Source organism: Durio zibethinus, chromosome 14 (assembly GCF_047325235.1).
Source record: "Durio zibethinus cultivar Kanyao isolate XHJ-2024 chromosome 14, ASM4732523v1, whole genome shotgun sequence".
In the NCBI taxonomy this organism is placed as follows: domain Eukaryota; kingdom Viridiplantae; phylum Streptophyta; class Magnoliopsida; order Malvales; family Malvaceae; genus Durio; species Durio zibethinus.
The window spans coordinates 10,285,615-10,357,703 of NC_143175.1; the positions used below are offsets into that span (position 1 = coordinate 10,285,615).

A 72,089-nucleotide genomic window follows, 5' to 3' on the forward strand; every position below is an offset into this window, starting at 1 on the left:
ACTTTAAGGTATGCTTTTTATCACCTGAACCATTTAATATTAAATAAATATCAAAGGTAGCTGAAAAAATCATCATAATGACACAATCGAATTATATTATGAATTAATGTTTGGAAGTAAAATTGCAATGAAACTGTACCTTTTAATTCCTTTGTCCTTCCCAATCAATACAATCATCTATAATCTATCCTCAAATAGTCAGCAACATTTAAAATATAATCAAATACAGTAACTTTAATGAGCTAGAATTCAGCCAAACATATTGAAAAATGGCGATCCTTATAATTTGCAAGTCATTACTTTTTACTATTTGTTTGCTATCCAAATTTTCTTTTGGAGCTTACATTCAATAAGAAGTACCCACCCATTGTTCATGAGAATTACATTTTACTTAGATTATCTATATAATACGTGAGAATCCACAAGCAACTAGCATATATTTGTATTGGGATGGTTCCTTGTTTAGTCAAATTTTGCAGTAGCCATTTTTAGGTGGAACCAAAATGGTAGGAAATTTACATTACCAAGTAACCATGTATTAAACATGAAAATTTTTGAATTCCCACCTAAATGAATTTGTATTGGATCAATTTTATAACTAACCAAACATGTGTCAGCAAAGAAGCAATGTGAAAAATAAATTGATACATATTTTTTAAAAATAAAAATGAAGTGCAGGATCATAAATTTCATATTACCATTCTTTTAGCTCACTCGTTTTTTTGAATATCAAGATCAACATAAAATTTGATCACTAAATTTAACAGTAAATAGATTTCTCCTATATAAGCAAAATGAAAATAGGAATCAAAAGTGTCCAAAAAAGTAAACCCTTCTTATAAAGTTGCCAAAAACAAAAAAAGAAAAGATAAAAAAGCTATGCCAAAAAAAAACCATGTATTTTTTACGATTATTCCAATTGAGATGAGCAGACAATTTTTTATTTTTTTTCACAAAGATTTTTTCTTTGATGGCAAATGCACTATAAAGAATTATTTTCAAATGATATCCTCTGTTTCCATAAATTCATTATATGATCTATCATCTTTTGTTGACATCCCCTAAAACATCACTGGTAAACCCTATTAAACTATCATCCTAAGCTAAAATTGTTCTTCTACTAACCTTTACATTATTCGATCTTATAACACTCTTACCTTTGGCTTGACCAAAAAGCCTATCAATCCCATGTTGGTTAATAACAGACTGAGGAAATGCATCTAAAGTAATCTTATCCTAGCTTGTCAACGTATTACACCGTAGCCTTTTTAATCTCCTAATCATATTTTCTTTCGCTTGAACAACACAATCCATGGCCAAAAGCTTATACCCAATAGATGAAACAACCATTAAATATATACAAAGAGCCAAAATGAAAAAAAATAATATAACAACTTGAAAACAAAAAATAATAGATCAACAATCTAAAAAAGTAAAAAAAAAAAAAAAAAGTGACACAATACAACAACAACAACTAATTTAAGATAATTAATAATAGATTGAAAGTAACACAACAATTACTCTTATAACATTTAAGTTCTTTAACAATGTCCCCTTCATGTAATGACTTAAAAACATAGCATAGACCAAAAAAAAAAAATCAATAATACTAAAAGAACACTCACCTCAAGTTTAACCAACCAAGAACCTTCAATAAAACCTGAAAAATATATATATAATAAAAAACCCCTTTTCGAACAACATGCAAAACAAAAAAAAAATTTTATACAAACCATTTTCCATTATTAGTAAAAAAAAATATAAATCAATCAACCTAGCACAAAAAATATACAAAATGATAACGATATTAAAATGTTGACAATTAATCTGACACAAAATGGCTGAAAACAAACAATCCGAAAGTTACTAACCGATAAAAAGTAGAACATAAGATAATTGAGGTTTTACCTTGATAGTGAGATCAGGTGAGAAGACCTAGGCAATGCAGTCATCATATAAAGCATGTTTTTGAGCAAAGCAATTGATGGCATGAAAAAAGAGGGAATCGAGTTCATAAGCGCGATCGATGATAAGAGATTGATTGGCATTGGAAAAGGAAGAGTCGAAGAGGTGATTGAAAGAAAGATCAAGGGAAATAGAGGGAAAGTAATCGACGAGGGAAAGAAAAGAATCAAGGAGACGGTACATTTGAAAGAAGTAAAAAGGAAGCTGAAAGAAAAAAGTCAAGATGGTCAACACGTTTTAAGTTTAGTTATCTAGGTTAAGCAAAGTAAACAGTGAGTGAAAAAGAAAAAAGACAAGTGTCAAGGTCAAATCCTTTAAGGGATCCTTTTTATATAGGTAGTATTGATTACCAACTTGATCCATTTGCTATTTTATGTTTTATTTTATAGAAGGTGGATTAGGGTTTAGACTAAATCAAAAGAAAAAGTGATAATATTATCAAACAAATAAATAAAATGTCAAATATAAAAAATGGAATGATGGGGTTCAAGTTAATTATATACATATATATATATATATTAGTAAACTAAATATATAAGTTAATTTTATAATAAATTTGAAGTTTAATTTAATTAGTTCATATAATTACTTTTAAGACATAACATCTATTAGATCTACGATTTAAATCTTAACACTTACAATATTTTCATTCATTTTTAGATTGCAACATATTTTATAAAATAATAAATATGTAAACAGATAAAATTGAAAAACTTGTCAAACTTTTGGACCATCTATAATTTTTAAGCCAAAATTATGAATCAGCAAAGTTGACTGAGACCCAAGGTTTCAAATATGTTTGTTGGCAAATATATATATATTGATCATCCTATTCAAACATATAAATATACAAAATTCGGATGATTGAATAAACATATTATTATACATGCTTTAATTAAGTTTATTAAAAATAGATAGATTCTATTAATTATGTCAAATTCAATTTGAGGTTATCTCAAATACATAAATTTTAAGTGAAGATGTTGACCTACCAACCACTTCTTTTACATCACTTTTCATCTTCTGAAATTTTGATTACTTGTACTTTTTTTTTCATATATATAACTTAAATTTATATAATGGGAGATACAAGATGAAGTATTCTAGGAAAAGAATGTTCATAAAAATAAAATTAAATATTCAAATTCTATCCATTAGATATCCTAAGAAAAATTAGTGGATTATATAAAATAATTAAAGGAAAGAAGAGAATGAATATATATATATATATATATACATGAATTCGTAATGGATTTTTTTAGTATAAACTAATACATGGATTAAATTAAAAGAATAACTCAATATTGATAATTAATGAAATCATCTCGAGAAATATTGAACCTCCCATGAGAAAAACATTCCAATAGCTGTGTTGGAGTTAAGAATTTTATTAAGTGGAGATAATAAATTATTAATATAATTCAAAATTTTAGTACGAAATCTAGGATCATGAGTAGATTTTTTAAATTAATTTTAATATGATTTTACTTCCAATATTGTTGAGTATTGTAAAGATGACTAGGTTTTTTTTAAGTAAATTTAGTTGCTTCAATACTTTTTAAGTATCTTTCCATTTGTTAAAATTACAAAAAATAATTTTTTTAAAAGTTAAAACCATTGTAATCATATATATATATATATATATATATATATATATTAAAACATATAATATTACCTAATAAAACTTACATATAATTTTATATGTATAATTTATTTTAATGAAGTAGAATAATTTTAAATATGCAACCAAGTAAGCATCTTTTTCAATTATTTACCAGATGATTTAATCGATGTTCAAAATTTTTAAAATTAATTTTATTTAAGTCTTTCAAATTTCAATTTGTATATAAACTTTATCCTAATTTAAACCATGCAAAAAAACCAACTCATTCTTATCATCAATATATTAAATTCAAAATTCAAATACTATCTTTTAAAAGACATTTATTTTTAAGTCAAATCAATGTGGTTTTACTAACTTTTAAACTTTTTCTCTATATAGTACTTTAACTATTTAGATTAATTATTTGTTTTAATTTATTTTAAGTACCATTACATATCATAAAATTGACAACTCTATGATAACAGTGAAGATATGTTCAAAGAGGTGTTATAAGTTAAAGGCTTTAAAAAAACTATAAATATTAAAATATTGACAAAAAATATAATTTATGTATATCTCTTTTAAATGAATTTTTTTAATAATATACATATATATATCTTCTTTAAATTTGAAAATCATATATATTTTTACTATTTATAAATTTCCTATTAATACTGTTATATTTGTTTGTTTTTTTAAGTCAAACATATTATATCATCTAATATATTATTTATTTATTTATTTAAAATATACTTAACGATTCAGGATTTCATATATTTAGGTTAGTCAATCATTGTTGTCTATTGTTCTTAATCTGTGACTGAACTTGCATTAAAGTGCAAAGTTAGATATGAAATATATTTTCACTTCTAATAATCACACAACAACTATATTATTTTCATTTAAATTCTTCCTTTTTTTAACATAAATTCTTAATTATTTTCAACTTTTTTAATGTTCTGATCAAGATTGTAATTTACTTAAAGTATGTAAATTTTTTTTTGAGTTAGTTTTATCTTCAAATATTATTGTTTACTTCCAATACTTCTTTTATTTGCTTCACATTTCTTAATTATTTTTGACTTTTTTTTTGTGTGCGTTTTGATCAATATCACAATGTTCGAACACTAGAATAGCATCTCGAGGTTTTTTTTTTTTTTTTTTGTTATGCCCAGATTTTATAGAATAAAAAATTGGTTTAACGTACTTGATCATTTGCAAAATTTTTTGTGTTATATGTCCAACTTTGTAAAAATCCTAGTTAAATGTCAAATAATCGGTAAGTCATTGATCCTTCTATTTCTTATTTTTTAGGCATATGAAACTTTAAGATAATAATTTTTTTATCATGTAAGTACTATTTTTTATTATAATCATTATACTAAATGAAAAATGGAAAAACTAGAGTAAAAAGCATAGTTATTATTACTATACTATATTTTTATTTTAAAATATCAATATTTTTATTTTTATATTAACACATTTTTCTCAAGCCCAAAAATAATAAATGAATAGTACACAAGAATATTAAGCCCCAAAATATTATATAACGTGGAGGTAATAATGGCAATTTTTGCTTAATCAATAAATATTTTTCAAGTAAAAAATTTTTAGATTAATTTTTTACTGGTTTGTAACTTGAATATGTGTATTTAAATTATTAATCTTGGAACTGCATTAGATACGAGAGAAGGATATGTTGTAAAGGAATTTTCTTCGCATCCAAGGTAATTTCTTATTTATAAGCAACATAAAATTTTTCATTACATATTGATATTTAGGTACTGACAGGTATTTAAATATAATATTTTCAATTTATTTGTAATAATAAATTTTAATTAATAATTTTACAAAATTAAAGTATCTTGATTAATAAATAAAATTAATTCTTGAATTGTACGAGTCACATATTAGTACATTATCTTATGTACCATATGGATACTTACATGGATAACATATATTTTTGACACATAAAATAATAATTTAATTTTAATTCTATATCAAATAATCCTATTCAATTAATTACTTAATTTTAAAATAGTTGAATTTTTAAAAAATTAGACTAATTCAAAAATTTTAACTCTTTTATCTTATTAAATCAGATAAAATTTATCTCAAAATACACTCTTTCCAAACATATATTTATCTCTATTTAATATCACATATGAAAAAGCCTAAACTTATACTATATATTATTATCTTTTTCAAATGTCAAAATTTTAAAAATTAAATTTTGCTCAAATTATTTATTACAGATTAAATTATAATACATATTTAAAATTAAAATTTCATATTTTTTTATTCAAAATTTACTAACGATGTAAATATATCCTTTTGAATTTTAAAAACCTCAAAAAAGATATGTTTACCTTCATGAAATTTCTCAAAGCAAACTTACATATAGTAAATTAATTATGCCATTCATGTCAAACCATCACTCCCCTTTGTTCCCTCTTAAATGAAATTCATTTATTGTTAATGGTGTCATTATAATGGTTCATAATAATTTATTGGTCAATAATATTGGTCATTATATATTTAAGATTTTTTGACAAACTTTTTTTTAAAATGTTTAATTTTGCTATGAAATGAAAGTTAGATATATGTATCACTTTTATATGGATCATAATTTTTTTGAAGCCTATATAATCATATGACAAATGCTAACTATATGTATATAAAATTTAATTTAATAAAATTGCTCCATGCATTGCACATGCCGTAAAGTAATTTTAATTAAATTACAAAATCACAATACTAGTTTATTATTTTATTTTTATTTTAGTTTTAAAATAAATATTAGATTTTTTTTAAAATTCACCATCATTCTAATAGAATTTAAAAGATTTTTATTTATCAGTCACACATTCATAACTATTTGAGAATTTATTATTTGAAATATATTTTTATCATATCACTTTATTTATTTATTTTATCATTTTTACTTTTTCTTAAAATTTGTTAAATTTTATGATAAAATTATTATTATGTAAATAGATTTTAATTAACACTTTATTTAATAATTCTATTATTATTTTTAATGAATACCCTATCCTCTAACAAATTTAAATTTTAAGCATGCATATATTCAATAAATATATAAAACATAAATATAAATATAAATAAAAAATAATTAAAAATACCAAAATAGGTTGGTCAAATACCAATCAACGGTTCAGGCATGGTTCAGGTCAGTTCAAGTGGTTTTGGAATGGCTCAAGCATGATTTAGGTGGTTTAAGGATGTTTCAGTTAAATAGATCCAGGATAGTCAGATGAGCAAATCGTGGGTCAGGCACGCAAACCTCAAGGTCAGGTCAAATTGGTGCATGAATCCTCTCATTTCTGAAATGACGTCATTTTTGTTTTTTTTTTTAAATATTATAAAGCAAAACCTTTTTTTTTTCATTCATTTCAACACTTTACAAAAAAAATTTCAAAATCTTTTAAAACCCAAAGGCCAACTTCAAAACCAAATATTAATGGCCAACTATCATTGCTATGACCACCAATTGCCATCTTCCTTTATTGGCTAGTCACTTTTTAACCATAAAATTTCATCGTTTGCTCTTCTTGACCTATTCGTCTCAAATCTATGCTAGGTTTTGACCAAAAGGCCTTAAACAACCTAGATTTGAACCAAAATGTTGCTACTATTTTCCTTTTAAAACTCCCATTTCGTCACTTAAAACATCGGCGCTTTAAACTATATCATTCCCCTAGGCTTAACCATTCCCCTCACCAAAAACTAAGCCTTAAAACCACTTAGAGCATGCTTAAAATGAGACGTTCTTTTTTTTCTCTTGTTTTTGTGATTTTAGTTTCTTTTATGTTTATTTGTTGTGGTTCCCTTGCTGGGGATATGGCTGGTAGGCTAGGTTGTTTTTTTTAGATGTTGTATTTTGGGGTTGCTGGTTTCTTGACCATTGGGTGGAGTTGATGGTGGTGGCAACAAATGATAGGTCTAGTTATGATGGTATAAAATTCACAACTACTGGCTATTGTACTATTCAATAGGGAGTGGTATGACTTGTGGTGATAGGCGATGGTTTAGGTAGTGGGTGTTGGAATTCCTTTTTTTGGCTTGATGGTTAATAGATTAAGGGTGGTTGCTAAAATTGGCCTTTAAATTTTTTTCAGAGATTGAGCTTTTGTTCAGGTCTTTTAGCACCAATTTATCAAATTCAAACTAAGACCAAATCCCTTAATTTTAGGGATTTCAATCTCTATTTTCAATTGATTAGGTGGTTGGCCATGAAAAATAAGGGTGATAGATGATTAGAGCTTAGACTTTAGCTCTTGTTGATTTTCACCTCTATAGCAATTTCTTCCCCCTTTTTTTACTTTTTTTTCTTAATTAATTAATAAAATAATATATATAATAATTGAACCCAACATGATCAAAATGCCTTAAATTGGACACATCAAAATCTCAAAAGTAATTCGAGAACAATATTGATTAATTCGGACAAAATTAAGTATCTATAACTGTCCCTCTTTGCACATTTTTTAGAATAAATATTAGAGCAAAGATAAAAAGATAATAAATTTATCTAGATAGACCAATTTACCACAAGTCACAAAACCACCATCAAATACAAACAAATCACATGAAAAACTCATAAATATACTAAACCTACATTAGAATGAATCAACTTAGACACACTTGAAAAGTTTTTTTAAAAGAAAATCACATGAACAAATATCAACAACACATTATCTTAACCATATTTGAATTTCATTTTTTTATTTTGTTTTAATTTAAAAAGGCTCAATGACTTTTGAAAATAGATTGAAACGAAAACTCATTTCATCAGAGGCTTCAAACTTTTAAAATAAATTACGATAACTCAGAGATTATGCATAGAGGACTTAGACTATATTCCCAGAGGTCTTATAAATCTTGACACCAAAACAAATTTAACTCAAAAGACTTACGAATCTTACTCGGATTTAGTACTAAGCTTAAAGGTTTTACAAATTTTGACACTTATGAATACACCTCTAAACAAAGGTTCCACAACTTTAAAATTCTTATCTCAAAAATTTTCTTTAAACAAAGGCTCCACAACTTTAAAAATGTCATCTAAAAAAAGTTTTTTTAATCCAAAGTATTGAAACTTTAAAAAAAATTTCATCTGAAAAAAAGCTTACAAGGCATTGAAACTTTAAAATTTTCATTTTATGCCAACTTAACTGGGTTTAAAACTTATTTGTGCCAACTAAATTATACTTAAAACTCTTATTTCTTGCGAACTTAACTGAGTTTAAAACTTTATGCCAGCTAAATTAAGCTTAAAAACTCATCTCGTGTCAACTTGATTGGGCTTAAAATTTTGTGTTAGCTAGATTGGACTTAAAAACTCTTATCTCATGTCAATTTAATTGAGTTTAAAGCTTAGTGCCAGCTAGGTTAGGCTTAAAACTCTCATCTCTTGCCAACTTAACTAGCTTTAAAATTTAGTGCAAAAATCTCATATTAAATCTTATATTAAAAAATCTCATTTTTTCAAAAAAAAATCTTGAACTTTTCTTTTTTCAGAAAAACTCTTTTCATTCTTCTTATTTCCTGGATATCATGTATCTTTTTTTATTTTAGGGCAACTTTTCCTTTTTTTGGACAAACTCTTCTCTTTTTCTTTTATTGATACTTTTTCCTTTCTTTTCTTTTTCACTTTTTTTTCTTGACAAACTCTTTTTTTTCTTTTGTTTTTTCTTTAACAAACTTTTTCCTTGATAATTTTTTATCTTTTTTTTTTCAAAACTCAAATGAATGTCCATATTTCTTATTTTTCCTCAATGTTTACAAAGTTGACAAATGTAATTATGATGCAAATGTCTCATCTCAAGGTAAATGGTGAAAATGTGAATATCTCTACATCAATGCAAATGATCACAGATGCAAAATTATTTCTAGTAATTAAAATGCAAATGTCTTTTCCATAATGCAAATGTACCTAAAAAAATGTAATTACAAAATTTTTACTAGTAAATTTATTTTCATGATACAAATGTTTCTTACAAATACAAATACTAATGTTCATATAAGAAACAGATGCCCCATAAGTATATACACAAATTTAAAAATTATTTTTTGAATGCCCCAATATAGATGCAAACATCAATATTTAAAATGGTGACGTAGATGCACGTCGAAAGATGTAAATGCTAAAAATACCCCTTTGTGAAATTTTTTTCTCAATTTTGCTTCTTCCTGGTTACCCATCAAATAAGTCTTCAACTTCGTTTTAAAAGGATCTCAACTTACCATTCTCTTTTTTTTTTTCACCTATTTTCATCTTATTTCTTTACCAATTTCTTTTTTTTTTGTCTTTTCAAACAAGCTCACTTGATTTTCCTTTCATTTTTCAACACACATTTAATTTTATTTCATTTTTCACATGCAATAAACAACACGAACTTCGAACTCAATTGCAAAATTAAAAAGACAAACCATTATGTTCTTTTTATAAAAAAATTCTTTTTTTTACAATATTAATTTTTCAATGAAAAATATTTTTTCCTATTGAATCTAAACAGATCGAGAGGTTCTCAGAATTTGATAATTTTTTTACACCAAACATGATTTTCTTATTCTTCACAAAAATATGTGACTGGCCACTCAAAATTTTTTAAAATGACTAACAAAATTGCCCTCACATAATTAAATTTTACAATAAAAGATAATAAAATGTCCAAACAAATGTAACTTTTGAATTTCTTGAAAATTGACATCTCTTATTAGAAATGAAAGAGGTGACAAATTTCTTTCTAAATGGATTGGATGGTTTAGCACATCAAGGTTTCAATTTATTCAAAAAGGTTTCACAACTTGAAAGGAACAAAAAATATATATACTCTTTCATCTAAGCTTACAAATAAAACATGAATTTTTTCTTAAAAAAATTTGAATCCCTTGAAAAATCATGACACTCTCTTTAATCTCCAAATATGACAATTTAAAAAATGTCAAGACTAGCAGTGATAGGTTCAAGATTTTGAAATGTCATTTAGGACTGGAAGAAGAAAGTTCAAATTTTCAAAATCAATCCCTTTAACGGATTTCAAACTTCCAAAGCATTAACATTCTTGAATCTTTCAAAAGTATGAATTGCTTCATAATGGCTTTTTTTACTTGTTTAAGCATAAAGATTGGCTTCAAAGTTTTCAATTATGCTCTAGATTGCCCCATTTTGGGGTTTTCAGCCTAGAACCACATTTTTCTTATATTTTTATGCTTTTTTCTTGATCGTTTAACCACATACTTAATAATCCAAATTCATCCAAACTATGTTAATGGTTTAAACCTGTAGTTATAAAGTGAAAAAAAGATAAAAAGGTCATAGGTTTTATTGTGATTCCACGAGAGAAAGCTCTTCAACTCAAGTATTCATGTTTAATTGGAATGAATTTTTCAAAGCATATGATGTAGGCTAGGACTTTGGTTTATGAAAAAATAGATAAATGGGCCTAAAATAGACCATAGTGTAGGCACTTCATAATATTTCTTTGTACTTTTCCCATGCATCATATAGTGCCTCACCATCATATTGTTGAAAAGTTGTTATCTCATTCTTCATCTTTATCGTCTTGGCTGGTGGGAAGAACTTATCAAGGAACTTATAAACTAAGTCATCCCATGTTGTAATTGAATAAAAAAGGAGTGAACACAATCAACTCTTCGTTTTGTTCTTGAGAGAAAATGAAAACAACCTTAGTCTTATTGTATTGCCAGAAACTCTATTATATTGAAAAGTGTCACATAATTCATGAAAGTTAGAGAGATGAAGATTGGGGTTGTCATGTGGTAGTTCGTTAAATTACACAAAAGTTTAGACCATTTATATGATTAAAGGCTAAAGGTTTTAGCTTGGATTATCGATTTTCAAATGGATGGTTGGAAACTTTCAAGGTTGGGGATAACATAGTCCCTAAGTGTTCTATGACCTTCAGCTACTGCATTCACTATTGGGTTGGTTGTTTGCTCACGTTTAAGTTACCTAAATGTTCTTGCAATCTCTTTATCAAATAGGGCTAAATTAACACTTCTCAATCTGCTCATGCAAATAAAGAAAAGATTAAAACAAAATAAAGCAAATAAAAGTAAAAAAAAAAATCTAAATTATAAAGTAAAAAGAAGTGTTATTGATATTGGTCTTCTAGCACTAATATAATACCGACAAAGGTACCAAAATCTTTATTGTTGCTTTTTAGACTGTATGTGCACATGTCGCATCCAAGTAATAAGAGTGATGAAGTAGAGTATTGTTCCTTCGAAAATTATGTTTTTAGTATGAAACCAACTACCAAAAATATTTTTTTCTAGCTTTATATTTAGTAAATCAAAATAATGAAAGATTGATGAAAAAATAAAAATAAAGGTGCTAAAAACGTAAGACCCGAATGTCAAGCTAGCTAATTAGTTACTTGGCAGCAATGAGGCCTGGGGGAATATACAAAAGAAGAAAAAAAAGCAAGATCGAAATGTAAATGAGATTTGAAAGAGAATAAATTGTTTTGTAAAAGAAATGAGTGTTGGCTGAATGTAAAAGATAATATAATCAACAATGGAAATGAAAACGTAAAGCTTTTAAAGTAAATAAAAATGCTTGTGAAAGAAATAGTGTATGTGAAAAATAAAAGTAAAAAAAGCTTTGAAATGAAAATAGAAACTTGGATCTATATTGAAAATAAAAGAAAACAAGAATTTAGGTCAGTCTATCATTCTAGTCAAAAAAAAATAAATATAAAAGAACTTCTTAGAAATTACAACTAGAGAGAAACTAAGAGAAATAAAGTAAAAATTAGAGCAAAGGACGATTGGATGATTTACAAGTGAAATGGCATATTCTATTTATAATACAAAAGGCGACCTAGGGGGGATGAATCTAGACAATCCTACTTTAACTTAAACTTATTTAAGATTGAGATGTGATCTTGAATTTTGAAAGAAGTTTGGTCAAATGTGAGAAGCTTTTAAAGGTTATGAATCTTGTGTTGGTTGAATGAGACTCCTTCATTAGTCTATTTGTGTTTCCTTGCTTAGGTGTCCTACCAAGTCAACATCTTTTTGAAATTTAGATGAGATATTCGGCTAAGTTGAATTCAAAAACCATATTTTCTTGATTTGTTTCACTTGAATAGAAACTCTTCTGAATTTAAAGAGTCTTTTGTGCATAATAACTTTTGCCTTGGCCAAATAAAAATTAATTATCGATTGGGCTTTTGGTTTGTTACATGTTAGGTTGCATGATGCCAACTTTGCATAGGTTTAGCTTTTTTTAGGTGCATGGCTGAATTGAGCTTGTGAATGAGCTTCTTATGCCATGGCCGAATATTATTTTTCAATTTTGCATGAAGTGCATGGTTTATGCATGGCCACCTTCTTGCCACCTTTGTATGGTTTACATGGTTTATATTGTTTACTTCCAAGTTGACCAAATTTTTCATACAAATCTAACAATAAAGATTTTAACACATTAAAGCACCAAATTCATTAAAATTTTTATAATTTTAAAACTAAATGGACTTATAAAAAATTATATTTTCTATAGTTATCATTAAGATTGAGACAAGAAACTTTTGTTTAACCTATTATTTTTTTATTTTGCTAATTTCCACTAAACTATTTTTTGAAACATTTCACTAGATTTTTTTTTCAACATTTTTACTAAACCAGTTAAAGTTTTTTTTTTTTTTTTACTATTCAACACATCAAACTACTTTTTCTTTTTTTCAAAATTTACACCAAATTATTTGAACCAATCTAAAATATATTTTTTAATTTACCTCTTTTTTCAGTAAAACACAAAAAATAATATGATTTTTTTTGTTTTATTTTTTCTTTGATTCTTTCATTCACACACCTCAAAAGCACCTTTTTTTTTCTTTTTTTGCTTTATTTTTCTTTATAACAATAACAAAGAATTAAAGAATACTCTTTTTCTAAATGAAAATATTTCCCATTTTTAAGGAAAGTTAAAAAGAATGAAAAAAAAACTTTTTGAAAATAATATTTTTTTAAAAATCTTATTTATCTCAATTTAAGAAAATTTCTTTTAGAAAAAAAATTGATAAAGAAAAAAACTTTTCATTTTTTAGAACAAGAAATAAAGAACAATAAAAGTTTTCTTTTTTTTTTTGAAAGAAAATATTTCATTTTTTCTTTTTTAAAAGGAAATTGTTTATGAATAGAATAAAAAATGAAAGAGAATTTTTTGTTTAGTTTTCAATTTTAGGGAGAGACATGAATAAAAAAACTTTTTTACAAAATTTAAAGGCACTCTTGATAGAAAATATTTATTAATTTTTTGTTTTATTGATCTTTTAACAAATAAATTATTATGACAAAGATAGGGTTTCTTCGTGTATCCTAATTTTTGATGTCCTTTATAGAAAGGACTAGATTGGCTTTACTCAAGGTTGGTTCCGTACAATTTGTTATATGTTGGGTTTGGACTTATATTTATCTAAAAGTTCCCAAATTGCTTCTCCTAGCATTCACACTAAATTAATAAGGCACATTGATCCTCACCTATCGTAAGTTATAAACAAAAAATGGATCAACTTAAGTGCAAGTATTTTACTTGCCATTACAAAAGTTAATATCTCACAACAACATAAATACTTTAATTCTTTCTAGAAGATAGAGCTTATGAATGATATGAATATGTCATTTTGTGTTTGGGAGAATATAACATTACAACCCATGCCCCAAGCATTATTAATAACAATATATATAAAGCATAATAATAAAAGTAACATGGAATAAATAACATAATTAAAATGCAAATGCAAGCAAAAGAATTTTTTTAAGAAAAGTACAAAATCAAAATTGAAGAAATTAAAGTGAAATATTAATTAACACTATTAAATTACTACTAAAGATAATACATGATTAATTTTTGGCTTAATTTTAAAAAAAATCTCTAGTAGAGTCACTAAGTTGTTATAATGATTTTGTCTGAAGATTCGACCGCTAGACAATTTTTAAAAAATAAAAAATCACTAACAATCTTTTTGATTAGATACAATTGATGATTTAATAAAATTTATCCTTTTTAATAAAACTTTAAAATTAATTAAGATTTATCTAAAAGATAATTTTTTTTGTTTACAAAAATAGTTTGGGTTTGAGAATACAATTACAAGTGAAATAATATTAGCATCCTTAAATCACCTATTTTCAAAATGCTACTAAATAATCATGTGTTATCATTTTATTTTTATAAAAATGGTTTTACTTTTGATATTAAAAAATAATTTCCTTAAATCTTTTATCAAAGCTGTGCCTTATGTATAAAATGTACATTTTTCTGAATGAAATCTAGTATGAAATGGATGCAAATGATTGTGTTAAAACATGGTCATAAAAATAATGCAGATGCATACAATCAGACAAACAACATAGTTAGTTCCATGGATGAAATGAAAGTGATGTTGATGCATAATGTTACATATGATAAAAATAATACACAAAGTTAAGCAAACAAAATGATTAGATAAACACCCTTTTTGTGTCCTAATTTCAGGGTATATCTATCATTGGGTAGAAAGAGCTCTATCCTAGGTGTAGGCACTCTTAAGGTTCACTACATGTGGTTTTAAGATCAAAGTCTAAAGGTCCTCAAATTGTTCCTTACATCCTTGTCCATCACAGACTAGTAAGGCACCATAATCCTCACCCATTACAGGCTACAAGCGGAAAATGTTCAATTTGAGTGGGAGTATTTCGCTAGCCACTGCGGAGGCATTAGACCTCACGAAAGCAATAGGTACTTTACTCCTTCCTAGAGGGACGGAGCTCGGGTGTAGAGCTCATGTTATGCACATGCACATGAATGACATAATTAATAAAGTAAATAAACAAGAATGAGTAATAATACATATATACAAAAGGGTTCAATTTTATTAGGCTTTTGGATAACACAAATTATTTGCTGGCCTGACTCTCAAGGTCCCCAGCGGAGTCGCCAAGTTGTGCCTAACGTCTAGATCCGGAGATCTATCGCTAGACGTTGACTTTTAGGGAGTCGCCACCAATCTTTTTTATCTAGGTGCGATTGGCCACCTAAAGAATCTGTCCTTTAAGGGAACACCTAAGCTTAAGGGTCTCTAAAAGAATAGGTTCAGGTCTACAAACCAGAACAGAGTTCGGGAGTTCGGTTACGTGTGAGGAAGGTTATAGCACCCTCACAACGCCCATCAAAAGATGGTACCAGCTTAAATTTGTATTATCCAAAAAGCCTTAAAATTTTACCAAGTAATTAATTATTAGAAACTTTTCTCAATTGACTCTAATACTTTTAGCAGAAAATTGAGAAAATTCCCTCACCTCAAGAGTATGCAAGAAAAACTACTGTTTCACTTACAGAGGCTCCGTTGTCGGATTATTTAAAGAAAAAAACAAAATCAAAATTAAGATAGAAAGGAAGGAAAGAATGATTTTTTTTTTTTTTTAGGGAAAATTGATACTTTCAACTTTTCCCTAAAAATATTTTTTGGAAATTTCGATTTTCAAGGAAAATTGATACTTTCAACTTTTCCTCAAAAACCCCTTTTTTGAAAATTTATTTCTAAGAAAAATTGATACTTTCAACTTTTCCCCAAAAATACTTTTTTTTTTTGGAAATTTATTTTTCTTTTAAGGAAAATTGATACTTTCAACTTTTCCCTAAAAATATTTTATTTTGGAAATTTATTTTTCTTTTAAGGAAAATTGATACTTTCAACTTTTCCCTAAAAATATTTTTTGGAAATTTATTCCTAAGAAAAATTGATACTTTCAACTTTTCCCTAAAAATATTTTATTTTGGAAATTTATTTCTAAGGAAAATTGATACTTTCAACTTTTCCCTAAAAATATTTTTTTAGAATTTTTTTATTTTTATTTAAAGAAAATAAAATAATAAAAAATAAATAAAAAGAATATTACATAAACCTAATCTAATAAATAAAAAATAAAAAATAAAATAAACAAATAAACAAAGAAATAAAAAAAAATTCAAAAAAAAAAAAAAAAAAAAAAACCTGGAGCGGCTCGGATCGCGGCTCGGCTCGGCTCAAGGAAGAGAAAACGGCTCGGGGGAGCGGCTTGGCGGCTTGGCTCGGCTCGGAGTGGGCTGGCACGCGCGGGTCAGAAAGCGGGTCGACGCCCGGGTCGGGTCGGGTTACGGCAAAACGCGCGGATCCTCTGATTAACTTAAAGCCAAAACGACGTCGTTTTGGGAGGGTATAAAAGGCAATCCTCTTTTTTTTTTCGGCAGAACGCTTCTCCCTCTCTCTCTCTTCTTCTTTTTTTCTCTCCCTTCTCTCTAGAAAATGAAGAACACCGGTGCCGGATTCTGGGAAAGTCGCCGGAATCTGGAAATTTCGCCGGAATTTGGTCGGAAGTCGGTCGGTTTCTGGGAATATTCGCCGGTTTCTGGGATTTCTCGTCGGAAACTGGGCAGGTGGCCGGAAACTTCAAAATTGGTCGGAATTATCGCCGGAAAATTCAAACTTGGCCGGAAAAATAACCGGAATCTGGAATTTCCAGAAATTCCCAAAAAAAAAAAATTCAAAAAAATTCCCAAAAAATTCTCGATGATTCCTAGAACTCTCCTAAACCTTTTCTTAGCCTTCTACACTCTTCTATTCGTCTTTTCCCCTCAAATCAGTAGCTCAGGCTCACTGTTTTCTGTGTCTTGCATTCTGTTCCAGAGTCCCTTTTATAGGGATTGATCAGGAGTTCCTGATCAATCCCAATTTCTCCTTGGACGGGAATTCAATCTTTGAATCCCACTGGACTCTTCTGATTGAATTCCCATTTCCAATGGGATTCTTCAGCCTTCAATCTCAGCCCTCCAAAATCAAAATCAAATAAAATAAAAAACTAGATAATTAGAGAAGATAAATCAGCAGATATTATAGGATAAATAATAATAAAAAAAATATATCAGATATATAATTAGATAAGTAAAAATACAAAAATGAATAAAATAAAAAGATAAAAAATATATATATATATACATAAATAATAAAATACACATAAATACTAACAAAAAATAAATAAATAAATATATACATATATTAATACATAATAATAATAAATAATACAATACATAAAATACAAAAGAAGAAGAAAAGAAGAAAAAAAAATACAAGATAAAATTGAATTGGGTTTACCCATTTGGGCCAGGTCCAATTGATTTGGGCCGGACCCAATTGGGTGTCTACAAAAACTATTTTTAATTCTTTTCACCAATTTCATTTTATTTTCTTATCATGTCTTAATTTTAAAAAATGGATTTTACCTTTTATTTTTATTTGAAAAGCAAACAAGAATATGTTGTCTTGAAAAGTTCTCATAACATTCTAATACTTTGAAAATATTATGAGAAATTTTCTCTTACAGGAGTTTTTTAAAAAAATTTATTCCAAGTTTCTTAAAATCTCATTATTCTAGGCTTTTGTTTTATTATTTTTTTTTTTTTTCAAAATTGAACATGTATGCACAAAATGAAAACAACAAAATATAATGTTTATAAATTGATTTATACAACATCTTTATTATTTGTTGTTATTCTTAAATTATAAAAATTTACTTTTTAAAAGGATAAAGATATTTTTTATTAAAAATTATTTTAAATATCTCAACACTTTGATAGTATTTAAAAATAATTTTTTAATCTAAAGATTTTTAAAAAATAATTATTTGAACTTTTTAAAAATCTCATCTTCAAAAAAATCTCACAAATTTATCAAATTAAAAAGATGGAGTGCATATACCTTAAATCTACCATTTAACAATTTTTTAGAAAAAACTTAACTTTATCATTAATGTCTTAAAATTTTAATTTTAAATATGCAAATCAATCCCTAAAAACTAAATAAAAGGAATAAAAATTAATAAAATTACCAAATCAACCCGGTCATTTGCTCAATCTGTGCTTATGAATGGGCCAATGGCATAGGTCAACAGGTTTAGCAGCAAGCGAGTCAATACACTCGGGTTGGGTCGGACGTAATGCAAATCCCGTTTCTTCATTTTTTACACATTATAAAAATGAATTTATTTTATTTTATTTTTTCTATTCTTTTCTCTCTCTTAAAATATAAACACTCCAACAATCTCTAAATAAAAATTGAGAATCTTTTCAAATAGATTGTGTTTCGAAATTAATATGGTAGTTTTCATTAATAATTCATAAGTTTTAAAAAATATTAAATCGATTTAATAAAAAATTAAATATAAATTCTAAAGTCAAATTAATTTAAATCTTCGGATAAAATTAATTATTTATAACGGTGATGATGATGATTTTTAGATATTAAGAGTGAAGATAATTAAAGAATGGAAAAGTTTTTAGTAAAGACTTGATTTGTAACGGAGTATAGAGCACCTGATTTTCCTGGGAAAGTTTGGCACCTGAAATCACTGTATCCCTCATGGAATTGGGTGGGTCCAAACTCAAAAGTCACCGTCTTTTCCAAGCCGTTTTTCTTTAATCATACCAAACAAAACTATAGTGAATGATTTTTTTTTCTTTTCATTATATTAATTTTGAACAATAAAAAAAACAGAACATGAGTAATAATGTTTTTAATTTTAATAATTGAGTTAGACAAAAGGTGGAGTGTTGATTATTAGTTATACAGCTTTCTTTGTTTTTTTTTTATATATATTACAATGGAAAATAATGAAAATAAATAAATAAATCAAATGAGATCAAGCAAAAATTTTTTATAAGGAGTAAAGATTTAAGATTATCTAAACGATGCCAAAAAATATTGTCTTGAATATTTGTGATTATGATTAAGCCGCATCAAACTATCTTAACTCTGGTATATTTTACTTTTGGATAAGTTAAATTTTATTCATCCAAAAAAATAGCAGAGTTTACTATCAGAAAAATCACAATAAATAAGAAAAGAGTACAAACAAATCAACTTAATAATGTTTCTATTTGCGTCAGCTCTGAGCTAAGAGATAAAACTCTTAAATCATAAGAAAGAAAAAAAAGAATAGTCAAGAGTAAGGATTAGAAATATTTTATACGCTTGCACTTCAATGTTTAAGTCAAAAATCGATTATAAAAAATTAGAAAGACGGTAAAATAAAAAGAAAGTAAAAGAAAACAAGATAATTAAATAGTATTTGAATGATTTTATTTATAGATGAAAGATAAAGAATTTATAAGATAAATTGATAATATAATCAAACTAACATAATATTATACATATTAAGTCGATCTAATATGTCAAGTCGGTTTAAAAATAAAAAATACCCTTAATTATTTGATAACAATTTTTAATAAAAAAAATAATCATTTTATCCTTTGGATCCAAAAATATCTCTACCTGTTTCATCAAGATCCCAATTATGCCAAAGAAGTATATTTGGAGAATTGGCAGATGTAAGGTGAGAACCATATAGCCTGTATCGTACTGCATCTTTCACAAACTGCAAAATGGAGCTACTGCAGCCATTATGTTGACAGAAAACTCTCTTTTTTCTTTCCTTCCGCACACCATAAATAAACACATTTCAGGCTATTTTAAAGATAACATGAGGAGGGATTTGCCTTTGAAATTAGTTTTGATCCAGATGATTTCATTTTGCCAGTCATGCACTGGCCTTTGAATCCCACGGAGCTGAAGCACTTGCAACCAAATTGGTTTAGTGAACATACATGTGAAGAATAGATGATCCTTAGATTCAACTTCTAATTACAAAGCAAGAATTTGGTTCTGAAGGAACACCCCATTTGCATAATCATTGTTTAGTGGGAAGTTTAGCAAGCATTTCTTCACCCATGCTCAGAAGAGTATGCATGCCTGATTCCAGGATTTTTAATCCTCAAGCCCAAGTCCGTCCTCTGATTTTGGTATGCAAAGATGCTGCCAAACCGATGACCATGAGCCTTGCCACTTTACCTTCCCAAAAGAATGCAGTACAAAGTTGCACCACTTTTTTAATGACTTTTTGAGGAAGAATAAAATTTCTAAGCCAGAAGTTCTGCATACTAAAAATAACTGACTTGACCAACTGCTGCCTTTCTACATACGAGAGATTCTTGACAGCCCAACTTCTAACCCTATTGGTAATTTTATCCACAAAGGTTGCACAATCCTTTTCGGACAACTTTCGTGTAGAAAGTGGAGTGGTACTCCAAGATACCTTACCGGAAGTGTGCCAAGTTTAAATTAAATAAGGCACAAATCATCATCAGAAATACCAGAAGAATAAATTTCACTTTTCGAGGAATTAAGTCGCAAGCCAGACAATGAATAGAGTTTTTATAAGATGCTATGAATGGCTATAATGGATGAAGGTGTACTTTTAGTGAAGACAATAAGATCGGCAGCAAAACATAAGTAGGTAACATCAATGCCCTTACATCGAGGGTGGTAAATTCAATTCCGTGAGATTAAAACTAAAAAAAAAAAAAAATACATTCCGATAAGCAAGTTTTTAAAATCTTTTTACCATAAAGCTTTAAAGGCTAAAGTATATAAAAGTTTCGAACAATAATTAAAAATTTGTTTATGTTTTTATTTTTTTATTACAATCAATTAATTCTTTTAATATTTTTATGCATTTAATTAAGTTTTTATTTGGATAATACAGTTAATTTTTTTATCAATTAAAATTAAATTTCACATAATATTAATAAAATAGATAAAATTTGTTCACATGATGCAATTGAAACTTAAATAAAATAAACTTTTTTTTTTTTTTTCCTTTCCCCTTTCTCTAAAATCTTTTAAAGGATTCAATTAATTGTAATTTTGAGATCGATTGATTCAATTTTGTTAGTTGACTAGATTTTGTCTAATTAAAGATTCAATTAAGTTGAAATAAAAGATTAAAAACTCAATTAATTGTAATAAAATGTTAAAAACATAAATAATTTTATAATTATAATTCATAGGTAATATTTTTGACCTTTTAACCAAATTTTAACAATCTTCTAATTAAACAGTACATTTTAAAATATACATATGCATTTTAGACAATAAAAAAAAAAGGGAAAAAAAGGAGTAAGGATGAGTCCGGCTCTCATCCATTATTTTTCTATAAATTACTTTTTAATACTCTTTAATCATTATTTATAAACATGACAATACATAAGTAATTTTATGGGTGAATTTACACATATGAATGATGATAATAAATTGATAAATAATGAACAGATAGATAAGTAATGGAGAAAAAGCCCAAGAAGATACTGATGTTATAGCATGTGCTTTTATATATATATATATATATATATATATATATATTAATACAAAAAAAAAATCTGCTTAAATATTGAAACTCCCAAAATTTATATGCGACAAAATTGTACCCAAATGAAGGTGGGTGTCCCAACTTCTAATCCTAAGCAATATGAAGATGGTGTCTCACAAAACATGGATATAATATATTTCAAAATATATATAAAAGAAGAGACGTATTTATATTAATGTAAAATGAAATAATTTTATATATTTATGGTCCTTGATTTTTGTTTAATTTAACAGTTGATATAATTTATCATTTAAACATAAATATCTTTATCATTTAAAATTTTTTTTTATCCATTTGGAAATCTCCTTGTTTTGCTCTCTCCATTTCGATCAAACTAAAGATATTTTATATCCTTGCATTTTTTGTTTTCTACATCTGTCATTTGTTGAGCCGGATTCCTATGCACATATATTTGTTTTGCTGCGACAATAATTTATCAATTATTAATTTTTATTCCTCTGTCATGCGTAACAAAATTAGAAAATGGGAAGCAACTCATAACAGTCAGTTATTTCGGCTGTAATATGTTTTGTATGTCCTTACATGTTAGCAAGAAATCAGTTTCTATATGTAAAAGAGTACTACTAAAAATGAAATACGACAATGGAAAATCTTAATAGGTAAATTCGATAGAGAAAATGCAGATATTGTGGCAGAAAGTCTTCCTACTAATATAAGTTGATTGATAAATTTCTGTAATTTGAAAACTTTTTGTTTATTTCCTCTGAAAACTTTTTTTTTTTTTACACAAATGGCAAGAAAATCATTGAAGGAGATGCAGATCACCTTGTAAAAAAAACTTTAAAAAAAGATATTCATATTAATTCTATGATAATATTCAGAATCAAAAAATGAATTTAACTTATAAATATCTCATACATTTTTGGGATTAGCTATCTCATTGATATTTTAGAGGATTTCCATTTTTATTTATATTGATCAATATTTTACACAATTACAATAAAAAATTTTAAAAAATAAAAATTTTGGAGTGAAAATAAGTAGAAGTGACTAGTAAGCAGTTTGTCAGTTCAGTTCAAAAACCGAATTTGTCTACTATTTTTTCATGGATTTTGGATGGAAAATATCATACCATTTTTTAAAATATGAATAAAATATATTATATTATATATATTTAAAAATTATTAAAAATTTTTATTAATTTGATCAATTTAATTATTAATTTAAATATCAAAAATCAATTTAATTAGCTGATTATATCATTGTTTTAACAATCATTATTAAAACCGAACATACTGAATTGATTTGACTGAATTTTGTTGATTTTATTGGATAAGCCGGTTTAGAACTGACTCTACTCATCTTAAAAAATGAGAAACCATAAAATTTGAATAAACAAAACTATGATTTTTCTAAAATTGCAAAGAAAAATCAACATTTAGTTTTTAAATTAGACACTAAAAAAAATATAAACAGGACTTATTTTATTGATTCTTGTTCTTTTTCTTTTTAGTAATTTCCTTAAAAATGTACTTTTGATTTTAATTTATTTTCCAATAAACCAAACAAAGAATAAAACATTTTAATTTGGAAAAAGAAATAATAATGATTGAAAAGGAACAAGGTCTGTTTATGATGATGAAGATTGAAGACATGAAGTGTTGGAAACCTAATAATTTGAATTGAAATTTCCTACAAAATTTCAATAGAAATGACCCACTAATGCTCCCTTGAAAATAAACATAGCATGGGAAATCACCAGCAGCAAAACTATTAGTTGCAAATTACTGTTTCAAAAATCAAAGTATGAAAAAAGTAGGGATGAATTTGATTTCAAATTGAAGGGACCCAATTGTAGGGGCCTGCAAATATTTTGTTCTTCTTTTGCCAAAGATCACATTATCCCAAAGGTGAACAATTCATCGACAATCACGTAGATTGTAATTTATCAGTAAAATATAAAATTTGAATTTTATTAATCCAAAAGCAATATTTAAATGAAAAAAATAAAAAAGTTGTGTGCAAATTTCCCTCTGCATTTTTATTTATTTTCAGTTTTATCCCTTTATTAAGATTGTTTATTTTCATTGTGCAATTTGATTTATATGGAAGTGGCAAAGTAAAAAAATGCATGTTCTTTGCTAATAATTTCTCATTTAATTTTTTTTAAAAATAATTTGAATTATGTTGGAATCCTGTGTGAAAGGATGTGATAGTGATGGGCAACTCAATGTATTGTAGTATATCTTTCAATAACCGATAAATTTAAAAGAAATTGAGAAATTAAGACCAATAAAAGTTCATATATGTGAGTTGTTAGAAAATAAATTTAAGTTGATTTTCCACGTGCATGGGAAAGCTCTCTGAAACTGTAGCCTTACATCAACCGAAAAGGCCAACATTTGTGGCCATCAGCCATCCCTAGTTAAAATTGCCTGGAGCATTAATCAAAGAGTCAACAGAATATTATTATTGATTGAACTATTAAAAATGGGAAACACACCACCATCTTTGCTTGTTGTCCAATTCAAAAATCAACCTAGAAGATCTTGATGAAATCTACCGGATCTTGCTTTCCAAACTGTCAGATTTTCCATAGGATTTGCGTCTTCTTCCCCCATGGCCAACCATTTAAAACTCACCTCCCCATTTCTTCTTCTTCTCCATCGCTTTTCCAAACCCAATATTCCCATCTTCTTCTTCTTATCTGGGTGTTTGTTGATTTGTTGAAATCACACATCTTCACCAATCATGGGAATGGCTACCGATCAGGCTAAATTTCATGTTCTTGCTGTTGATGACAGCCTTATTGATAGAAAGCTCATTGAAAGGCTTCTCAAGACTTCCTCTTATCAAGGTAAACTATTTTTTTCCCAAGTAAAAGGAGTTACAACCACTAGGTCAAGTCTGACTTGTAAAACAGGTTTTTTTTTTTTTTTTTTGGGAGGGGGGGGGGTTGAGACAGAACATTGATTGATTTTTTTTTCTTGTTTTGTGATTGTGTTTACAGTTACTGCAGTGGATTCTGGAAGCAAGGCTTTGGAGTTTCTTGGATTGAATAACAATGAAGATGAACAGAGAAATTCAAATCCTGCATCTGTTTACCCCAATGATCATCAAGATGTGGAAGTCAATCTGATCATAACAGATTATTGTATGCCAGGAATGACAGGCTATGATCTCCTAAGAAAAATCAAGGAATCTTCATCTTTCAAAGACATACCAGTTGTGATCATGTCCTCGGAGAATATCCCATCAAGAATTAACAGGTTAGAGAAACATTAGTCATAGAAGAATTCAGATTTAATTAATCACTTTCAATGTTGATTTATCAATTAGGCTGACATGAATTTTTTTAATGGTTGAATCAGATGCCTGGAAGATGGAGCTGAAGAGTTCTTTTTGAAGCCAGTTCAATTATCAGATGTAAACAAGCTCAGGCCTCATCTGATGAAAGGAAGATCTAAAGAGATTCAACCAAACATAAACAAGAGAAAGGGCATGGAAGAAATTCAGTCCCCTGATAGAACAAGAGCAAGATACAATGAATTGGAAGTGGTCTCACCGGCAAATTGATCGATATTTTCTGATTTTTGAGATTATTCTTGATTCTATCTCTTTTTGGTTTTTATTCTTTATTTTTCCCTTTGACTCTTTGCTTATACAGAATCAGTGTATAGGTTTTTGGTTTCATTTGAAAGAAGAGAGAGAGAGAGCGAAAGCTACTTGTCATGTTAGGGTTATGGAATCCAGGGTTCCACTGTAAATTACAAGAAAGGAAAATATAAACTCAATTTTGTTGGATGATTAACAAAATATGCCCCTCTTGATTTATCTGTGTCAGATTTTTCTATTTCAATTCGAGAATTATGTTCAAACTAAAATCATGTTTGTCTGAAGAATCTATCGCATCTCTGGCTAAAACTCATAACAGATTCTCACCATAGGCCTAAACCCGAATTCTGCATGTTCTTAATATTGGAAATTTGGAATATAAATGTTCAAATAGACATATTACAACCAGAAGTTCCATTTTCTGTCAAAACTTTGAAAACTTCACAGAGAAATCAATGGTAAGCGTGCAAAATGCTAAAAGATTCTCCTATGCTCCTATGCTCTGCAAAATGCAAAAAGATTCTCATCTATAATTAGTCTCTTTCATTCAGTTTCTCAGTAATCAAACACTCCTGTGCTCTGCAGAATGCACAACCGTTCGCAAATAAAGGGGAAAAAAAAAAAAAGAACAACTACAGTAAATGGATATGTTCCGTACAGGTCACTAAAAGCCACGCCAAAATTTTCTTATATGAAGGAACTACTATAGGCAAGCTAATTCATCTTGTTGATTAGGTCATTGATCTCATCTTCACGATAACCAACATCTCCTCCTTTGCATGGCTGTTTCTTCCCTTGGATTAATCCATCTTCTGGCTCACAAAGCGTAAGGGGTCCTAAGAAATGAATGACCTCCTTGAAATGTGGACCAACATTTGCAATTTCGTGTACAATATCTTCTATGCATATGATGCCGTACTTTCCCAATGTCTGAAAAACAAATGAGTTTTGGTTACAAGCATTATGATCCTATGGACAAAGTTAAACTATCATACCTGTTCAGTAATATTATTATCTGTCAGAGGAACAGCTTTCTTGTCAATCCTTGCATAGCCCTTCTTGCAAATCAGCTCCTTCACATTCTTAAGATTAGGATATCTGCATACAACAATCATAGCACTATAAATCAACTGTCTTAGGGGTAACTTTTAGTTAAAGAAACATAAATAAGAGAATTATGCATTGTAACTGAATCTAGAAGTGCAAGCTAATGGAAAACCAACATAACCGTTATAACTTGACTAGGATCAAAGTTAATGAAGGTTCAGCCATATGCCTACAACCATCACAATATCTCTAGCGTAGCCAGTTTTTCACATAACTGCCAATTATTGCCAAATCACTAATGCCATATATTCAAAATCATATGCATGAACTCTACAATTTATGGATGATAATCTGAGAAATTTGCCCAACATAAGCAATGATAACATATTCCCTAGATGTTTCTATACACCATTAGAACCAGATGCCAAAAGGACTTCCGCATAAGGATAGAGCCTTGATTGGTTCAGAATTACAGAGTCCCCTCTATTTTTGTTTCTTGTTAAGGACAAATGGTTGCTAAATTTACAACAGGTAGCAAATTCCTTCCAAGCATCCTAAACAAAGAAAATCTGATGAAGCCTTCCTCAATCAGAGTGCCTCAGCAAACTATCCAAGCTAAATGATCTCACTCCACCATGAATTAATAGACAAGTCAACCTCAAAATAAAAGTTTCTGAATTACTAAACACATTATCAAGGCTCACACCAATAGGCCACTAATAGATGACAAAAGGTTAACGAATACAGTATTTGCTTGATCAGAAGTTCACAGAAAGCATCGGTTGATACCATTACCCGAAAAAAAAAAAAAGCCAATGCAAATCACTCACAAGAAAAGCAAATAGCAAATCACTTCAGATTCTAGCTAGTAAGATGCATAGAGCAATTTTCCATGGCAAGTTTCATAACTCACTTCACAGAAATAAGAAATGAGATGCATGTTGATTGCCAAGGGTGCATGCAAAACCTTCTGCATGTAATTCAATGTATATCTAGGCATGCAATTCACAGTGATGACCAAAAATAAAGGACATGAAGATGTAGGTAATTAAGTAGGCACTCGTAAAACAATGATACACATACATTAGAGGAAGAAAATCATCGATACACAAGGAGTAGCCTCTTACAATTTATATGTGTTTTAACCTCGTAAGATTCAGCATTTTACATTCACTAGGAAAGAAAAAAAGAATTCTAAAAGGAACAGGATTGCTTTCATACCCATATGTCACATAGGGCTCCACTTTCTGCAGCATTTCTATTACACCCTCAGTTGTGTTTTCAAAGACACCACTGAAGGCTTTCCTCAATCTCAGGTTGTATTCCTAGTTTTTGGATGCATGTCATTTTTGCTGCAAAAAAATATAATAAAAATAGAAAGAATATAGCTTTAAGAGATTAGAAGCAAAAACATTGAATAAGATCAGGGGGGAAATATAACCTATCCATGTATACGGATAATGAAAAGCAACTTCGATCTTGGTTCTGGTATCATTGATTTTGGTCTCTTTGCCCTCTGTTTCATTCTGATCAGGTCCAATTCCAGAACCCCAAAAAAATAGATTTATGATAATCTTATTTCCTTTGGAAGTGGTGCAACTAATAGGGATGTAAGTGAGCTGAGCTAACTTAATACAGTTCTAAAATCGAGCTCTGTTGAACTTTTATTTGTTGTCCTCGAGCTCAGCTATTATTACCCAAATAAGGAAACTTCAAACTGGACTTAAGCTTGAGTTCAAACAGAAATAGAGCTCGAAAACATGTGAATAAATACTTAATCATATTATAAAGAGTTTAAAATTTCAAAAACTCCATTAGGCTCGTGAGTTGCTCAATTCAAGTATTAAAAAAAAATACTCAAACTCAAATCGTTACTCTACCTATTTGAGATCAAGCTCCACTATTACTATGAATAAATCAAATTTGAGTATTCAAACTTTCATTTCACTCATTTCAACCTTATCAAACCGTAGTTACATTACAATACTATAAAGGACTGCATAATACTTGTTAGAAAAAAAAAACGACAGTAAATTTTCCAAAACAAGAATGCATAGAATCAATGGTAAAAACCCATTTCAAAAAGTAGTAAATTTGAATGGTAAACTAAAGAGATGTGAAATAGAGTAATAATTACCTTGTCTCTAAACTCTCTTACGAACTGCTTGGGTCTTTTGATGTCAGAAACATCGGATTGCTTCTTGCTTTTCTTCGCTCCATATTTGCCCAACTCCAACTCGGTCTTCCTCGTAATCGCCAACTCATCTTTTATTTTCCTTTTTCTTTAATACTATCTCTGATACGTATGGCAATGGCTGTCCCTCCTCTTCCGCCATCATCTTTCTGTCTCATATGATAAAAAGGATTTACCCAGTCGAAATTGAAGGACCAAAAATCAGAAATAAAATAGGAAAAAGAATGAAATTTACCCAATAAAAGGCGTTGAAATACGGTGGCGCAGCTGAGGAGAAACGGCAGCGGCTAGGCAGCATAAAATTTGACAGGCAAGGGGAAAGGGCAAAAAATTAGGCTTTATATGGAAGAGGGTATAAGCGATATAATCGAAAAAATATAAGAGCATTTTGGTAATTACGTGGTCGGGGCAAGGTATGGGTGGGTTAGAACAAATCCTTATCCGCCCCGACCCTATTTGTTTTTGGGTAAGCGTAGCGGCCCAACTTAATTTTTTTTTCCTGCACTGGGTTTAGGCTGGTTCAGGCAGAACATCATTTGGGCTCTATTTCAAAATTAAGAAAAAGTGTATTACATTTTTAAAAAATAAAAAATTATTACTGTATTAATTTGAATTTAAATGTCCATATTTCTTTTTTCGGCATATTTTCATTTTTTTAAATTACAACTCTTACTTTTTATATTTTTATTAATTTTTAATATTTTTTACTTTTTATAATAAAAGCTACTATTATTTTTCAAATTTATACAATTATTATAATTTTAAACACTAAACTTAATTTTTTAAAAAAATTTGAAGTATTTATAAATTTTTTACATATTTATTTAGTATAAAAAAGATGTGTTTGATTCACAAGAAATAATAAAATAGGATAAGATAATATTATGAATAAGATTAAATTAAATAATATCATTATATTTTATATTTGATGTGTATAAAAATTAAGATAATATAATTTATTTATTGATAAAAATTATTTTTCATTAAAATTATACAATTTAAATTATTAATATAACTTTTAAGAGTATAATAAAATATATAAGTTTACTCTTATAAATTAAAAAAATTATTTTTTTAAGAGGATTAAATTATTTTATACAAAGAATATGATTAATTCTATTTGTAATCTTATTTTTTTTAGATACAAAATAAATATAATATAAAAATATTATCATTGTATCATATACATCATCTTATTCACCAATTATGATCGAAAGGCATTAAAGTATAACTATTTGAAAAATACTGTAAAAAATAACTTTTGGCAAACTTAATAAAAAATTGTTATAGAATGTTAAAAAAATCTATTTGATTGTATTTTTTTATATTTTTAATAAATGAAAAAAATAATATTTTTTATTAAATTAAATCACAAGTTTTAAAAAAAATAAAAAAACAAAAATTTTTTATTAATTGTAATAAAAATAAATAATGTAAATAAAAATAAAATAAAATGAAATAACACAATACACTTTATAATTTTGACAATTATTAAATAATAAAATGAGAATATAAAAAACTTTTATTAAAAACTTATTATTAAAATTAATATTTATTGTAAAATTTTTTATCTATAATTGCACCTAAAAACTAGAATCCGACATCCTCTAATTTTTTTAATTAAAATTTAATGAATTTGCATAAAATCTATAAACTTTTTTGTTGGACTCTACCAGTCTACCTTAATTATAAAAGATAAATTTTTTTAAATTTTATAACATGAATATTTTTAGCGTTAAAAATATTTATGAAAAAGGATTAATATAATTAAAAATGACGTGGCGAAAGGGGATTGGTGTCTTGACCCTAGAAACTAAAGAGAAAATTAAGTCAACAAGTTGACTAGCAGAGACCCTACCACATCCCAAACAATTCAATCATTTTCAACCGACTTTTCCACCAGATTCTCTCTCTCTCCCCCCCCCCCCCTGGTTCCCTCTAGTTTGAGCTTTTCCCCACACATACCCAAGTCTCTTTTCGCTTATCGGCCTTCCCTTTCTCTCGCTCCTTTCATCTTCTTTTTCCTTCGCATTTTCCCTCATTTTCTCGAAAAGAATCCCTCGAACCAAACGGACCTTAAAAAAAAAAAGTGGAAAGAGAATCTTCGTATTCTTCACCTTTTCTTTTCCACTTTTACTCTCTGTCTCCTTTGCTTCGAGAACCTAGTGGCCACTTTTCCCCTAGTTTTACTCATTTTTCTAAAAAAAATTTAAATAGTTTCTCTCTCTTAGTCTCTTCGATTTAAACTCTTTTTTTTTGTTAAATAAACAAATTTAATTTTTTTAAGGAATGTTCTTTTGAGTTTCGATTTTTCAAAGTTTGTTGCCAATGTGAAATGCGGAGTTAGCTGTGATCGAGCTAGGGTTTTGAAATGAAGCAATGCGGTGAAGAGAGAGAGGTTTTGATTTAGTGTGTGCGGGTGCATTGGGGGGGGGGGGAGTGATGGAGCAGAGTAGGGTTTGCTTTGTAGAAAAATCAGTTATTAGTAAATGCTGAAGTCGGAGAGGATGGCTGCGGTGACGGCGGAGCGATCCAGGGCGGCAGGTGTACCGGAGAGGGACATCGATTTGGTAAAAATTTTATTTGATTTTTTAGAATGTTGGGATGTGGCTAGATGGAGAAAAGTATGCTATTACTTTCTTTTTTTACAAATGTGTTAGCTTTGTTAATTGAAAATGTGGAAAATGGAAAATGGTTGTTACTATTATTAGTAGGAATGTTGTTTAGGTTCTGATTATGAGCTGTTAAGTATGTTGTTAATTAGGGATTTTTTTTTTCTTTTTCTTTGGATTAATGGAGTTGGATATGACTATGATTGTGCTTGCTGAATTTTATTTTTGTTGTTTGGTGGAATGATTATCATTTGCTACAATGAAAAGGGAAAAAATTGAGTTTTATTGTTTCAATGTTATATATATAAATATATATATATATATATATATTGACTTAATGCGAGCATTTGAATGTCAGGGATGTCATAACCCATTATGCCTAGCCGCCCCGACTGATGGGGGAAAAAGAATACATTTTATGAAAAAGAAGGAAAAAGATAAAACAGGTTTTTGAGAAGAAAAGAAAACTAAAATAAGGAATATATTTAACCAAATATTGATTTATGATTGCTAAATGTGAGTATATTTTAAAACAAGAAGGATGAAACTTGATGGCAATGCCTTGCTTGAGGAAAATATGAAATAGATCATCTAGATTGTATAAGCTGTTAATTAAAATGTTGAATTATGTTAGAAGTAAATGGCATAATTAGCCATAGCTTAGTTGGAGCTTCAGGATGAAACAAATCTGACTTCCACCATTATTTTTTCTCATAAATTTTATACAAATCAGAACTGCACTGAAATTCGGGATCATTCTCCAATTAGTACTATCTATAGTTTCTGGTGGCTCTCCTGATAAGTAAAATCGTGATTTTCACTTTGTTTTTTTTTTTTTTTTCACACTTGCATACAACATTGTGATCATATTTTACTTACTGTAACTTCTTCTTAAATAGATCTACAACTGGAAATCTTTTCTTTTCATCCAAAATTCAGTTTGCATTTTGGATTTTCTATGTTTTAATTCTGATTTTTCATTTTTGCATTAAACACAGGCCATCACTGCCCTTAAAAAAGGAGCACCATTGCTCAAATATGGTCGTAGAGGAAAGCCCAAATTTTGTCCTTTCAGGCTGTCCAATGTAAGACCGGATGCATTTGAAGATTAATATGTTAACTGTTGCACATGTTTCTGTGAATAAAAACTGAAGATTTGATTGTTTTGTAGATGGTTATTTATTAACTATTTTTCCTTGTCTGTGTGGCTTTGATTCATAAAAGTCATCTTGGTATGTAACTAGCTCTTTTCTTTCTTACTATTTATCTAAACTATGTTTCATGATGGAACTTTTGGAAAAGTAGATGATATGTTTTACTTTTTGGTTAAGTTAGATGTCTGAAGGGCTGTCAATCTTCTGAAAGTGAAAAATAGAAATTTGTGATATACCTATATTAGGGAGGGGGTGTTAGATGATCTCTCCTTAGTGATGGAATGGCTCGGATATGTTTTATGCAGATTGGTTTACCAGATGTTAGATTAATACAAATAAAAAGATTGTTTAGCAACCTCTGCATTATTACTTTTTCTGAATAAATTTTCACAAACTTAATTTTAGAAGCCTTCATACCTAGAGGTTCTTAAGCTTAGTGGAAAAGTTTATAAAAAACAAGTTATATGTTGTGGTCACCCGAGCTTCCTATATGTTAGACATGCATGAAAGGTAGCTTATAACAAAATGGTAGCTTCACATTCACACATACATGCAACTAAATTACTTGTCAGAACCATTGCCCATCTCTCATCAACTAAATATGGGGGCTTATGTTGCTTACAGGTTGTATTACTCTAATTCTTTGATGGGTCTATTGTACCTGGGCACTTAGGCTCTGTTTGGTTGGGAGGATGGAAATGAGGAAGAAAAAAGTTTTAATCCAATGGTTAAGCATAGGAAAGTGATTATGAAACCAAACCATTAGATTAAAACCTTTCTATCCTTCCTACCAAGAAAGCCTTAGAAATAGGTCTGAGAATTCCTTATATTTAACATCGCTTACAAGAGTTATATGTTGCATTACAAGTGCAAAAAATTGGAAATTGTTCATCGAGACATATATGTTGTTTTATCATTGAAGATCACGAACAATTAGAAGTGGACCATCAAGCTCGTGATGAAGGGATTTGTATGAGGGCTTCAATTCTTGCTGGATTTACTGTATTGCGCAAGTTTTATCCTTATGTATTTTTGCTAGATTTTAAGGAATCTTTGTGTTTCAATTTTATTAGGTAATAGCAAGCATGAGACAAAAATCAGACATGCAAAACCCAGACAACTGTACTAGGAAGAAAAAGTCAATACTATTTAAAAAGGGAAGAAGGGTCCTGGGTTGGCTTCCTCAAAATATTATTTGTTTTCTTTGTATGCTGCTTTCCTGAGCAAATATATGAGGTAATTCGTATATGCTCTTATGGTATGGCATTTAACCAATCTGTGAATGATATTTTGGGGCTGGTTTCAAGAAGACTACTGCAATCTGTCTACGCTGAATTTTGTTGGCCACATATTGCTTCTTTTGTTTCTTTCTGGAAGACAAGTTATCTTGATGCTATATGATTGAGAACCTAACCTAAAACTTCATATGCCACATGTCTTTTCCTTGTTTCTTTTCAGGATGAATCTGTTCTAATATGGATCTCTGGGAAGGAGGAAAAAAACCTTAAACTAAGTTGTGTCTCCAGAATTATACCTGGTCAGCGAACTGTGAGTTTATCCCTGTCAAGCTTTTCTGCACTCTTGTTGATACATGTGTCAGTTATGTTAAGCACTAATGACCAAGCCTTCATAGATTCAAGTGATTCTCCACAAGAACGGTTACGTGGTGTTTTATGTTTATTGATTTCACATATTGTTGAGTGACACTTTTCTTTTCCTCAATTTGAATTGAAGGGGTGTGTTTGCTTGTATTTTTTACGAGCAAAATTCTAAATTTAAACAGATGTGTGCTTGTTTGGGTTCATGATTCTAATGATAGCCGTTAGTAATGCAGTATGCCTTGAGGTAGATTACTGTGTTTCATACGTTTGGCTATTCACATCAAACTGACAAGTGATGTAATGTAATGTGATAGGTATTTTAGCAGCATGCATATTGGTATCTTACGCGTTCCAATTGCATGACTCCTGACTTATGATAGACATGTATTTAGATGAGGGGAGTTATTTTTCCTGTTTCTTTCTTATATGGGAATTTTTAATGAGGTGGAGTACTTTGATTCAAATAAAATATTTCAATACTTTTGTTCATTTAATCTAATTCCAATTTTCACTCTGGCAATAAGAAATTCAAATTAGCATCTCTTTGGTGTTTTGATTTTTATTGATCATTTTTCATTTTGCTCATTGCAGCCAATATTTCAGAGGTATCCTTGGCCTGAAAAAGAATATCAATCATTTTCTCTTATATATAATGATAGGTCACTAGATTTGGTAAGAGTTCCATTCTTATTTCTTGCTAGATTTGTCTGCACCTAATTTCTAGTTGTTTGGTTCTCGTTACATGCATGGTCATGCCATTGTTGATTAATTACCAAATTTTTGTTGGATGAAAGTATTTTTATAATCCATGAATCCAACTTCTATTTCATCCCAGATTTGCGAGGATAAAGATGAAGCTGAAGTCTGGTTTACAGGTCTAAAGGCACTGATATTGTTTGGTCATCATCGGAAAGGAAGAGCTGAATCTAGAAGTGATGGAGTTTCATCTGAAGCAACTAGTCCTAGGGCACGTACCCAAAGAAGTTCGCCTCTGAGCTCTCCATTTGGTAGCAGTGGTAGTTTACAGAAGGTTATTTTTTTCCCTCATTTTCGGTGCTGTACCTCAATGTTTTATATATTTAGTGAGAGAATTCTCTTGTTCTTGATATAGGATGGGATGGATTCCCTTTGCCTTCACACTCCACATGAGAGTCCTCCTAAAACCGGTTTAGATATGGCATTATCCGATGTAATATTGTATTCTGTGCCTTCCAAGTTGTTATGTCCCTCAGAATCTGCTTGTGGGTCAATCCATTCTCTGTCATCGGCAGGCTCAGATGGAGCAGCTGGGTGCATCAAAGGTGTGAATGGGGATGCTTTCAGAGTTAGTTTATCAAGTGCTGTTATTTCATCAAGGCAGGGGTCTGGTCACTATGATGGTGATGCTTTGGGGGATGTTTTTATTTGGGGTGAAGGCACCGGTGATGGTGTATTAGGTGGAGGAATACATAAAATTGGAAATTTCAGTGGTGTTAAGATAGATTCTCTACTGCCTAAAGCTTTGAAATCTGCAGTTCTTTTGGATGTTCAGAATATAGCATGTGGTGGGCAACATGCTGCTTTGGTAACCAAGCAAGGAGAGGTTTTCTCTTGGGGAGAGGAATTTGGTGGTCGATTGGGGCATGGTGTGGATTCTGATGTCTCCCATCCAAAACTTATAGACTCTCTTAAAAGTATAAATGTTGAACTTGTAGCTTGCGGAGAGTACCATTCTTGTGCTGTAACACTTTCTGGTGAAATGTATTCATGGGGTGGTAGCTCATGCAATTTTGGTTTACTTGGCCATGGAAGTGAAGCAAGTCAATGGATTCCAAAGAAATTAAATGGACCTTTGGAGGGAATACATGCTTCGTCAGTGTCTTGTGGACTGTGGCACACAGCTGTTGTCACTTCTGCTGGACAATTATTTACTTTTGGTGATGGAACATTTGGTGTTTTAGGACATGGTGACCGTAAAAGTGTGTCTGTACCCAGGGAAGTGGAATCCCTTAAGGGCCTACGCACTGTCCGAGCAGCTAGTGGTGTTTGGCACACTGCTGCTGTTGTCGAAGTTATGGTTGGGTCTTCAAGCTCCAGTAATTGCTCTTCAGGAAGACTTTTTACTTGGGGGGATGGAGATAAAGGTCGTCTTGGGCATGGTGACAAAGAAGCTAGATTGGTACCCACTTGTGTTGCTGCTCTGGTTGAGCCTAACTTTTGTCAAGTATGCTGTGGGCATAGCATGACTGTTGCGCTTACAACCAATGGCCATGTTTATACTATGGGAAGCCCTGTTTATGGGCAATTGGGGAATTCTCAAGCTGATGGAAAACTCCCTATCCGTGTTGAGGGGAAGCTTACAAAGAATTTTGTTGAAGAAATAGCTTGTGGTGCCTACCATGTTGCTGTTTTAACTTCAAGAACTGAAGTTTACACTTGGGGAAAGGGTGCAAATGGACGCTTAGGTCATGGTGATACAGATGATAGAAGTTCTCCATGGCTTGTTGAAGCTCTAAAAGACAAACAGGTCAAGAGTATTGTTTGTGGCACTAGTTTTACTGCAGCTATCTGTCTTCATAATTCGGTTTCCGGTGTTGATCAATCAAAATGTTCTGGCTGCCATCTTTTGTTTAATTTCAAAAGAAAACGTCATAACTGTTATAATTGTGGACTTGTATTCTGCAATTCATGTAGTAGTAAGAAGTCTTTTAGGGCTTCCTTGGCACCAAATCGTAACAAACTGTATCGTGTCTGTGACAATTGTTTTGCCAAACTCACAAAAGCTTCTGAAACCAACTCTTCAACGCATTATGCTCTGAGCAGAAAAGGAAGTATGATTCAGGGACTAAATGAAGGTGTTGAGAAGATTGAGAAGTTGGATTCAAGAACCCATGCCCAACTTAGTCGAAATGCTTCAATTGAATCATCTAAAGAACTGGAAGGTGGATGTTCCAAAAGAAACAAGAGAATGGATTTTAATAGCACTCGAGTTTCACCCTTCCCAAATGAAGTTTCTCAATGTGCTCTGCAAAACAACTCCAAAACATCAAGTGCTCTATTTGGGTCATCCAAGAAATTTTTCTCAGCTTCTCTTCCTGGATCACGAATTGTATCTCGAGCAACATCACCTACATCTAGACGATCCAGTCCACCTCGTGCTACAACACCAACACCAACTCTGTCAGGGTTTTCATCAATGAAAGCTGTTGTGGATGATGCTAAAAGGAAAAATGAAGGTCTAAGTGAAGAAGTAGTTAAATTAAGAACTCAGGTATTTTTACAATTTAAATTATTTGCAGGGGAATTTTATATGGTTTAGGGTTAGCAATTGAACCAAGAATTTGCTTGAAAGATGAGAAGAAGTAGGCTGAGAATTGGTTTTGCAATTAAGGGGTGTACCTTTATGAGCTCATTTGCTGTGTTTTTAGAGTTCTTAAGATTAATTGAAGCACTTGACAATTTTTCTGGCCCACTTCACTCTTTTTGGGAGTGGTCCTGTTAGCCACAGCATTAAAATATGAACAATAAAACTCTGTTTTATTTGCTTATATCTTAGTTTAGGACTGTGTGCCTACAGGATAGAAATTTGTTTCAAGCAAAGGCATGTTATCCTAGTACCTTTTCTACCTTTTCTGTGGTTTTCCTTTTATTGGAAAACAATTTGGAAATGAAAAGAAACCATTGCTTAGTTAAGTGGTCAAGTTTGTTGTTAAAAAATTTATATTGACGATGGTTTTTGCATTGTTTACAATTCTCAAACTCATGGTGTGTAGATGGAACTGCATATTTAGGTGAAAGAAATTGAAATATAAACCATATCAATAATTAGATTTACTTTCTTTATCGACAAAGGGCTATAATATTGTGAATATGAAAAAGGATATTTGGTAGAAGTTTTGTTTGAATAGGTAAGCATATTCAAATCATGCCTTAATTTAACATTCCCAATTCAGCGGGAGTGGTACTTGATAATGGTCCATTTGAATTGCAATTTGATTCAAACCTCAATATGAAAAGCACTCTAAACGATTGACTATGGCTCTAGGATGTTTTGACATTTGTTTGGTATAACACTAGAAGTCTTGGGTTGATGAGTACAAGTGAGCATCTGCAAAGTGATATAGGTTTAACTGTATCCATATCACTTCTTTTCCCATATTGCTCTAATAGCAGCATAATTATATGATGGCCATTCCCTATCAAATACTGTGAAGCTTGTGATTTGGCATCTCTTATGATTCTTATATTTCCACCTCTCACTTGATCCTACTAGTGAGATTTAAATATAATTTTCTGATTGCATTTGCAGGGAAAGAGAAATAGTTTTTCCCATTATTATTAAATGACATAGTTGTTAAATATCCAACCTAAAACCAATTGATAATTAGGTGGAGAGGCCCAACTTGAATATAAGCCTAAGAAACCTAAGACTGCACTGATATGGGATAACATCAGTCAACAATAGTGATGCTTATTCACATAAATACATATGTAGATGCATACATAATGCATGGTCAGGCACATGCATTTGCATGTGTGCAGTTGCATACACATTAATAAAAGATTGTGGACTTGTATAGTATTTTGGCATACAGCTGAAAGGTCTAGAACACTGGGGCAATGATTGCTATGTGTTGGTCATTTGCATACCTAGTTCATTACTTAATTTACAGACAGTAAATTCGTAACAAGCAAGCTCTAGAGTTAAATGTTAAAATGGAATAAATTAAGCTGTTCTTTTATTCTTTCAATTTTTGGTTTTTGCGCATGGGTGTTAAGTTTGTTTGCTGCAAACTAATTGGCCATCTGATGTAGGTTGAGGAACTTACTCGCAAGGCACAACTTCAAGAAGTTGAGCTGGAAAGAACAACTAAACAGCTGAAGGAAGCCATAGCAGTAGCAGCAGAAGAGACTGGAAAAAGCAAAGCAGCAAAGGAAGTCATAAAGTCACTCACTGCTCAAGTAAGTTAATGATTCATTCCTAAAGCCTAGTGATGGAGGTTTTTAACTGTTTATTTGTTGTTTTGACATGAGTATAGGTAATCTTTAGTTTCAATGACTTATAGAAATTGTACCTGATCATCCTTCAAGCCACTTTTCATCGTCTCAGGTAAGTGTTGAATCCTTCAAAAGTCTAGGGTGGTAAAATTAAGAACTTTTTGAAGTGGTCAATATAGCTAAAGAGACCTGTACAGGACGGAAAAGGGTCAGCAAATAATGGATTTCATCTTGCAATACCCATTACATGGTGCAATCCCTCCAACGCTTGCCTCCTTCACCGTTGGTGGGACTTCATCCCCTTAATCCAAGCTTCCAAAAATGACAAGTCCCCTAAATACCGAGTCATTCCCTTTGTGACCTACTAAATATCTGTTAATAATATCACGAGGAGGAGCTAAAAACCTTTGCAAAATGGTGCTTTATGTCCTCTTCATCATTGCTACTTTTGCCTTAAAATCCATAATTTTGGCTTGTTAAATTTTAATACTGGCATACTTTTTAGGACATTTATGAGATGCTGTATGCGACATCAATCATGAATATGGGATGCATGCTCAACATTAGTTCTTAAGGTTTCTATCAAATTAGGGGAGAGGGGAATTTAGGATGTGTTTGGTGTACAAAATTATGATATGATAGAATAAGATGATATTATGAAGAGGATTAGATTAAATAATGTTATCTTATCTTGTATTTGATGTGTGCTAGGATTAGGATAAGATAATTTATTTATTGGTCAAAATTATCTTTCCTCAAAGTTTATACAACTTAAATTATTAATGTAATTTTTAAGGGTATGGTAGGACATGTAAATTCAATCCCATAGATTAAAAATAATCCTCTCCACTTTGGGAGGACTAAATCATCTCAATCCTCCTTACAATCTTATCCCTTTCTTTATATACAAACCAAACATAATATAGGATGATTATCATCCTATCTTATTCATCATCCTATGCACCAAACATGACCTAAACAACTTATTGTAATGTTGTTTTCTCATCCACACACGACACATTCACATCATGCATGAGCTCTATACCCGGGCTCTAATCCTTTTAGGAGGGAGTAAAGTACCTATGCTCTCGTGAGGTGATAACCTCCGCAATGGCAAGCGAAATGCTCCCACTCAGATTGAACCCTTTCCATTCATAGCTTATAATGGGTGAGGATTGGGGTGCTTTACTAATCCTATATAGATGCTAGTAAGGAACAATTTGAGAATCTTTTAGATGTATAAATCCTTACTCAGCATATCAAGAACCTTAGGGAACCAGCCTTAGGTAAAGCCATGCCAATCTTTTTGTAGAAAATTACCCGAACTAGGGCACAATTTTCAAGACCTCCAAGCAAAACATTTTAATTTTTTTAAAAGTTTCATGGCCTCTAATTGGAGGAGCATTCAAAGACTTTGAAATCTCAAAGACCTCTAGGCATAATCTTTAAAACCTCTGAGCACAATTTTCAAGACCTCCGGGCAAAACATTTTAATTTTTTAAAAAGTTTCATGGCCTCTGATTGGAGGAGCATTCAAAGATTTTGAAATCTCTAAAACCTTCGTGCATAATCTTTAGGACCTTCGGGCAAAATTTTCAAGACCTACGGGCAAAAATTTTAATTTTTTAAAAAGTTTCATGGCCTTTGATTGGAGGAGCATTCAAAGATTTTGAAATCTCTAAGACCTCCGAGCATAATCTTCAAGACCTTCGGGCACAATTTTCAAGACCTCCGGGCAAACCTTTTTAATTTTTTTAAAAGTTTCATGGCTTCTGATTGGAGGAGCATTCAAAGATTTTGAAATCTCTAAGACCTCCGGACATAATTTTTAAGGCCTCTGGGCATAATCTTTAAGACCTTCGGGCATAATTTTCAAGACTTTAGGTAAAACATTTTAATTTTTTAAAAGTTTCATGGCCTCTGATTGGAAGAGCATTTAAAGATTTTGAGATTTGTAAAACCTTCAGGCATAATCTCCAAACATTTTAAACTCAAAGTTTCATGGCCTCTGATTGGAGGAGCATTTAAAGATTTTAAGATTTGTAAGACCTTCAAACATAATCTCCAATCATTTTAAATTCAAAGTTTTATGGCTTCTGATTGAAGGAGCATTCAATAGTTTTGTGATTCGTAAAACATTTTAAATATTCAAAGTTTCATGGCCTCTGGTTGGAAGAGCATTCATAAAGTTTTTGAGATTTAATCTTTAAGACCCACAGTTAAGAAAAAAAAAGAAAAAAGAGAAGAAGATAGAAAAAGCAAAGGCTCGCTCACTTGGAAATATCATCCGGACAAAATTGCCGTCTACGTCTTTGCATTACTTCTGATCCTTAGAAGTCTGTAAAGAGGGGCAGTTGTGGACACCGAATTTTGTCCAGGATATTTTTCAACATGATTGATCTGAGACTCATTTGCTAACAAAAGTCCAAGACCATTTACGAAAACCATTTAAGACCTGTAAAGATCTCATAAATTTGCCTAATCAAAACCCAAAGTCAACTCAGGTCAAAGCTGGTCAAACAAAGTTAAATTATGTAAAATTCGGTCAAAATGAATAGAACCCTAGTTAATTCTGAAACTTCAAAACCTCATTGAAATCAATGTATTATTAAATTGAATTTGAGATTTTTCCAAAACATTGGAATTGTCATTGTGCCTTAGGAAAGGCCAAATTACCAAAATACCCTTATAGGGTTATTTTCATAATTTAGCCTTCTCAAGCTCGGAATTTCGTGAAACTTTTCAGGTCTCACTTTTGTAATATTTCATAATTTTTGGTGAGTTTGAAATCATATCAGTACATCGAGAAGTGTGAAATTACCAAAATACCCTTATAAGGTTATTTTTGTAATTTAGACTTTCTGAGCTCAAAATTTCACTAAACTTTTCAGATCATAATTTTATAATATTTCATGATTTTTGGTGTTTTAAAATCCGAAAAATGACCATGGGAACCTTGATTTCTAAGAAAATAACAATAAATTCCAAAACTTTGCATTAAGGGGCGAAATGGCCTTTTCCATGGGTTTGAGGGGGCGTAAAAATTCAATCTTTGCAGTCTTCAATATGGGCCATTGGATTGTTATTGACTTTTGATCTAAGGACCATAGATGGCTCTTTGAAAAAATTGAAGAGGAGATGATCAAAATTCAAATCTTGATTTCTTTACTTAGCCAATTGGATAAAGAGGAAGAGGGGGAAGCTGCAGGAAAAAAAAAAAAAAGAGGGGGGAGATAGAGGAGAGAGTTTCTAAAAAAAAAGGGAACGAAAACACACAAGCAAAACAAAAATTATTTGAAAGAGGTGAGCAGCCCGTGCATGGGAGTATTGCTTGCTGTTTATATACTGATTTTTGTTCCATTTTTTGCACCTGTCATAGCCTCTATTGCATAACTTTCTTGTTCATTCTTTGCATGCTTGATGTTTGGTGTTTATTAATAAAGTTCCAAGCTCTATTTGCTTTGTCTTTGCTTTCATTTTGTGGTTGAAACTTCATCATTTTCTTAGACCGCCAAACAGCCCCTGTTTCCTTCCATGATAGCAGCCGTTCGGCCCTCCATAAAGTTCCCATTTTGGTTCCTTTGCTTCATGGTTCTTGCTTCCCATCATGCATTCCTTAGGTGCTTTGTGTTTGGTGTTTGTTAATAAAGTTCCAAGCTTTACTTAATTTGTTTCTATTTTCATTTTTTGGCTGCACTTTCAGCATTTTCTTGGGCTGCCGAACAGCCCCTGTTTACTCCCATGGCAGCAACTGTTTGGGCCCCCTTAAAACTCCCATTTTAGTTCCTTTGCTTCATGGTTTTTGCTCTTTCATCAAACATTCCTTATGTGCTTTGTGTTTGATTTTTTTTTGCTTGCTCTAGTTTCTGTTTTGTTGTGTTTGGCTGGATCATTCTTGGACTGCCAAATGGCTTCTGCCTCTTCCAATGGCAGCGGCAGTTCGGCCCATGCCATAAACTCTTCCACCTTTGCTTTTTCATCTTGTGTGAATAATTTTCTAGTTAGTATAAACTCAAAACAAATGAAGATTTGGAAACCAGCTGGAACCCCCGAACAGCTTCTGTTTCTTCCTCCTGCAGCAGCAGTTCGGTCTATTCCATAAAGTCTTTCATCTTTGCTTTTCCATCTTCCATGAATGGTTTTTAGTTAGCTCAAGCTGAGTCAAATAAAGACATGTAAATCAGCTTGGAGTGACCAAACCATGCTACCTATCTTTCCATGAGCAGACACGGTTTGGATTATTTTTTTATATACAGCTCCTCATTTGACTGGAAAGAAGGCTTTAACAGAAAATGATTTTCAAAGTAAAGAGATGAGTTGTTGGAGGGGGGAGAAAGGTTTAAAAGTTTTAGTTTTCTTTCTTGTCCAGCTCCTTGTTTCATGTGTTGAGGTCTTGTACAAGCCATAAAGCTTCAAGCTTTATGTTTTCTTCTGGTTTCTTTCTTCTGTGTGGGTTTTGTGTAGTCTGGTTCTTGTTAAAAATGGAAAGCTGAAAGTAGTCCGGTAGTACAAGCCTCACATGAGCTAAGATGTTCCTTTTTATATTTTTTTTACTTGGCCTTTTTTTATTCCATGCTTTGTCCATTCAACCAGTGCATGAATCACTCATAGATGTTGGCATATTGTATGTACTTATGGTCCCACCATTGTTTGCTTATCAATTTTGCTGTTTAGAAAGTCTGAAGTTTTTTATTCTATTTCCTGTTTGCTCTTTCTTTGTTTCCACGTGATTTGTTCTATTCATGAGTTGTAATTAATATCACCGTCACATTCCATGCAAGTTGAAAGTATAAAACTATTACAATAAACGGAAAAGGGGCATAAAATGGAAGCTTGTTTTCTTGTTTGTTTTCTTTTTGAAACCGGTCAGGTTTTTTTCTTATTTTTTAAAAAAAAGAGGGGGCGGCTTAAAGCTTGATATGCGCTGGTTGTTCAATTTTCCTCCATAAGTCTACTGTAAACGACCAAAAAATTTGTTCTTTCTCTTTTGTTGGCTTGTTGTTCTCTTATGCAGTTGGTTTACTATGTTTCGGTTATTTCCTTTTCCTGTTTAACATCTGTATATAAAAGTTTAGCTCCACCAACCTTCATGACTACTGCGTTGAATGTCTAGGGAAGCATAAGGCTTCACATATCCATTAGATTTTGCACAATACTTGGCTGTTTGTAGGTACCTCATTCATGTTAGATAATGTTTACATGGTTTAAAGAAATGGAAAAGCTTAAGACCTTTTGTCCATATTCCAATTTTATATTCCAACTACTTTTAGAATAATTTGTTCTTCATTTATATAATAATGATATAAATGAAATTTTTTATAATGAGATTTTAAGAAAATCTGAGTAGTGATTCCTTAAAATTTTTACGTAAGCTGTCGTAATAGTTTTGGAGATCGCTAGACGAATTTGAAAAACAAAAGACATGGAGCCGTCACCAATCTTTTTTAGGGTGTGATTAGTCATCCAAAACTTTTATCTTTTTTAATAAAACAATAAAACATGTTTAGAGATTTATTAAAAAAATAATTTTTGGTCTACAAAAACAGATTGAGTTTGGGAGTTGGTTACGCGTTAGCACCCTTACAATGTCCGTTTAAAACGGTACCAATTAATTATGTATTATCTTTTAACATTGACAAAAATAGTTTTGGTTTTGATATTTAAAAATTAATTTTTCTATATATGTGTATATATATATTTTTATTATTATTTGTTAAAAAACATATTTTTATTATTTTTAGTAAACTTGAAAATAAATAAGAACCTTATATTAAAAAATTCCTAAAAATATCTCAACATGCTGGTAATATTAAAAGGAATCATCATACCTAAAAAATTTTTAAGAATCATTACACGGAATTCTCAAAAATCTTATCGTCGGTGGTTCATATTTATTTTCAATATATATTTTTTAACACAATATTATTTTCTAAAAATTTCTTTTTAAAAAAAATTAGAAATTTTTATTGAAAATTAATCTATATGCTTCAATACGTAGGTGACATTTACTTGAAGATTTCTAAAGAATCATTACTCGAATTTCTTTAGAATTTTATCTTCGGAGATTTTTTGTTTGTTTTCAAAAACATTAAAAAATCATGTAATAATATACATATACATTTATTTCTAAAAACACTTTTTTATTAAGAAAAAAATTGTTCAAGTTAAAGAAAAATATTATAAAATGAAAATTTTTATATTGAAAAAAAACTTTTAAATATTCCAATACTTCGGCAATTTTAGAAGATTTTTCTCATCTAAAAAATTTTCAGGAATCACCATTCGAATTTTTCGGAGTCCCATCATCAAAAAATTTCATTAAAATATGTAATGTAAACAATAAAGTAGAATATGCACACAAAAAATATATTTATTGGAAATTATATTCACTAATTATCACTAAAATTTAAATAGAACAGAGGAAATTATATGATGCAATTATGCATACAAAACAACATATAGATTAAGCTTTATTCATCTTACTTATCTCCCAATTATCATTAATACTTTTGGAAGGAACAAAGTAAATAAAATTTATTGAAATTTTTTTTAAATACCCGGATAGTTTGACAATATTTTAGAAAAATTTTCTCATCTAGGGATTTCTTAAGAATTTTTATCTGAACTTTTTTAGAATCCCATCATCAAAAAATTTTATTCATTTTGTTCTTTCCTATTTAGTTATATTTTTAAACTTTGATTATATTAATTTCATTACCTAAAGAAATCAATATATATTAGTAATAACATCTATCAAAATTTTAGAAGAAATACAAATGAAACTTTTTTTATATTGAATATTTTCCTAAATGCCCCATTACTTTGGTAGCATTTTTAGAACAATATCCTCACCTAGACATTTTTAGAGAATCACTACTCGAACTTTTCTAAAATATCATCATTGGAAAATTTCATTCATATCATTATTATATGCATGAAAAATGTATCAAACATGAATTTGAACATGAGATAAAAAATTAAAAACAAGCATGAGAAAATCTAAACAAAGAAATTAATTGTGCATAGAATTGAATTTATAATTGAATTTAAACAATTATAGACAAATTGTACGAGTATAATTAAAATCAAGTACACATAAAAATAAATTTATGAAAACAGACTTTTTAATTTTATACTTTTATAAATTTTTATTTACCATAATGTTCTAATTAAAAATTTTCTACACTAGTGTTCTTCCTATCTTATTGTTCATGTCAAGATCAAGAAAAACACGAACTCCAATTGCATTATTTATGGTCCCCACGTTTTAGTCTTCCATGAATGTTTATACATTGTATATTTTTTATACCATAAAGGAAGCCATACTTTTTTAGCCTATGTAGTGCCATTGAAAACAACTCCAAGATGATAAGGCCCCCCCACGTTTGGCTTGTAATGTATGTTCATTCTCTTTTTTTTTTTTTTTCTTGAACTACCACTCCCCCCATTCTAGCTCAAACTAGAGCAAGACAAACACACAATCATGGTCTCCTCCATTTGGCTTTCAAGGATTCCTAAGGCCCTAGACAGCAACATACATAAAAAATAAATTGAAACCATAAAAAAAAAGCTTTGACCTTGCATCCATAGACTACATGCATAAACGAAGATAACATGAAAAAGGACAAAGCTTTGGGTTCTCATATAACAAGTCATGCAGCAAACAAAGTAATAAACGTGTAAACACCCAAGAAACCAAGATGGAGACACAATGGTGGAGGGATTTGTGACAAGAACTGAACAGCTGCTGCCTAATAACCATTCATGCAAGGTGGAAGAATGCGGGTGGAAGGGCTGGTGACATGGACTGAACAGCTGCTGTCATGGAGGAAGCAAAGGTCATTCGGCAATCCAAGAAGATCCAGCCGAACACAACAAAACAGAAACTAGAGCAAGCAAAAAAACAAACATCAAACACAAAGCACATAAGTAATGTATGATGAAAGAGCAAAAACCATGAAGCAAAGGAACTAAAATGGGAGTTTTATGGGGGGCTGAACAGTTGCCGCTGTGGGAGGAAACAGGGGCTGTTCGGCAGCCCAAGAAAATGCTGAAAGTGCAGCCAAAAATTGAAAATAGAAACAAAGTAAAGCTTAGAACTTTATTAACAAACACTAAACCCAAAGCACCTAAGGAATGCATGATGGGGAAGCAAGAACCATAAAACAAAGGAACCAAAATGGGAGCTTTATGGAGGGCCGAACGGCTGCTGTCATAGGAGAAAACAGGGGCTGTTCGGTGGTCCAAAAAAATGATGAAGTTTCAACCACAAAATGAAAGCAAAGACAAAGTAAATGGAGCTTGGAACTTTATTAACAAACACCAAACATCAAGCATGCAAAGAATGAACAAGAAAGTTATGCAATAGAGGCCATGGCAGGTGCAAAAAATGGAGCAAAAATCAGCATATAAACAGCAAGCAATACTCCCATGCATGGGCTACTCACCTCTTTCAAATAATTTCTATTTTGCTTTCTTTTTTTTTTTTGTGTTTTTGTTCCTTTTTTTTTAGAAACTCTTTCCTCTATCTCCCCCCTTTTTTTCTTTTTGGCAGCTTTCCCCTCTTCCTCTTTATCCAATTGGCTGAGCAAAGAAATCAAGATTTGAATCTTGATCAAAGAGGGCCTTGGATGAAAATTCATCCAAGTGCCAAAGTTTCTCCTTTTCAATTTTTTGAGCCATCTTTAGCCCTTGGATCAAAAATCAATAACAATCCAATGGCCCATATTGAAGACTACAAAGATTGAATTTTTACGCCCCTCAAACCCATGAAAAAATCATTTCGCCCCTTAATGCAAAGTTTTGGAATGTATAGTTATTTTCTTAGAAATCAAGGTTCCCGTGATCATTTTTGAGATTTTAAAACACAAAAAATTATGAAATGTTAAAAGATTATGATATGAAAAGTTTCGTGAAATTTCGAGCTCAGAAAGACTAAAATACGAAAATACCCTTATAAAGGTATTTTGGTAATTTCACATTTTCCAGGGTACTGATATGATTTCAAACTCACCAAAAATCATGAAATATTACAAAAGTGAGACCCAAAAAGTTTCACGAAATTTTGAGCTTGAGAAGGCTAAATTATGAAAATACCCCTATAAGGGTATTTTGGTAATTTGGCCTTTCCCAAGGCACAATGACAATTTCAGTGTTTTGGAAAAATCTCAAATTCAATTTAATAATACCTTGATTTCAATGAGGTTTTGAAGTTTCAAAATTAATCCAAACTCTTCATTGTGACCTAATTTTACATAATTTGACTTTATTTGACCCGAGTTGACTTTGGGTTTTGAATAGGCAAATTTATGATGTCTTTATGGGTCTTAAATGGTTCTCATAAATGGTCTTGGCCTTTTGTTCGCAAATGAGTCCCGGATCAATCATGTTGAAAAATATCCCGGACAAAATTCGGTGTCTACAGTTTGAGCATCTAGGAGATTCATATTGATAGCTGCCTGGTTTGTATGCTTTATACTTCATGAAATTTGTGCACACTCAAGTCGCTTAACAACTGCAGAAGCATCTGCAGCTTCACAAGTTCTACTTGCTTGCAAACCTATGCACTTTTCATGACTATTGTTATAAGGCATCTACATGGAGATGCAAAATGTTTGGTTAATTATTGTTCAATCTTGAGCACCGAATTTTAGTTTCCTATACCTGAGTACTTCTTTTGCTGACAATTAATTATGTTAGTATCACTTCATTATGTGGTGAAAGTAAATTGCTTAGATCAAGAGTTCTTCTAAATTTTGAACTTGTTTGCTTTTTTATGGCAGTTGAAGGATATGGCCGAAAGATTACCAATTGGAGCAGCAAGAAGCAGCAATTCACCCTCTTTTTGTTATTCTAGCTCAACTCCTCCTAGGGATGTTTCTTCTGCAGGCAGTGAACAATTGGGTGGTCCCATGAGTTGCCATGACATGGATTCAAATGGATCGAACAGCCTGGTGTTTTCTAATGGGTCAGGAACTATTACTAACCACCTTTCAATCCACACTGAAGTGTATCATTTGGATGGAACAGCAAGGACTAGGAGCAGGGCTACAAAAGCTGAACCCTGCCATGGGGATGAATGGGTTGAGCAAGATGAGCCTGGTGTATATATTACCCTTGTTGCATTGCCTGGAGGTGGTAAAGATCTTAAGCGTGTTCAGTTCAGGTTTGTTATAACCACTGCCAACTTTCTTCTCCATTTCGTACTTAGAGTTTTTGCACTTAAAATTAGACAAAGCCCAAGGTTCTGAGCTTTCACTGTCTGAAGAAAATGCATTGGGGAAAAAGGATTAGAACGTCAATTAAAGGGATTGATTGAACTAACATGTGTTTTGTTAATACTGTAGTATTCAATTCTGATAGGGCATGAGCATTAAGCTGTCTATAGTTTCTAGCAGTTCCATAACTTTCCAGCAGCCTTGGCCTCCAGAGCAGTGTAAATCAGAGGATTAACTAGAAATATCATTTTTCTCTAAACCTCATTCTGTCTTTTTCTGTTTCCATCGTAAATCTGTTTTACTTCTAGTTCGTGGCCTTTGTTTATTGCTTGTGCTGCTTGCAAACCACAGTTCTCAACCATTGTGGAAGCATATAAAAAAGTAACTGATGAAATACCTTTTAATTTCATTTGACGATTGGTAACTGTTCTCATGACTGCAGTCGGAAGCGTTTCAGTGAAAAACAAGCAGAACAGTGGTGGGCGGCAAATAGGGCTAGAGTATATCAGCGGTACAATGTTCCCATGGTTGACAAACCTGTTGGTGTTGGGAGGGAAGGGATAGTTCATTAACGTGCCAGATTCAAGATTCAGGTTACAGAATGTGAAGTTTGTCGTTCCAGGTTTCAGCTTTTGAGACTGAAGGAAGACTTTGTTTTTGTTTGCTGAGTGTGTAGTAATTTGTTCACACAATCTTGGTTTTGGCACGTGTAATTTCTTCTGTAAATGTATCTTTCGGTTTTCCTCTAGGAGAGAAGAAGCTGTGACGGTTAGTAGAATTGATTGAATTCTTTGTAAGTAGGCTGTGGGGGCTTTGTATTCAAAACAGAGTGTAAATGCATAAGAAATTACTAACAATCAGATTGTTTGTAGAGCGTTCAAAAACTGAATGCGTGTGCTTCATCTTTCAATTCTTTTTCAATTATAATATATTTTCCTTGGTGCAGGCGAATGACAGACCCTGGTAATTTGATGACTGCTGATCATTTTTTACTTCCATCAATTTTCTATATTTACCTCACGACAAAGACTTTAGCATCCCAACTTACCCGTAAGCTCGTTGCAAAAAAAGTATTTTCCTTACAATTTTGCTGATCTTCTAGTCTTGGCCGTTGCTTTGGCTGCATTTTTTTCTTTTTCTTTACTTCGCTAAAACGTGCTAAAAAAATATAAATTGAATCACTATGCTTGATTTTTTTGTAAATAATTTTGCCTATCTATACTTTTAATTTCGCTAACGTACATGTACCACTCCCGCTCTCCTTTATTCTGCCATGTGGCACCACCTCCATTATTTTTGCTTTGTTTTTACTTTTTTCTCCAATTTTTTAAAGAATTTATAAATATATTTGTAAAATTTTGATTTTTTTTAGATGGAATCTACTTTATTAGGATTTTTTCCTTTTTTCTCTTTACAATTTTTTCTTTTTTTCAATTCATCAATTAGGTCAAATTTATTTTATACGAAACTTAACTCAAATGTCATGTGACGCAATGTTTTTGAATTTTTTTATCTTTTAAGATTTTTTTAATTTTTTAAACAATTTAAATTTTTTATTTTTTTATGTACAACCTTTCAAGTTATGTCATGTGGCACTTGCTCATTTTCACACTTTTTTTTGCTTTTTTTTTTTTTGTTTTTTTTTTTTTAATTTTTTAATATTTAATAAATATTTTTTAATATTTGAATTTTTTTTAATTGGGACTCATTTTATACCAAAATTTTTTGTTTTTTAGATTTACTTTTTTTAAAATTTTTAATAAATATTTTTTAAAATTTTAATTCTTTTTGTATGAGACTTATTTGACACTAAGGGTTGCCACGTATTTATATTTTCTCCTTTTTTTATTATTTTTTATATTTTTATATTTCGTCGCCCTGAAAGTAACCCCACATTACTACTTGGGTGTGGTGCCAAATAAGCAAAAGTTCTTGTGTTTTAAAAGACAAATAAGAGTAAAGAAACTAGTTCATGGGATAAGTTACACTTAGCTACTTGGAATATATAATTATTAACTGGTAACCTAAAAAAGATAGGAGAGGTTAAGACTAAAAAAGGAATTGATATTATATGCCTCTAAGAAACTAAATAGGTAGGAAAAAGGCTAGAAAGATAGAAATAGATAGTTCTAAGCTTTAGTACATAGATAAGGAAAGAAGTAGAAATGGAGTAAGAATAATTATAGATAAGAATTTAAAGGATAAAGTAATTGAGATTAAAAGAAAGGAAAATAGAATTTTATTTGTTAAATTTATATTAAGAGAGGAATTTGTTAATGTTATCGGTGCTAATGCTCGCAAATAGGTTTGGATCAAATAAAAAAACAAAATTTTTGAAAAGATTTAGACAACAAAATACGAGCCATACCAACTAGAGAAAAGTTGTTTATTAGATGAGATATGAATGGTCACATAAAAAAGGATTGTGGTGACTTTGAAAGGGTGCATGAAAGATATAACTTGGAGAAAGAAATGATCTCAGAGATAATATTGTAGAGTTAGCTACTACATTTGACCTAAGTACACTAAACATGTGTTTTAGAAAAAAAGAATCACATTTGATGACTTTTAGAAGTGGGTTAAATGCTAGTTAAGTTGATTTCTCTTTTACAAGGAAACATGATGAAGTAGCCAAGTGATAGTGTGACAATACAACATAGACTGCTAGTTTTAGATATCTTTCACCTCCATGGGTTAAAAAGGATACTTCAGAGTCATGAATCATGTAGTAAGCGATGAAACTTGAAGGTGACAAAATGTTAGCTTTTAGGAATAGATTGGTAACAAAAGGTTGATTGGAAGCTTGATAAGGATGTAGAAGTAATATGATAAAAATTTTCTACCAAAATTCAACGGGTTGTTAAAGAAACACTTGGTTAATTTAGAGGTCATGCACCATTAGGAAAAGAATTTTGATGGTGAAAAAAATGTGAAAATGATAATTAAAGTTAAGCGAGAGTGTTATAGGAATTTAATGAGCAATAAAAACGAGGCAAGTTATCTGAAGTATAATACAACAAAACAAAAAAACCAAAAAGGTTATTTGAGATTCAAAAACTAGGATCCATGAAAAATTATATAGAAAACTAGAAACAATAGATGGAAAAAAAAAGTTGTTCAAAATTGCTAAGAGAAGGGATAAGAAGAGTAAGGATCTTAATGGTGTAAGATACATCAAAGATGGTGACGAAATAGATTTAATGAAGGATGAAGAGATTAAGAAGCAATGAAAAGATTATTTTGATATATCTCTTTAATGGTAATTTTGAGTATAATACGGGTAAGCTTAACATACCTTTTAAGGATATATATTATGTATTTAAATGTAATACTAAAATGTATAAGGTTAAAAAGACTTTGAGAATGATGAAAGCAAAAAGAGCTGTAAGACCAGATGGAGCCCTGATTGAAGTTTGAAAACATGTGGGTGAAATAAAGATAGGATGGTTGATGAATCTTTTCAACAAAATTTGGCATACTTAAAAGTTACCAAAAGTATGAAGAAAAAGTATTCTGGTGTCTTTATACAAAAATAAAAGTGATATACAAAATTGTTTGAACTATCGAGAAATAAAATTTATGAGTCATAATATAAAACTTACAGAGAAAGTAATTGAATGTAGATTGCGACATGAGGTCATTATTTTTGAAAACCAATTTGGGAGGCAATTCACCTATTAAGGTTTTTATTGAAGAGTTTTCGAGCAAAAAAGAAAAATCTACATATAGTATTTATTGACTTAAAAAAAGCATACGATAAAATTCTCCAAAAAATGCTTTGATGGGTCTTAATGAATAAAGGAGTTCTTTTAAAATACATTAACATAGTTAAAGATATGTATGAAAAAATTATAATGAATGTGAAGATGTTTGAGCGCTTAACTAATAGCTTTCCCATTACTCCAAGATTGCATTAAGGCTCAGCACAAGTCCATTTCTTTTTGCATTAATTATGGATGAGTTTATTGGATATATCTTAAAAAGGTGCTATGGTGTATGTTATTTACCGATGATATAGTCTTAATTGATTAAACTAGTGATGATCTTAAAGCAAAATTAGAATTATTGAGGCATATGCTAGAGTATCGAGACTTTAAATTAAATGGATCTAAAACTAAATATATGAAATGTAAGTTTTCCAGTCATAAAAAAATGAGTGCTAATGTGATTAAGTTGAATGGTGAGATAGTACCAAACATCAATCATTTTTTGTATTTAAGATCAATTTTAGAATAATACTATGATAGAAAAATATGTAAATTATAGGATTCAAGAAAGATGAGTAAGGTGATAAAGTGCATCTGGTGTATTGTGTGGCAGCAACATGCCTTTAAAGTTAAAGGCAAAGTTATATAAAACAATTATAAGGTCTACATTGTTATATGGGAATGAGTGTTAAGCTGTTAAAAAATAAATAAAAAGAAAATGAGTATAGCTAAGAAGATGATGCTTAGATGAAAGTTGATAAAACTAGAAGAGATAAATCATAAATAAAGAGATTCGAAAAAATTAAGAGTAGTCTAAATTTTTTAAAAAAAGATGAGAGATGACCATTTGAGATGGTTTGAACATATGAAACGTAAGCTTATCTGTATACCAATGAGGAGAAATGAGCTTTTAAATTTGGAAAAGACCAAAATTTCTACAGAAAGATGTGGATTTAAGAAATGAAAATGAAATGAGGGTTAAGGAAATGGATAAAAAGGTTATTTTTTTATAGAAATGAGTGACACAAAAAGATTCAAAACTTCGACCTAACATTATTCTTTTTTTTTACCTTTCATACAACCTCTTTCATATAATCGCTTTCATACAATTGACCCCAAAGTTTTAGGATATAAAACTTAGTTTGTAGCTATTGTTTTAAATTTTTTTTGTGTGACCCACATTCTTTTTTTTTTTTTTAAGAAAAACCTTTTTAAAAAGTAAGTGTCGCATTTTTTTTTTGTTTTATGTTATGTTTATTTTTATATTTAATAAATATTTTTTAAAAACTTTTAATTTTTTTGTCTTACCAACTTGATACTAGAGATATATCATTTGTCAAATTTTTTATCATTTTTTCGATTTGCTTTTTCTTTTTTTTTTTTTTAAATATTTATTTTTTAATATTTAACTTTTTTAAAGTGTGATCTATTTGATATTATTGATTAAAAAAGTATTTCTTCTTGTTTCAATTTGATAATTTTTTAACGAAAAATGATATTAGGAAAAGCTTATCATTGTTAATATTGCATAGCAACTTGACTTTCTTTCTTTTACATTGTCTTTTTTAAAAAAAAATTTCCTTTATTTTTGTACTAAATTATTTTTGAAAAAGCCTATGAATGTGTACAAATGATGACACTTTATTTCTTTTTTTTCAATTTTTTTTATATTTTTAATTGAATAATTTACAACAAAAGAAATTAATCAATAAATTTTTAAAGAAAATATCAATAGAGGTATGGATAACAAAATAACCATTATCCGTTAAGTTTTAATTTATCCAAATCCAATAGATGAGCTTTTTTTTTTAGATCAAATCGATTTTTTTTTTCAAAAATTAAGATTGAGTTAAAGACAAATTTATGGTGCTCGATATTGCCTTGATTATAAATTAATTTTTTTATTTATAAGTTTTATATTAACAAAAATATTATTTAGTATCTTAATTTAATAAAAATATTGTATTTATAGATAATTAATATATAACTTATCCATTATATAAATTGGACTTATTGGCTTTTGTTTAACCCTTATTAAGGTATCCATGTGCTATCTTTTTTATTTTTTTTGATCTTTTGTAGGTTTTTTGTTTTTATTTTTAATTCAGATAAATTTTGTTGAAAAAAAAAATACTATGTAGTTGTCCGTGTGGTACCCAAATTTGCTTTGTTTTTTCTTTCAATTTTTTAATGCAATAAATATTGAAACAAAAGAAGCTACTAGATAAGAATGACAAAATAATTCGTCTCTGATAAGTCTCCACTCAATTAAGATAACTATGTAATACCACAATGAGCTTTTTTTTACTTTTTATTTTTTTAAAATTTTTTCCTTTTTTAAATTTTTATCTTTTTTATTAAAGTAATTTTGTTAAAAAAAAACCAATAAATATGTCAACATAGCACCCCTTTGGTTTTTTTTCCCTTTCGTATTTTTTTGTATTTCTAATCACATAAATTTTGCAATAAAATGTGTCAATCAATAAATATGCTAACATAATCGATATTTGACGGGTTCTGATTCATCTCAATCTGATAATGGATCATTTTTTAAATCAAAATTGAATTAACATGAGTCAAGTTCTTTAAAAAAAATCGAGGTTGGGTCCAAAGTATATTTAGGGTGCTTTCTCTTTACCCATTTTGAAGTGTATAAAAATATTTTTTTTATTATTTATTTAATTTTATACATATATATGTATTACATTAATAAAGTTATTTTTATCTTAATTTAAGGAATTAAAGTTTTAAACTCTATAAATTGTCAATGTAGAACCCTCTGTGAGTTTTTTTGTTTATTTTTTTTTCATATTTCTCATTATTCACTTTTTTCAATTTTTTTGTATTTATTATTTTTATAAGATAAATTTTATGAAAAAAATGCCAATTAAGATTTCGGCATGCTGTTTTCAATTTTTTATAATTCTTTTTTATGTTTTTTAATTAGATAAATTTTTAAAAAATATATGATGAATAAAGATGATAAACAAAAAAATTTTACTTGCAACAATGCTGAAGCTTTTTTTCTAGTCTTATATATAAATAGTATAAATTTGCACTTGATGCTACCATTAGTCAATCATGTAACTACCAACCTTAGGTTTTTTTTTTTATTTGGGTGGGGCTTGCCTTTTTTTTTGTTAAATATTTTTGGGTATGAAATTCACACCTTGATTATTTTTCTTATGATTTTTTCTTTGTTTATTAATTACTGGACCCACCTGTTTTTTATTTTTAAAATTTGTTTGGGTGAAGGGCACATACTTTGATTTTTTTTCACCCTTTTTTTTTAATTTTTAGGATACACTTAATTTTTTTTTTTTATTTTTAAAAGGTATGAGGCTTATATTCTTTTTTTTTATTGATTTTCTTATATGATACCAATACCTTGGTTTATTTTACTTCTTTTTTTTAAAATTTATCTTTTTATTATCAGATTCACATTTCTTTTTTTTAATTTAATATAAATACTATATTTATACATAATTAAAAAGTAATTCATCAATGTGTTTGACTCTTTTATAGATTAATTGTGTATATGTACGGATATACACTATGAGCTATATGTCATTTGTATTATTTTTTGAAGCCTAACATGTGTAATCTCTTTAATTTTTTAAATAAATCTTTTTTAAGAGGTGTGACTCACTTTTAAAAATATTTTCCTTGCAACCCACTTTTTGTTTTTAAATATGGGACTTACAATTTTTTTTCATGGGATTCACTTTGATTCTTTTTTTTTTTCACCATTTAATTTTTTAAAATATTTTACTATAATTTTTTTTCAATGCAACCCACTTTTTTCAATTTTTTTATGTTGAACCTTTTTTTGTCTTAGATTTTTTTGTATCATGTGTAATTTTTTTAATTTCTTTTTTAAACGGTTCATAAGTAACTTTTATTTTTTTTTAGAAACCAACTTGATATCAAATTTTATCTGTTTTTTTTTTCTCATTTTTTCAACAAGATTTGATAAATCTTTTTAATACTTTTTTACCATTTTTATATCAAAAGTATGTCACATGCTTTTTTTACCTTTTTCTATTTTTTTCTTTTTTATATATTTAATAAATAAATTTTTAGATTAAATATTTTATGACTGACTTGATTTCAATGGTACGTCACATGTCAATTTATTTTATTTTTTCCCTCTTTTGTTTTTTTTTTTTGCTCTATTTATTTAATAAAAATTAAAATATTTTTTAAAATTTAACACTCATTTTATATTATTATTAACATATATTTTATTCCTCGCTATTTTTTATTTATTTTTTGCAAACAATGATATTAATGAATATGTTGACATCACAACTGGATTTGATTTTTTTTATATTTTTATATTTTTTTTATTTTGAGATCCACTTGATACCAAGTGTATGTCACATGTTTGATTTCTTTTATTCTTTGTTTCTCTTATTTACTTTTAATGAATTTTATTTTTATAACCCCATTTCATGCTAAGTTTATATCAAGTACCCAATCATTTGCTTATTTTTTTCTATTTTTAATTTTTAATAAATTTTTAAAAATATTTTAAATTTTCTAAAGAAGTTGGGTCCATTTAATATTATTGATTTAATATTATTTTTTATTTGATAATTAAAAAAAAAAGATATTATGGAAGTCATCATCACATGGGTGTTTTCTTTTTGTTCCCTTTTTCAAATTTTTTTAAAAAAATCCTTGATATAACTTTATTTTTATTTTTATTATTTTTATTTTGTATATATATATATATATGTATTATATTAATAAGGTCATTATTTAATACCTTAATTTAATAAATCTATTTTTAATTTTTAATTTTTAATTTTTGTTTTTTACTTTTTATTGAATTAATTTAATTAAAAAAAAGAAGGCCAATTAAGTTGTCCACAACGTAACTTCTTTTAATTTTTTTATTTCATTTTTTTAATTAGATCAATTTTACCACTGTCATAATATATAGATCTGTGGACCTAACGCTAGACATGGATTAGAGGGAGTCTTCACCAATCTTCTTTGGTTAGATGTGATTGGCCACCTGAAACGTATTCTAGTCTGTAAAAATAGATGTTAGGTTCGAGAGTCGGTTATACCTAGGGAAGGTTGTAACACCCCCACAACGTCCACCTAAAGGATGGTACCAATTTGATTTCAAATTATCCATGCCTTAATCATTTTTATGATTTACCAAATAATTTAATATTAAAAATTAACCCTAAAATTGTCCCAATAGTTTAGTAGTAATTTCGGGTAATTCTTTCACCTTATGAGTATTCATGGAGACTAGTGTCATACTCTGAAGAGGTTTCGTCATCAGATTTATTAATTTTTATTTCAAAAAAATTAGCAAAGCCTCCCGTTAGTTTGGTAAGACTCAATTCAAAGTAATCATCCAATAGTTTAAAGAATAAAAAATATTTTTGTTTATTTGAAAACATATATTTTTTATATTTTTTTAATTTTTATTAAAATGATTTTTTTAAAAATTTTTATTTGAGAAGATATTTTTATTTTTATTTGGAAAGATTTTTTTTATTTGAATCTCTTTTTTTTACTTCCAGAAATAAAAATGGCATAAATAACATTTTTAAAAAATAAAAAAATAATAAAGAAAAAATGGGTTAGAAATTAAATAAAATCAAAAAATAAAAATAAAATGAAAAAAAGAAAGCCTGTAATCAGGTTAGGTTGGAGCGCGGGTCAGCACGCGAGTTACCGAGTCAACACACGGATCTTGGGTTGTCCAAAATGACATTGTGTTGGGCTAGTATAAAAGGCACCTTTCAACATTTTTCTTTAAAAATCCCAAAGCATCTCTCTCTAGCCAAAAAACCTTTGTCTTTTCTCTAAAAAATTCATCGATAAATTCAATCAAAACCTGAGAATCTCACTAGTTTTTGGAGATGTCGTTCGAAAAATTCAATCAAAAATCGAAAAACTCACCAGTTTCTGAAAAACATGCCAGATTTTGGAAATCTTGCCAGAATCTCATCGGAAACTTTAACCTTTGCTAAAAAATTTCACCAAAAAATTCAAAGTTCTTCCCAAACCCAGAAAAACCCAAATTTCTTCGAACTTTTCCCAAATTTCTCTAAATTTTTTGCCCAGATTACTCCCAAAACCTTTTCAGAATTGTTTTGAACCTTAATTCTAACTTAGAAACCTAAAATCAAACCCACAATTTCATATTAAACCTTAGAATCCCAAAATTAAGCTCCCAAAACCCTTTCTGCCCAAAATTTCCTAGATTTTTTCAATAACTTTCTGTCAAAATTTATGTGTTTCTTGTGTGTGTTCACTGTAGAATCAATTCAATTTACAAGCAGTCCTAGGATCAGCTTAAAGAAACGGACAGAATCAATCCCAAGCTTGAATCATGGGATTGCATTCTATCCAGCGTGATTTATGGTCCAAAATTTCAGTAATTCAATTTACAATTAAGACTTTGACCAATGAGTCAGATTTTGATTCCCTGTTTTCTCGTCCACATGCAAATTTGAATAAAAAAGGAAAGAAAAAAAAGGACTAAAAAAATGAGAATAATAAAAATATAATATAATAATAATGATAAGTAATAATATTAATAATAGTATATTATAATATGTGCTATAATAACAAAGTATGAAAGGGATTGGCCCAGTTAAGCCCAAACACAAATGGGCCTAATTGAGCCTAGACATAAATGATTGTCTACAATTACTCCTCTTTGCACATCTTTGTTAAACAGGGATGCTGCAAAGACCTAACACCCACTCTATTTGAGCCAAATCAAGAATTATCTTCAAAATTAAAAAATGACCTAGATGGAACCAAGATTGAGTAACCGGGACTAAATCATAAGTCAAGATGAAGTGACCAAGACCGAATCGAGGTTAAAAATAAATTATCAGGATAAAGCCATGAATCATCAGAGATAATTTAGACTGAGCCAAGATTAAGGGACCAAGATGAATTCACAAGTGAAAATAAAATGACCAAGACCAAGTCAAGGTTAAAAGTAAATGATCGAGATGAAACCATAAATCATAAGAGATGATCTGGACTGAGCCAAGATCAAAAGACTGAGACAAAACCATAAGTCAAAATAAAGTAACCAAAATCGAGTCGAGGTCAAAAGTAAATGATTGGGACAAAATCACGAATCATAAGAAATGATCTGGATTGAGCCAAAATCAAGGGATCGGGACAAAATCACAAGTCAACATAAAGTGACCAAGATCGAGTCGAGGTCAAAAGTAAATGATCGGAACAAAACCACAAATCATAATAAATAATCTGGATTGAGCCAAGATCAAAGAACCGGGATAAAACCACAAGTCAACATAGAGTAACCAAGACCAAGTCGATGTCAAAAGTAAATGAAAAAGATGAAACCACGAATCATAAGAAATGATCTGGACTGAGCCAAGTTAAAGGGACCAGGATAAAACCATAAGTCAACATAAAGTGACCAAGAATGAGTCCAAGACAAAAGTAAATGATCAAGATGAAACTACAAATGATAAGAAATAATCTAGACTGAGCCAAGATTAAAGGATTGGGACAAAACTACAAGTCAAAATAAAGTAACCAACACTGAGTTGAGGTTAAAAATAAATGACCGGGATGAAATCACGAATCATAAAAGATGATCAGGATTGAGCCAAGATCAAAGGATCGGGATAAAACCACAGGTTAAAATAAAATGACCAAGATCGAGTCGAGGTTAAAAGTAAATGATCATGACGAAATCACATATCATAAAAAATGATCTGAACTAAGCCAAGATCAGATAAGTGGATAATACAAATGCATGTTTTATTTAAAATGCAAATGAAATATCAATTATTGTATTAAGGCTTCTGCATTCTTATTTTTGCACATCTTTAGCAAAGAAACCCTTATTTATTACCCTGAATATTTATTTTTACTATACATTTTAGTGAAAAAACCATCCTTCATTAACCTGAATGCACGTCTTTTGCAAAGGAACCATCTTTCACCAACCTGAATGCATATATTTGGCAAACAAACCATCGTTCATCAGCCTGAATATTTATCTTTATCCTCAAAATGTTATGAAAGCTATTTCACTCTTATTTTGAAGGCATTCATCTTTGGTCCTTATCTCTTTCAATCATTCAAAATAACACACACTTCTTATGACTTTGTTCAATTATTAGTTATTATCCCAAAGTGTGGGATGCAAGTTATGCACTACTTCCATTCATAGCAAGGTATAAAAAGAAAGGGCAAATATATTGGCAATGTATAAAACTAAGAGAGAATGATAAGACAGCTTTCATTTATTTGGATAAGTGATAAATTACAAATGATGGTATAGAGATAAAAATAGAGTATTCAAGAGCGGCCATTCGGGGTAACAATGCCCTCAAGACAAATGATTAGATAATCACGATTACAAATCTTGGATTTCTTTCAAAAACTCAACCAAAATACGATGCCCCGAGACTTCAAAGTTCTTTGAAATTCACTATCATTGGTTTGTCTTCCAACTGATGCCATATACAATTCATGCTACCTTTCAAGGTTTTCAATTCGAACCTTTCCTTTGGATCCAAGTCGCCTTTTTTTGGTTTTCAACTTGAACTTCTTTTTTTTTCAAGTTACCCTTTCGGGTTTTCGACTTGAATTTTTTTTTTTTAAAATCAAGTCGCCCTCTTGAGTTTTCAACTTGTGCCTTTTTTTTTTCAAGCAAAGTACTTTTTTACTACACTAAAGTTAACAAGACTAGGAAGTTCATCTCCATATATTTCTGACAAAATTAAAGCTCTTCTTGAAAAGACTCTTTTTATAACATATGGTCCATCCCAATTCGGGATCCATTTCCCTTTATCATCATGTTGACTTGAAAGAATTTTTTTCAATACTAACTCTCATTTTCAAAACTGACGAGGTCTAACTTTTTGGTCATGAGCTCTCATCACTCTTTTGGTATAATTGACTATAGCAAAGTGCTGTCAATCTTTTCTCCTCAATAAAGTTTAATTGCTAATAATGCTCTTAAATCCATTCAACTTCTTATAATCCCATTTCCCTTAAGACCCTTAGCGATGAAATTTCTACTTCTACTGGTAATACAACTTCTATTCTATAAATCAAAGAAAAAAAAGTTACCACAGTAAAGGGCATACAAAAGTTTGATACGTATGTAGAGCAAAAGGCTATTTCTTGTGCTAATCCTTATATGTTTTAGTCATCTTTTCTAGAATTCTTTTGATATTTTTATATACAGCTTTTACTGTCCTATTCATTTTTGGATGGTATGGAGTTGAATTATGGTGTTTGATCTTAAATTGAACATATACTTCATACATCATCTTGCTATTCAAATTCTTTGCATTGTCTGAGATGACTTTTTTTAGGAGCCCATATCTGTAGATTATTTCCTTTTTGATGAATTTACAAACCACTTATCTTGTCACAGTTGTAAAACATGAGACTTTGACCCATTTAATGAAGTAATCAATCATCATAAAAATGAATCTATTCTTATTTGATGCCTTCAGGGTAATGGAGGCAATGACATCTATCCCCCACATAGCAAATGGCCAAAGAGGTGCTATGACATGTAAAGCACTAGGTGGAGCATGAATCTTATCAGCATAAATTTGGCACTTGTGGCATTTCAAGCATAATCAATGTAATCTTTTTTCATTGTCAACTAGTAATATCTAGCTCGCATAACCTGTCTTACCATCATATGTCCATTTATATGTATTCCACATATGTCGTTGTGAACTTCTTCAATAATCTTTTTGGCTTCAGAAGCACTTACACAGTGTAATAACACTTGGTTTTTACCTCTTTTATATAAAATTTTCTCATTTAAAAAGAATCTCATAGCCAATCTTCGTAAGACTCTCTTATCACTTTCTGTTACTCAATCTAGATACTGTTGATTCTTTATATATCACATAATATCATGATATTAGGGGTGGCCATCCTCTTCTTTTTTCAAGTTGACATAATGTACTGGCATATCTTTGATATCTAATTTGATAGGTTGAATTTCAGTAGTATCATCAATCTGTACCTTTGAGGTTAAGGTAGCCAAGGCATCTATAATCTAATTTTTTTATGAGATAAGTGTTCAAAATAAGTTGCTTTAATTGTTTACATAGCTCTAAGATGTATTTGTGGTAAGGGATGAGTTTGGAATCCCTTATTTCGCATTCACTTTTTAGTTGATAATTAACTAAAACTGAATCTACAAACACCCTTAATGTTTCAATTTTCCTATTTAAAACAACATGCAATCCCATAACACAAGCCTCATATTCAGTTACATTATTGGTGCAGTTGAAGTTCAATCTTATTGTAGTAAGATAGTAATGCTCTGTTGAAATATTAAAACTGCACCAATCCCATGCCTCATGGTATTGGCAGCCCCATCGAAATACATTCTCCATACCTCTTTCTCATCATCTTTTTTTAACTTTAAAATAGCCATTAGTTCTTCATCTGAAAAATCAAGCTTTATGGGCTCATAATCATCAACAGCCCTATCTACCAAGAATTCAACAATGACACTTCTTTTGATTACTTTTTGGCTCACATATGCTATGTCATATTCAACAAGCATTACATGTCATCTTGTTATTCTTCCTGATAGTGATGGTTTCTCAAAAATATATTTGATGGAATCCAGTTTAGTTATAAGCCAAGTTGTATCGTAAAGAATATATTGCCTGAGTCTTTTAGCTGTCTAAGCCAAAGCACAACATATTTTCTCTAATGATGAATACTTAGACTCATATTCTGTGAATTTCTTACTTAGGTAATAAATAACTTTCTCTTTCTTGCCATATTCATTTTGCTGGCCCAATACACATCTTATTAAACCCTCATATACCATTATGTATAGAATCAGTGGTTTTTTTAAAATAGAGGGTGCTAATATTGGAGGGTTTGATAAGTATTATTTAATCTTATTGAAAGGTTCTTGACATTGTTCATTCCACTCCCCAGGATTATTCTTTCAAAGGAGTTTGAAAATGGGTTACATTTAAGAGTGAGTTGAGAAATGAATCGAGAATTATAATTCAATCTACCTAAAAAGCCTCAAACCTCCTTTTGTATGCTTGGAGGAGATACATTTTGAATGGCTTGAATTTTATCCAGGTTAATTTCTATCCCTCTTTCACTAACTATGAATCTCAGTAACTTTTCTGATCTGGCTCCAAATGTACATTTAGTCAGATTCAGTTTGAGCTGAAACTTTTTCAACCTCTCAAATAATTTTTTAAGGTTGATCACATGATTCTCTCCTTTTCGAGACTTGGTAATCATGTCATCCATATATACTTCAATCTTCTTATACATCATATCATGAAAGAGTGTTATCATAACCCTTTGATAGATTACTCCAATGTTTTTCAGTCTAAAAGGTATAACTTTGTAGCAAATATTCCTTATATAGTGATAAATGTAATCTTTTTCATGTCATCTGGTGCCATCTTTATCTGATTATAATAAAAAAAAATCATTCATAAAAGAGAACACTGAATGTTGGGTCATATTGTCCATCATTGTATCTATGTGCAGCAAAGAAAAATTATCCTTTGGATTAGCTCTATTCAGATCTCAATAGTTTATACACATTCATACCTTTCCATCCTTATTAGGAACAGGTACTATATTAGCTACCCACTCAGGATATTTAGGCACTTGCAAAAAGCTTGCATCAAATTACTTTTTAACTTTCTCTTTGATTTTCAATAGCATTTTGGTTTCATTCTTCTTAGCTTTTGTTGTATCGGTTTATATTCTGGCTTCAATGATAACCTATGCTCCACTATTTTAGTGCTGAGTCCAAGTATATCTTGGTAGGACTAGGTAAATACATCCACAAACTTTCAGAGTAAATCTTCTAACCGCTATCGATCAACCACTGAGATTGAAGTACCAATCTTAACTTTCTTCTTATTTTTAGCATCACCCAAATTGATCAATTCAACGACTTCTTGATGAGCCACAATAGATTTATCTTCTTGTTCAATTAGCCTCATTAAATCTAGAGACAAAATGTATTCCTCATCATCTTTTTTAGTATCAAGTTTATCGGTATTAATTAAATTTTTAAAGTTAAACCCTGGATTATTGTCATGATTACCTTCGCATTCATTTGGGGATTTGAAAGTTAATAGAATAGGAAATATTGGCACGAAACTTTTATGGTAATTAATGGAATGGAAGAAATGAACAATATGCATGCTCTTACTTTTATTGAAATAATGAAAAATAAAAAGTCCAAACATAAGAGTTTATCTCAATGCTTCTGGGCATAAGCAATTAGGAGATGTGATTACATTGAAGAAAAATAAAAAATAGTAGGCATTTGGTGACCCTTCAATTATGTAATTCATATCCCGATGGATAAGGGTAAACCAAAGCTTCCTTATCTTGATTTTCATTATCCACCATATGAATGGATAGCTTAACGAAAGTTTCCTCCTATTTTGGTTCTTTTTTTATCTTTTTCAGCTCCTTGGTGCATGTATCCTCTAGGAATGAAAGTTTCATTCAAATGAAAAAAGATCATTAATTTGTTCTTTACCTTTTTGCCATTATTTTACATTTTTTCTGTCTCATAACCTAATCCAGATCTATAACTGTAATCTTCAGTCTTAAGAATCTCTGTTATCCCTTAAAGGCTTTTGTTCAAGTCAAACTCGATACTCCAACCCTTGTCAACCATCTAATTAATCACAATCTGGTTTAATTTAAATCTTTTTTTCACTGCATTTACAGGTTTAAAAGATTAGTAAAAGCACTCTAATGATTCTTCTACCATTTTCACATATGGGGTATTTATGGGTTGGGTCACTAGTAAATCTTTTTCCCTAGCCACAATCACTAATTGTCTTTCTACATTGAATTTAATCTTTTGATACAATGAAGAAGGGATAGCACCCGCTTTATAGATCCATAGTCATTTCAGTAAATAACTATATGATGGAGAGATGTCTATGACTTAAAATTTTATATTGAAGACACATGGCCTAATCTGTATAGACAATTCAACATCACTCAATACCTCTTATCTAGTCCAGTCAAATGCTTAGACCAGCATCTGACTATTTTGGATATAAGAAATATTAAAGGGTAGCTTGGCTAAAGTGGACACAAACATGACATTAATAATTGATCCATTATCAATAAGGACCTTAGCTACTATGTGGCCTTTACATTTAATAGTGATGTGCAATACCTTGATGTTTTTTTTACCCTCAGGTAAAATTTTATCATCATTAAAAGAGATATGATGTGGCACCACTAGATTCTCTGTCAAGTGATTTACATACTTCACAGACACATTATGGGCCACATAAGCCTGATTCAATACCTTCAACAAGGTATTACGATGTGGTTTAGAGTTTAGGAGAAATGATAATAGAGAAATTCTAGTTGGCATCTTATTCAATTACTCTACCACAGAATATTCGCTGTGCTTGACTAACTTCAAAAACTTGCAGGCCTTTTTTTCAGGCATAGACTTTAAGGCATCTTTATTTGGAATTTTTGGTTCAATCTGCTTTTATTTTTTTATTTTGAAAGTTATCAGAGTGTAACATCTTTCACTTCTAGTTATGCCTCATACACCCGTTACATGGGCAGTTTTAGCTTTTATCATATCTTTTTGCTGCCCTTGAACCATCACCTCACACTCATATCTCTAGGGCACCACTTTGTTATCTTTATAAGAAAATAGGTGTGGGACTCTGAAAGCTACTGGTTTGGGAACAAACTTGCTCCCAGCTGGTTGTGGTTTCTCCTTACAATGTATGGTGATAGGTTTTGGCACCCACCTATTTGTTATAGCCACCCCAATGTTTTTTTAGGCTTTTGATTCCTCATATAACTCTATCTGATAAGAGTCTATTAGTTTTTGCACCTCTTGATGAAATTGTCGATATTTGCTAATAGAATGCCTCGAAGCTCCATTATGATATTTACATTTTTTATTAGGGATGTAGCTTTTCACATAGGTGCATAAAGTTACTGGTTGTATCAATCTGACTTTATATAAGGCATCATACAACTGTCCAAATGGCATTGTAAGCTTTTTACCCTCTTTTTCATATATTTTTCACCCGTATCCAAAGCGTTAATTGTATGATTAGGTAAGAAATTTCCACTGATATTGGATGCTAAATTCTCATTAAGTGCTAAATTTTCATTGGTGTCAAAACTTATTAACCGTTCTTTGATTAGGTTTTGTACCCTATGCTTGAAGGGAACATAATTTTTAATAGAATGTCCTGTTACTAAAAAATGATAGTCACAGTAGGCAATGGAATCATACCATTTAGGGTACAAAGGTTCAAACTATTTGGCAAGAATATGAGCAATTAAATGATTTTTTTAGAGCTCTTGATATAGCTCTATATAGCTTATGGATATACGATCAAATATGGGTCTTTCTTTGGTTTGTGGTTCTCTGTTATTACTTGTAACGCTGACTGGGTGAGCAGGGAATCTTGATAAAAATGGATAAAATGATTGGGTGGTTGATTGGTAAGGAGATACAGAAGTATGGTTCACCGTATGGTGGTATGTAGGATAGGTAGGTTGAGAGTAACTTCTAAATTACTGCTCTTCAAGACTCATAACTTGAGTCTCATTTTTTTTCTTTTTAGATGCTTTTTTGAAAGATCCACCATTTTTAAGCTTACCATTTTTATAGCATTTTCGATAGTTTCTCATGAAATCACCATATTAGCAAAGTTCTTAATCGTATTTTTGATCATTCTTTCATTATAAGGTAATTTTAGAGTGCTCACAAATAATACCATAGTTTTTTTCTATCAAAAAAGGTTGTACTTGAGCAATTACATCTTGCCACCTTTGAGCATATTACTTGAAGGATTTATATGCCTTTTTTTTCATTGCTTGTAGGGAAAGATGGTTGAAAGCCATGTCAATGATATGGTAGTATTGATTAATAAAAGATAAAGTTAGATCTCTTCATGTTTTTATGTAAGTCCTACCTAACTGAACATACCATTTTACTACGAATCCAGTTAAGTTATCTTGAAATACATGCATAAGCAGCTTCTCATTACTAGCATGTGTCACTATTTTATGATAGTATATAATGATATGTGTGATAGAACACTTAGTACCATCATACTTTTCAAACTCTAATACTTTAAACTTGAGTGGCGTTACCACGTCTAGTATTAGGCAAAGTCCCATTACATCCATAGATCTGTAAAAGTCAATTCTTTCTGTAGTCCGTAATCTTTCTTCTAGCATGTTCATTGCCTGATTAGTCTTAGAGTTCTCCAAAGGCATAGCTGTCTATAGCTTCTCTTTCTTTTTTACTTCATCTACGGTAGAGAGTTGAATGGATTCAGCTATCTTTTCGATGAAAATAGGATTCTATAACTCTGGACATGCTTATGACCTGATGCATAAGTCATTCTCGGGTAATTATACTTTGGAAAAGCTACCTGTTGAGGTTGAAATATTAGGGTAATTTAAGTTTGTTGTAGACCAAAGCCTAGAGGATATACTGATTTAGTAGCCTTTTGTGAAGTATCTTCTTCCATCGATTTTTCTCTATTTACTTTTTCTAAGGCTTTTAGTATCTTACTCAACTTTTCTTCTAATGCCTCTTGAGCTTTTTTTATCCTTTCAAGGAACTTGTGTTGTCTTATTCTATTTTTCTAGCTTGAACCCAGGTATTGTATGAATGTGCAGCTATTCTTGTACCTTAGTACCATAATTGAAGATTCAATTATGATGTTATGATAATGAATGAATGAATAAGTATGATGCAAATGCATGAAAAAAAAAATATTTGCCCCTAAAAAAATTTAACAAAAAAAACTTTCATTTATTCCACAAGAGTCTATTTTACATTTAATCTAATACTATCCCTCTATAAAAATGCTTAACTTGCTCATACTGATCCTTAGCCTCCACAATGAAGTTTAGTAACCTCCATCCATGCTTCTCTGCTGGTGTAACCGAGACTTTCAGTGCCTTAGCCTTTCAGCCATCTTACATGTTTTGATCATGGCCTTGCCTATCTGAGCTGTGAGATGTTTTATATATCTTTGTCTTCCCAAGCCTTCTCTTTTATCGTACCACACCTGATAGGATAACTCTTTATGCTTTTCATGAGGGTTTTGACATGATTTTTTTGTTCATTCAGTTTCAATGTAAGAGTTAAAATGTAATATGCAAGCATTTGGTTATCCTGCTCAACTTTCATAAAGTCATATTCTATTTGGGCACGTTCTTTTTTCAACTCTTTATTTTTATGAGCCAGCTCTGTGTTGTTTTTTTTTTTGCTTATACCTGTATGTGTAACCTCTTATGCTCTTGTTGTAGCTTCTTCATCCCTTTAAAGGCATCATCCCATTTTTTAACAACTTTTTTAGCCTTATTATATTCCTTGGAGATCTTATGGACTTGGATTTTTAATTTTTTAGCTTTATTTTACACTGGTCTTTTTTTTTTTTTGCAGCTTCAAAATTTTTTGCTTCAATTTTTCATTTTTCATTTCATACTCTAACTCTAAAAGCTTATTGTCTGACTCTTAACCTACTAGTAAGTGATGATCATGAAGTATAAATGTGATCTTCTGACCCCTTTTATTTTTTCAAATCAGATATCCCCTAAGTGACTCTATCAATGAATGGCCCTAGGCTGACTTTTTTGGGCTTCTTTCAGGTCTTAATCACGTTATCAATCTTCTAAAAAGTTTCGGGTTCCCCATATGAATAGTCAAACTGGCTGAGCTTGTAGGTCATAGAAGTAAACTGTTCGGCTCCATATTGTCTTTTTACCATCAATAGTGCATAACTCATTGACCCTCATAAACCTAAAAATGAGACCTCTATCTCATATCCACATTGATACAAAACAGGTTCCCTGTTCATCAACAGAGCTAACCATTTTACTTGTCTAACTGTGAGCCCTTGTAACAGACACTTCCACTCCTTCTAAGTTTTTGTTTCTGGCCAAATGCTCTGACAGAACTCTCTAATTGAACTTTAAGTGTAAAAATAAAGTTTGGTAAAAGTACTTTTCCTACATTCAAAGTGGCTTTTCATCTATATATATAATAAAGGTATGCAGCCCATGAAATGTACTTTGTCATTTTGCCTACAAAAATTTAAAGATTTGATAGTTTCTGCCTAGATAGCTGGTGAAAGATTACACTCTCTTTTCAATCTACTTAAATAAATCCACCACTTCTATCTCAATATGGCCTAAAATCTTGGAGAAAATGACCAGCCCATATATGGCTAGAACAAATGCAATCATTCCCTAATCATCATCTAGATGCCTGGTAATGAAATCTCAGAGAACCTCTCATGGAATACCTTTGTGATCTCATTTCTCTCGAATGTATGAATCTATGACTTCCTTTCCTACTCCTAGAATTTGACCCAACTTTCTGTAACTTCTTGATTTATATTTCTTTATGCATATTCTATCTGGATACAGTAGATGCATACCCACTAGAGTTGAGTACTCCTCTAATGTTGGTATTAGATCAACCTCATTAAAGATGAAATAATGATAGGAAAGATCCCAGAACTGTACCATTGCCTTGACAAGTGAATGTTTAACCTCCACTGATAAGAGATATGTAATATGTCCAAACTTCTCATAAAAAGCCTCATACCTTGAAGGGTCATACTATTCCATATATCTTATAGGCTTTTTAGATCATTATGTTTGAGGAGTATACAGACTTCTTCTGATAGTGTAGGGACATGACCAAGTGGTAAACAATTTCCATCTTTTCGCTACTTTTTTTCTAATTCTAATTTTACATCTATGGGAGAGTCACATTTGAACAGTTTAAATGAGGTGCAAACTTGACACTCTATGGAATCTATGAGAGCTTTTGTTGAAATAGCTTTGGGGTAATAACATTATGCAATCTGTGAACATGTTTATGAATGTGCATAAAAAGAAAAGAAATAAAAGAAAACAAAAAAGCTAGTTAGTTATTTTAATAAAGCAAGTAAAAACACCAAATAGCAAGTTAATATAACAATATAACCTTAGATTTTGGGTTAACTTTAAAGGGTGGGAAGATAAGGCTCTATCTATGGTTGGGCTTCTAAAGTTAACTATATGAGGTTGAGGTTATTTCTAAGAGCTTCCCAAATTATTCCCTACATCATAGTCCATTACAAACTAGTAAGGCACCTCAATCCTCACATATCGTAGGTTTCAAGCAAAAATGGTTCAATCTGAGTGGGAGTGTTTCGCAGGCCCATACAAAGACATGAAATCTCACGAAGGCATAGGTACTTCACTTTCTCCTAAAGTTAGAGCTCAGGTGGAAGGCTTATGTTATGCGCATGCAAATGAATGATAAATGTATATAACAAATAAATAATTAGGCAAATATAAGCAATGAAAAATAAGCAGGTATACACAATGAAAAGGAAAATAAATAATAAAACAGATATAATCAATAAAAGGGAATAAAATAATTTCAAACTTATTAAGCAAGGCTTGGATAATAAGAAATCGTTTATTGGCTTGACTCTCAATTTTTTCAGTAGAGTCACCAAACTGTCATAATGTACAGATTCGTAGACCTACTGCTAGACGTGGATTAGAGGGAGTTGCCATCAATCTTTTTTAGTTATGTGTGATTGGCCACCTGAAACATATTCTGGTCTGCGAAAATAGATGTTAGGTTTGAGAGTCGGTTACGCTTGAGGAAGGTTGTAACACCCCACAACGCCCACCCAAAGGATGGTACCAATTTAATTTCAAATTATCCAGGCCTTGGTCATTTTTATGATTTATCAAATAATTTAATATTAAAAATTAACCCTAAAATTATCCCAACAGTTTGGTAGCAATTTAGGATAATTCTCTCACCTCAAAAATATTTATTGAGATTAGTGTCTCACTCTAAAGAAGTTTCGTCATCAGATTTATTAATTTTTATTCTAAAAAAATTAGCAAAGCCTCTCAACAGTTTGGTAAGGCTCACTTTAAAGCAATTCTCTAATAGTTTAAAGGATAAAAAGTATTTTTATTTATTTAAAAACATATATTTTTTATATTTTTTTATTTTTGAAAGGATTTTTTAAAAAAATTTTATTTGAAAAGATATATTTATTTTTATTTGGAAAGATTTTTTTTATTTGAATCTCTTTTTTTTACTTCCAGAAAAAAAGATGGTAAAA

At 30.1% G+C, this 72,089-nt stretch overlaps 2 protein-coding genes, 1 non-coding gene and 1 pseudogene across 5 annotated transcripts; 3 read left to right on the top strand and 1 right to left on the bottom strand.

Moving 5' to 3' along the window:
* The first annotated feature begins 11,044 nt into the window (after window positions 1-11,044).
* Window positions 11,045-11,150, top strand: LOC149515028 (small nucleolar RNA R71). The gene has a single exon (XR_016327914.1). It is a non-coding gene; the product is annotated as a small nucleolar RNA R71 (small nucleolar RNA).
* Window positions 11,151-24,240: 13,090 nt separating this feature from the next.
* LOC111294975 (two-component response regulator ARR8-like) lies at window positions 24,241-26,052 on the top strand. The gene is made up of 3 exons (XM_022888288.2): window positions 24,241-24,659; window positions 24,813-25,071; window positions 25,174-26,052. Exons 1-3 carry the CDS (start codon window positions 24,554-24,556, stop codon window positions 25,376-25,378), a joined length of 570 nt encoding a protein of 189 aa, XP_022744023.1. The 5' UTR covers window positions 24,241-24,553; the 3' UTR covers window positions 25,379-26,052.
* LOC111294764 (large ribosomal subunit protein uL30z-like) lies at window positions 25,928-28,800 on the bottom strand (annotated as a pseudogene). The gene is made up of 5 exons (XR_016327504.1): window positions 28,603-28,800; window positions 27,906-28,008; window positions 27,686-27,816; window positions 26,413-26,515; window positions 25,928-26,347 (listed from the first exon to the last, which is right to left on the bottom strand). The product of XR_016327504.1 is annotated as a large ribosomal subunit protein uL30z-like (transcript).
* Window positions 28,801-30,503: 1,703 nt separating this feature from the next.
* Window positions 30,504-50,186, top strand: LOC111294978 (PH, RCC1 and FYVE domains-containing protein 1-like). 2 transcript variants are annotated; one of them, XM_022888291.2, is made up of 9 exons: window positions 30,504-31,228; window positions 32,269-32,355; window positions 33,883-33,972; window positions 34,617-34,697; window positions 34,861-35,055; window positions 35,137-37,275; window positions 38,820-38,966; window positions 48,785-49,167; window positions 49,662-50,186. In XM_022888291.2, the coding sequence occupies exons 1-9, from the start codon at window positions 31,148-31,150 to the stop codon at window positions 49,789-49,791; spliced, it is 3,333 nt and encodes a 1,110-aa protein (XP_022744026.2). In that variant the 5' UTR covers window positions 30,504-31,147; the 3' UTR covers window positions 49,792-50,186. The 2 variants fall into 2 exon arrangements, with proteins under 2 accessions (XP_022744026.2, XP_089599610.1); XM_089743484.1 differs by lacking the exons at window positions 48,785-49,167; window positions 49,662-50,186 and adding an exon at window positions 39,115-39,976 and having other exon boundaries at window positions 30,582-31,228.
* The last annotated feature ends 21,903 nt before the right edge of the window (window positions 50,187-72,089 follow it).

What these genes read in the sequence shown, in the direction of transcription:
- LOC111294975 (XM_022888288.2), top strand. Translation starts at nt 24,554, where the DNA reads ATGGGAATGGCTACCGATCAGGCTAAATTTCATGTTCTTGCTGTTGAT. An exon ending in CAAGACTTCCTCTTATCAAG is followed by an intron (nt 24,660 to 24,812) that starts GTAAACTATTTT and finishes TTGTGTTTACAG; the next exon opens with TTACTGCAGTGGATTCTGGA. An exon ending in ATCCCATCAAGAATTAACAG is followed by an intron (nt 25,072 to 25,173) that starts GTTAGAGAAACA and finishes TGGTTGAATCAG; the next exon opens with ATGCCTGGAAGATGGAGCTG.
- LOC111294978 (XM_022888291.2), top strand. Translation starts at nt 31,148, where the DNA reads ATGCTGAAGTCGGAGAGGATGGCTGCGGTGACGGCGGAGCGATCCAGG. An exon ending in TTATACCTGGTCAGCGAACT is followed by an intron (nt 33,973 to 34,616) that starts GTGAGTTTATCC and finishes TGCTCATTGCAG; the next exon opens with CCAATATTTCAGAGGTATCC. An exon ending in CTTAAGCGTGTTCAGTTCAG is followed by an intron (nt 49,168 to 49,661) that starts GTTTGTTATAAC and finishes TCATGACTGCAG; the next exon opens with TCGGAAGCGTTTCAGTGAAA.